Genomic DNA, 51,210 nt, shown 5'->3' on the forward strand with positions numbered 1-51,210 from the left:
ACTCCGTTTGGCATGGTTCTCACTAGTTTGGTGTTGAGAGAGGGACATCTGAATGTTTGTACTGATGCATAGTTTATGTATATGGATAGACTGTGGGTTGATGTGGGCATTGATACCACATACTTTTGTAGTAGATATCAGGCAGATACCGCTGAAAACAGTACTGTAAATTGAAGTGCTACCCACAATATTGCCTTTATTGACAGAAACTCACATTGGAGCAAGCTCAATTTTTTTGTCATGTTCATCTCACATTTTTCAGATTTGTTTTCATAGAACCTTAGTGTCGATAGTTCAGTCGGTGAATGTCAATGAATGTCATGATTTGAAATGCATTTCAGTAACTAGTTGACCCACATTGGAGATTGGGGGAAAAAATCTATGGAGTCTTCCCATTGAAGCATCAACAATGAATACTTTTTCCATGCGTGCAGCTCAGTAGCAAGCCTGGGTCAGATTTGGTCATACATTTCAGACCTGTTGGTGAATTTCGGTGAATGGAGGCCCTACTGTAGGTCAAGAATTTGACCTTAAGTCACATTTGTCAAGAAACAATTGGTCACAATGTTCATTAAGAAGAAGACACATTTGAGAGGAGCCAGAAAGGCCAATGAGAGCCTGTGGGAGGTTGACGAACACACAAAGTCAATGACACTTTGACAAATGATGAGTCTCAGCCTGCACGTTTTTGTGACATGTACACAAGTAGACATTAGGTGGCCAAACAGGAGAGCAATTTGCAAAAGGCAGCAACTCCGACAAGTGAGGAGGAAAATATTGATTGGAGGTGAGAACCGTATGGTGCCACATTTACACTTGTGTCTCTTGAGAGGACAAGGGAGAGAGGCTTCCAAGTCTGGGTTTGCTTCAGCTTGTTGTTCTCACTGTGCTTCGACTCAACTTCTGCTTGTGTACACAATTTACAAAATGGCCTGACTGGTATGGCATTATTATAGATATGCCTTCGCTAACGAAGAGCTACAGTAGCAGAGTTATGGGGCAGATTCCAGTGGACTGACAGGTGTGCAGCATCTAATTTCTGCAGCTTAATGTTATGTTGTAGACAGCCTTGGAGTTACACTTGTTGGTTGAATTCACGTTTTTTGGAGCTGCAAGATATCTAACTTAAGTGTGGAATTGGTACAGTGTGTAACATTGTGAAATACAGTCATTCTCTCAGTTTATTTCTGTTTTGGGGCAGTTATGTATTAAACCTTTATGTTTTCATTATGCCATGTCAAAGTTGGGTTATACCCAGCCTCTTTTTTTCCAACAGGCAAAGGGCCACTCAATAACACACTCACAGTGGCCATTTGGGTATCCAGGTGTCCTCAGGAAACAGAAGGTTATAAAGAGGAACGTATCTAGACAACCTTGCTACACGACTGCTTCTGAATGGGGGTGGCGTGAGGGGTCGGCAGGGGGGTGGGTGCAGAACTCAGTCCGGCTTTAAACTTACTCTTGAAAGTTGTCAAAGTAGAATGCACAAGGTGCAATTTCGAAGTTGGGTAGTGCATCATCAGTTCCTCTTGTCATGTTAGTCATTGCATACCTTAGAGAGTTATAACTTTATAACTTGTCAGAATTGTCCAGATCAACTAGCCCATGTCAGCTGACATTTTGTATTTCGTTTTTTTTTGCCCTTAGATATTGTTGTAATTTTTTTGTCACTCAAATATCACATGAATACACATTAGACATGGCAAAATGTATAGAATTGCAAGAAAAGGGCAAAATGTTCTTTGCACCCCGTGACAAAATGTGTAGTATTGCAGGAAATAAGCATTAAACCTGCAAAATTCTCCCCACCAACAAGAGGGATGTGAACAGTTTGTATCATGAACAGTGCAAGGGGCGGCTCGGGATGTTCCCCAATGCTGGAAGGGGGGCCCCCAAGTGAAAAAGTTTGGGATCCCCTGCTGTAGGCGACACAGTAAAAGTTGGGATTGGCTCTATACTCCAGCATTTTGGATTTGAGCTCAAATGTTTCATATGAGGCAACAGTACAGAATGTCACCTTTTATTTTCATACATATCTGTTTAATGAAAAGCACTTAATGCAGGGGTAGGCATTCCTGGATACTGGAGTGTCGCAGGCACTTCATGTTTTTGACTTAACTGACCTGGAATACCAGGTGTGTTGAATTTAGGCAGTCATTGAACTGATCAATTAGCTCAGTTGGTCACGCGTGGTGCCTAGTTGGAACAAAATCCTGCAGTACCTGCGGTACTCCAGGAACAGGGTTGGCTACCCCTGACTTAATGTATCTAGTCGCCCCCATGTGAAGAAGTCATAGGTATTTGGACAAATTCACTTACGGTGTAATTAAGTATGACTCAGGGCCACTTTTTCCCATCTAACATGGTCATGGATTCTCGTAATCCTTTTGGGAGAGCAGCCAGGCATATGCACAGTCTTTTGTGTGCCCTTAATTTACTGCTAATTGTAATTACAAATCAGTTATATGAGCAAAACACGATAGACCAATGTATTCTTTTTTTAGTGAGTTTGCCCTCAGCCCTGTTTCTGGTTTTCCAGGATGTAAATTATTCGTGTTTTTCTTGCTTTCCATGGGTTATGATTCAGTGTTTGGGAACAATACATGTTTGTGATCCATACGGGTAGTTTCTACTGAATTTATTAAAGTCACAATGGACTGGAACAAAATCTGTATGCAATCATGTATAAACAATGATTCATATGTACAGTGCATTCGGAAAGTATTCAGAGCCCTTTCAACATTTTGTTACATTACAGCCTTATTCTGAAATTGATTAAATCGTTTTGTTCCTCATCAATCTACTCACAATACCCCATGATGACAAAGCAAAGACCGGTTTTTAGAAATGTTTGAATATTTATAGAAAATAAACAACTGAAATATCACATTTACATAAGTATTCAGACCCTTTACTCAGTACTTTGTTGAAGCTCATTTGGCAGCGATTACAGCCTCAAGTCCACTTGGTTATGACGCTACAAGCTTGGCACACCTGTATTTGGGGAGTTTCACGCATTCTTCTCTGCAGATCCTTTCAAGCTCTGTCAGGTTGGATAGGGAACGTTGCTGCACAGCTATTTTCAGGTCTCTCCAGAGATGTTCAATCGGGTTCAAGTCTGGGCTCTGGCTGGGCCACTCAAGGAAATTCAGAGACTTGTCCCGAAGCCACTCCTGCGTTGTCTTGGCTGTGTGCTTAGGGTCGTTGTCCTGTTGGAAGGTGGACCTTTGCCCCAGTCTGAGGTCCTGAGCGCTCTGGAGCAGGTTTTCCTCAAGGATCTGTCTGTACTTTGCTCTGTTCATCTTTCCCTCGATCCTGACTAGTGTCCCAGTCCTTGCCACTGAAAAAACATCTCCACAGCATGATCACCGTAGGGATGGTGCCAGGTTTCCTCCAGACGTAACGCTTGACATTCAGTCCAAAGAGTTCAATCTTAGTTTCAACAGACCAGAGAATCTTGTTTCTCATGGTCTGAGAGTCTTTAGGTGCCAAACTCCAAGCGGGCTGTCATATGCTTTTTACTGAGCAGTGGCTTCCGTCTGGCCACTCTACCATAATTGCCTGATTGGTGGAGTGCTGCAGAGATGGTTGACCTTCTGGAAGGTTCTCCCATCTCCACAGAGGAACTCTAGAGCTCTGTCAGAATGACGATTGGGTTCTTGTTCACCTCCCTAACCAAGGCCCTTCTCCCCCGATTGCTCAGTTTGGGCGGACGGCCAGCTCTAGGAAGAGTCTTGGAGGTTCCAAATTTCTTTCATTTAAGAATGATGGAGGCCACTGTGTTCTTGGGGACCTTCAATGCTGCAAACATTTTTTGGTACCCTTCCCCAGATCTGTGCTTCAACACAATCCTGTCTCGGCGCTCTACGGACAATTCCTTCGACCTCATGGCTTTGTTTTTGCTCTGACATGCACTGTCAATTTTGGGACCTTATAGGTGTGTGTTTTTTCAAATCATGTCCAATCGAAATTACCACAGGTGGACTCCATTCAGTTGTAGAAACATCTCAAGGATTATCAATGGAAACAAGATGCATCTGAGCTCAATTTCGAGTATATATAGCAAAGTGTCTGAAAATGACGTATTTCTGTTTCTTGTGTTAGCTAATCCAAGTTTATCATTTTAAAAGGCTAATTGATCATTAGAAAACCCTTTTGCAATTATGCTTGCACAGCTGAAAACTGTTGTTCTAATTAAAGAAGCAATAAAACTGGCCTTCTTTAGACTAGTTGAGTTTCTGGAGCATCAGCATTTGTAGGTTCGATTACAGGCTCAAAATGGCCAGAAACAAAGTAATTTCTTCTGAAACTCGTCAGTCTATTCTTGTTCTGAGAAATGAAGGCTATTCCATGCGAGAAATTGCCAAGAAACTGAAGATCTCGTACAATGCTGTTTACTACTCGCTTCACAGAACAGCGCAAACTGGTTCTAACCAGAATAGAAAGAGGAATGGGAGGCCCCGGTGCACAACTGAGCAAGAGGACAAGTACATCAAAGTGTCTCGTTTGAGAAAGAGATGCCTCACAAGTCCTCAACTGGCAGCTTCATTAAATAGTACCCACAAACACCAGTCTCAATGTCAACAGTGAAGAGACGACTCTGGGATGCTGGCCTTCTAGGCAGAGTTGCAAAGAAAAAGCCATATCTCAGACTGGAAAAAAGTAAGAAGGGCAAAAGAACACAGACACTGGACAGAGGAACTCTAACACAACGTGCCATTGGAACACAGGAGGGATGGTTGCTGATAATGGGCCTCTGTATGCCTATGTAGATATTCCATTAAAAATCAGCTATTAGTCATTTACAACATTACAATGTCTACACTGTATTTCTGATCAATTTGATGTTATTTTAATGGACTTTTTTTTAATTTTTTTTAACTTTTCTTTCAAAAACAAGGACATTTCTAAGTGACCCCAAACTTTTGAATGGTAGTGTATACAGCTGTATGTCATAAAGTAGGTCAGCAGTAGCATCTGTGAGAGCCTGCTGTTCCAGGAGAATCTCCCTAAGTGGAGGAGGACGTCCCCAGTTAGTCTCCAGATCCAGCTTTAAATGTCCAACGCAGCCATTTTTATCTTAATATCAAATCGTTTCTGGGTGACAATTAAATACCTTACTGTGATTCTTTCAATTAAAATGGTCGAAAAGAAAGAAAAATAGCTTATCAAAGGGAAATTTTGCTAGGACTGTCTGAGTGTGGAGGGGAAACTGAAATTAGCTGTTATTGGCAGAGAGGCTTCAAACTCTCTTTCTTATTGGTCTAATTTACCGCATAGTGATGTCACCATTGAAGGCTAAAACTCCATCCCACTAAAACAGGCTGAGATTTCAGGTCGTCTTTTCAAACAGCTTTAACACTAAAAGGGAATTCTCGTACTTTTCACAATTTCCCAGTATTATTCCAATCTCATAGCGTGGAAATATATATAAAACATTAGAAAATCACATTTTTGACTGCACTGGACCTTTAACACCCACACAACCCCCATCATCTCATATCCCTACTCACACAAACACCCCTGGGATTTCCTGTCCAGGTGTCCTATCTCTCAGAAAATTGTATGCATGACTAAGTTAATTTGTTAAGAACTGTATGTGAGCATATTTACACCCCCCCCCCCCCCCCCCCTTTCAGTTGAATGGGATCTCTCTATTGTAGGCTACTATTTTGGCAAGGTTTTACTCCAGCTCTTTGATTGAGTTCTCGCTCAGCACTGCATCCACTTTTTGATAGCGTTCCACTGATTTCCTTCTCTTTGTATCATACTCAGTGTTGTCTCAATCTAGGTCAGCAAATATACAGTCAGTCTATCAGTGACGCACTTTTGCAGATCTCACCCAGGGGTATCAACATACCAGGGGTATCAATATACCAGGGGTATCAACATACCAGGGGTATCAATATACCAGGGATATCAACATACCAGGGGTTTCAACATACCAGGGGTATCAATATACCAGGGGTATCAACATACCAGGGGTATCAATATACCAGGGGTATCAACATACCAGGGGTATCAATATACCAGGGATATCAACATACCAGGGGTATCAATATACCAGGGATATCAACATACCAGGGGTATCAATATACCAGGGGTATCAACATACCAGGGGTATCAATATACCAGGGGTATCAACATACCAGGGGTATCAACATACCAGGGGTATCAATATACCAGGGGTATCAACATACCAGGGATATCAACATACCAGGGGTATCAATTACCAGGGGTATCAACATACCAACATATCAATATTCTGTGATGAGCTCCAGGACCGCATTCAAAAAGTATCTCAGAGTAGGTGCTGATCTAGGATCAGGTGTCCCTTGTTGTATATGATCTCATGTGATCTACACTGCTACTCTGAAATGTTGTGAATGCAGGCCCTGAACAATAACATTCGGTTATTTCTATATGGGGATGCTAATTGTATAATGATCTACTCTGCAATAGACATGAATCGTGTGTAGAGTTAATTTCCTTCTGTGGGAATAAAAGGGTCTGTTTTGGATTTCCTTAGCCTACTTTCTAATAAGTGTGATTATTGTGCATCATTTTGCCTCCTCACTTCGAAACAACAGGATGCAGTGTGAGGTTTGAAGTGGGCTATCGAAACCACGTCAGAGACAAAACCTTTCCTACATGTTGAAATATTTTTCCATCTAAATAACTCTAAAGTGTGTAAGAAAGATCACAGTTTGCTAATGATTCAAATGACCTACACACACGCACCTACACACACGCACACACACACACACACTCCAGACCTTAAGCAAAGATTGTTTTATTAATTTAAGCAATACCACAGACTGAATTCTCTAAAAAGCATAGCTGTACCTAGACAGTGGTTCTCTCAGATCTGCTGTAACAAAAGGGTGCGTTCCATCAGACATAGAAAATAGTGTTTGATTTATTGTAAATACATTATATCAAACTAAGACACTTATGAAGTGCAATATTTGTATTGTTATACAGAGTTAAAAACCACTATTTGTTGTTGGTCTAAAGTATGATCTACATTCAACTATGAAAATAGCACGAAAACTTCTCTCACATAAACGTTCTCTTAAAACATAGAATACAGGGTACTACCATACTTCTAAGTCAAACCACCGCAGAAACAACAGTGTCACTTACAGTACAGTAAATCAAACTATTTTTAACTCCATAAACACACCTTCTACAATTATTTGTGATGTCTGTTTTGGTGCAACAGCTACTGTATGATATAACATGAATTATACATGTTCTTGCTCAAGATAATAGCAATAGTGTTGCTGGAGAGAAACCATACATTTTTTATTAGTACTGTACTGAATACTAGCACAATATATACAGTACTGTACTGACCCAAATGCTACCCTGGCCCTCAGCCGATGATGTATTGTCGGCCTGCTGTATGGAGATAAATGTATGTCCAGATTCTGTAAATTAATTAAACAACATCATCTATCTCCATACCAGTTTAGTTTGAAACCTTACCATACCTTGTCCTCAGACAATTGATTTAATTATCAAATAGTCTATTAATACTCTCTGGAAAACTCTATATGTTACAAAAGAAAACGTTATTAGATACATTATTTTACAAAAGTAGTATTTTCATCTTTAAATTATTATGTTATGGTGTGTTGTAAGGTATACTATGCATGTTCTTGTTGTATATCACCCTTGGTAGAAAACATCATTCAAATGTTTATGATATAAATGTCTATTAATCTAAACCAAATCAATGTGATCAATGACCTAATATTTAAGACCCTGTTGATGCCTAAACTAAACCATATTGAGGTTCTATATATGTCAAATGGCTTGCAATGACTATGCAACTGACTAACTAATAGAAAGCAACAATAGAATCATTTCATAGTGCAGTCCACCCTAGCTTTTCATTGTTTTTAATGAACAGCATAGCATAGGTTGAAATGACGTATGTGGGATAACCTATGTAGAAAAAACTTCAAAGCTTCTAGTCCCCTTATTGCACCTCTGTATAGGTGATGGCCCCTTCCTGAAGAAGGCACTGTGGATGCTTCATTATCTCTTATCTGGCTAGCATCCTGGTGTTAGTGTCTCACAGCTGTCTATTGGCTGGCTACACTAACCCACCAACCAATCAAGTGTCAACGTGCACAAAGCTGCCACTGAGTGACATCTTATGTCTTGTGACATCTCCTCTCCCCATTTGAGTCTTTCCATATTTGTCCAAACGAATTCTATCAAATCCAACTGAAACTGCTAAAGGTAGAGATAAGAGACCCAGTAGACGATGTTGAACAGGAGGAACGACGTAGGGAAGAAGACTCTCGAGTAAGCGTCCAGCTCCTTAATGTCGACATGGATGCGTCCTTTCCTCCACCCTCCACCCTTGCACTCCTCGTAACAGCAGAAGAAGCTCTGGCAGTCCTTCCCGTCCAGACACTCGTAAACGTCCTCATAGTCCTGCCAGTATGAGTAGTTGTTGTTCAATGGAACCACAGTCGTGGGGGACCTGGGCCCCATGTCTAGCATCGAGTAGGTCTGTGGGAGGGGACAGAGGAAGGCCATCTCCTTAGATGCGTAAGCGATAAAGGGAGAGAAAGAGAGGGAGTGTGAGAGAGGGTGAGAGAGTGAGGGTGGGGGGGGCAATAAATGTGATGAGGGGACAGAGGAAGGAAGGCCTCATAATTAGATACTGAAAGGGAGAGAGTGAGGCAACAGGGAGGGGGCGGGGGGACAACAAAAGCCAGACAGAAGACAAGAAATACATGTGGGCAAACAAGGGAGAAAGACAGATGGAAAGATGAAAAGAGACAGAGAGAAAGAGATGAAGAGAGAAAGAGATCTGATACGTTGTGAGTGGAGCTGTGCTGTCATGCATTAAAGCTCCGCAGCGGGCCGTGTCCTCCCACACCCAGCAGGACACTGTCATAACCCAGGCAGGCAAAGAGATAGAACCCCTCGGCTTAGTGCTCTACCGAAGCTGGGACTCACTCACTGGCTCGACAGCATTACACGACATGACATGATGACATGACACGCTATGACACGGCATTTACCAAGTACACTGTGTGACCGGTCGGCAATGCAAGTGAATGGGTATATGAAGGATGGTGGATGGACCAGACCTCAACCCTCACCGGGTGGCAACCTCCCAATTTGCTACCATGCAGGTCAGAGCCACTGACTGTAATACTATCACAGCCCATGCACAGTGTGACTGATGCAAGAGGATGGAGAAATGAAGGATGGACTAGACCTCCACCCACTGAGACCATAATCGCTACCATGGCTAGAACTATTGACTGTGACAACACAAACAACCTCGGTCCATGTCAATAACAGCATTACACTGCATTGAGAAAAGTTACACCATTTCGTCATACGGAGGAAAGGTACACCATTACATCGTACGGAGGAAAGGTACACCATTACATCGTACGGAGGAAAGGTACACCATTACATCGTACGGAGGAAAGGTACACCATTACATCGTACGGTGGAAAGGTACACCATTACATCGTACGGAGGAAAGGTACACCATTACATCGTACGGAGGAAAGGTACACCATTACATCGTACGGTGGAAAGGTACACCATTTCGTCGTACGGAGGAAAGGTACACCATTACATCGTACGGTGGAAAGGTACACCATTTCGTCGTACGGAGGAAAGGTACACCATTACATCGTACGGTGGAAAGGTACACCATTACATCGTACGGAGGAAAGGTACACCATTACATCGTACGGAGGAAAGGTACACCATTACATCGTACGGAGGAAAGGTACACCATTACATCGTACGGAGGAAAGGTACACCATTACATCGTACGGTGGAAAGGTACACCATTTCGTCGTACGGAGGAAAGGTACACCATTACATCGTACGGAGGAAAGTTACACCATTACATCGTACGGAGGAAAGGTACACCATTACATCGTACGGAGGAAAGGTACACCATTACATCGTACGGAGGAAAGGTACACCATTACATCGTACGGAGGAAAGGTACACCATTACATCGTACGGAGGAAAGGTACACCATTACATCGTACGGAGGAAAGGTACACCATTACGTCGTACGGAGGAAAGGTACACCATTACGTCGTACGGTGGAAAGGTACACCATTTCGTCGTACGGAGGAAAGGTACACCATTACATCGTACGGTGGAAAGGTACACCATTTCGTCGTACGGAGGAAAGGTACACCATTACATCGTACGGAGGAAAGGTACACCATTACATTGTATGGTGGAATGGTACACCATTACATCGTACAGAGGAAAGGTACACCATTACATCGTACAGAGGAAAGGTACACCATTACATCGTATGGTGGAAAGGTACACCATTACATCGTACGGAGGAAAGCTCACCAGTCTCTGCGTCTTGTTTGTCTTTTTGTAGCGGGGCTTCTGTGCCCTGTAGGCGTAGTAGTTTTGGATGGCGTACTCCATCATGGCCGCAAAGACGAACAAGAAGCACACAGTGACAAAGAGATCCATGGCCGTCACATAGGAGACTCTGGGTAGGGACGTCCTGGCCACTGTACTAAGGGTGGTCATTGTCAACACAGTGGTGATACCTGAAAGGACAAAGTCAGCATCATTACACAGATTTTTCACCTAGTCGGCTCAGGGAATCGAACCAGCAACCTTTCGGTTACTGGCCCAACACTCTTAACCTCCAGGCTACCTGCCACCCGGTACTAACTGTTTGATATCTGTCTTGGCAAAACGACGGCAATAGTTTTCTCTGGCAATAGTCTGAATATATTTTGCAAATATGTTTTTAAGATATTTTATCAATTAACGAGGGTAGTTTGTGTCTCTAAGTAGTTTTAACTTTAGAAATAAATGGACGTTTACATTAATACATTCTCAGCGCTTAAATATACTGAACAAACATATGAACGCAACATGCAACAATTTCAAAGATTTTACTGAGTTACAGTTCATATAAGGAAATCAGTCAATTTAAATAAATTCATTAGGCCCTAATCTATGGATTTCACATGACTCGGCAGGGGTGCAGCCATAGGTGGGAGAGCATAGGCCCACACACTTGGCAGCCAGGCCCACCCACTGGGGAGCCAGGCACAGCCAATTAGAATGAGTTTTTCCCCACAGAAGGGTTTTATTACAGACAGAAATACTCCTCAGCACCACCCCTCAGAGGATCCCGTGGGTGAAGAAGTCGGATGTGGAGGTTCTAGACTGGCGTGGTTACACATGGTCTGCGGTTGTGAGGCCGGTTGGATGTACTGCCAAATTCTCTAAAACAACGTTTGAGGCAGATTATACTTACTTACTTACTTACTTACTTACTTTATTGTCCCCATGGGGAAATTTTGTTGCAGTGTCATGTACACATTCAGATTATGGTAGAGAAATTAACATTAAATTATCTGGCAACAGCTCTGGTGGACATGCCTGCAGTCAGCATGCTAATTGCACTCTCCCTCAAAACTTGAGACATAAGTAGGCATTTAAAAGTGACCTTTTGTTCTCCCCAGCACAAGGTGCACCTGTGTAATGATAATGCTGTTTAATCAGCTTCTTGATATGCCACACCTGTCAGGTGGATGGATTATCCTGGCAAAGGAGAAATGCTCACTAACAGGGATGTAAACCCATTTGTGCACCAAATTTGAAAGAAATCAGCTTTTTGTGCCTATGGAACATTTCTGGGATCTTTTATTTCAGCTCATGAAACATGGGACCAACACTTTACATTTTGCATTTGTATTTTTTCTCAGTGTGGATATTGAAAAGTGAGCTGAATGTACCAGCTGAGATTTAGCATGTATAGAGCCTTTGATATAAAATGCTGGGTGTGACCCGCACACACACGCACACACACACACACCCTATATACAGTACACACACACACCCACTATATACAGTACACACACGCACGCACGCACGCACACACACACACACACACACATTCTCTCTCTCGCTCTTTTATGCACATCACCAGGAACCTCTCATTTGATGACTGAATGTTGTGCTGTTTTCAAGCAGTTACCATGGAGACAAGAAGGCCCATCTATTTTGAGCTGATATTTCATACTCAATCCCCCCCTTCCTTCCTTCCTTCCTTCAGACTCTACTGGCCACGGTGATTACCTTCACCTATTTCCCTTACCTGCTATACATACTTTGGCACTTAGTCATCAGAGGTCCTTCATAACTTTCAAACAGGCAAGGTGTAAGAGCACCTTTAACTGGTTCCTCCAAATAAAATGGCAAAAATGTAATGAATGAGAAAAAGGTTGTAAAAACACAAAATAGAACAGAAAATAAAATAGATACAAATAATGCATGTAGAAAGATGTCAGTACCCCTGCACTACATTAGGGACACAAAGACCCATAGATGTCATATGAACAGATACAACACATAGAAAATAATACAGATACAAAGAACATTGTACAAAGATATCAGTCTACAGTGCTGCCGTGACTCAGAGAGAGAGAAAGAGAGAGAAAGAGAAAGAGAGAAAAGAAAGTGACAAAAAAAGTGGGAGGGGTCACACTATATGAGTCACTGAACTGAGCATCCCTGTCCCTTACTCCCTGTCAGGTATAGCCTGATAGTCATTACCATCTGTGGTGGCCCTTGTGAACCTGACTCTTTGGGAATGTCACCCACTACACCCCGTCACTGCCAAACACACTACACTCCCAGGGGGCACCTGCATGTCAGCACCTGCCTCCTCCTTAGCCCCCTACCACCACCACCAGCCACTCTGACATATCTCCTGCTCTTTGCAGTCAAAGCCCATTTTCCTTATCACTCCTCTTTCTTTTCAACCCGCTATCGATCAGCGGGAAGGCCCGGAAAAATCAACGCTGCGCTTTCATGCCCCAGAATAGATACTAAATAATTGATTTTATCAACGAGAATGGGATATTTCTCTTTACTCCTACAGTCAGCATCCTTGCCTGTTAGCTAGGGGAAAGACAAACATGTTTCCGGGCTTATCTTTGTACTGTGCCGTAACAGGTGTCAAGACCGTCGAGCGAGACTATTCGATGTGATTGTGGTGGTTCAAGGATGGTTTGGTGATGAAACGGACTCGTTAATACACGTTCAGCTTTGACTTGTTTAACCACCGTTGCAAATGTGCTTGTGTTGTCACTTAGTTAAAGGCCAGGTATAATGCTAATATTGTAATTTGGACTAAATGTGATATATTTGATCTTGAAGACAAAAAAATGACCTGATCAAGGTCCGCTACAAGAGCTGCCTGGAGGAATTGAATCGTACTTACCGCAAAGTTCAACTCAAACTCCCAATCACCTTCAACAACATAATCCAGACGAATGTACATGCACTAATGGAAAGCATGCATCGGGGAAAAATCATGAATGAATTACAAACGTAAACAAAAAGGTAATTGTTAAGCCTTGATAAATTACAAGCACATCGCATAAACAAAATAAGACGGTTCAAGAATCTTGAAAGCAGAACATAACATTGCATAAACACATGCAGATTGTTCTCTAGTCTAAACAATAAAATATAGATTTTTCATGCAATCTTCCATTGTGGTACCAAGAGTTGGTAACCACCTTTTCAACAAACCAGCTTGACTCAGATGTATTTTTTTCCTTTCAGAATAACACATGCAGTGGTAGTCATTGCTGAACACATACAGTACACTACATGAACACTGGTGGAACAGGTTTGATTGAACCCTTGGGTTTTCATCATCTACTTATTATAATATCAGTGTGTATCCTGCCAAATGGTATTCTTCAGATCAGGTACCTAGCGCTGTTCTGGCAGGGGCGGCATCGCTATTGATCCAGAAGGAGACCCAGGATAGCACCACGGTGAGGATACAGGGGATGTAGGTCTGGATGGTGAAATAACCCATTCTCCTGCTCAGGTCAAAGTACACTGTCATGACCACATAATCACCTGGGAGAGGGGGGGCGAGAGGGAGAGGGATAAAGAGGGGGGATGTATATGGAGTGAGGGGCGAGGAGGGGGAGGGAGCGAGGTAAGGAGGAAGAGAGGGAGGGAGGGGGAGAGTAAAGGGGGGAGAGGGAGAAAGAGAAGAGATTGAGGGACAATCAGAGCGTCAGGTGGAACAAGAACAAGCCAGCATGGGGAGAGAGGGATGGAGGGAGGGAAAGTAAGAGAGAGAGATAATCATGAGAGCTAGCATCAGGGGGAACCACAGAACAAGGCACCATACACAATGCTTCAGGGAGTCTACTTTGGTGGGTTTTGAAGAGGGATGCTGTAACAATAGAAAAAAAGGAGGCAGATATAACAGCGGTAGAACCAGAAGTCCCCGATGGCACGGTGGCATGGGAACTGTCCACTCGCCACTGTCCTCATTACCACGCTACAGCACAATACCTATTCATTTCATGCTGGATGAAAAACAAGAAGAAGAAATTTAACGCTTTGTTTTCAGAGTTTGTTGAGATGTAAATTAATGACATGCTATTTTTAGCTGCAGGAGCAAGCAAGCTAATCATCATGCAGCATGATGCAAGCTGGGAGTCAAGAAAAAGTGAAAACAAGATGAGAAACGTCTAATTTCCTTGAACAGAACTGAAGGAAGATCTGTGGAAGAACTCTAGCTTTCATGAGTTCTCCACTCAGAACTTGGTCTTGTATCACAGTGCACCATACGTAGAACACATAATTTATTGGATCACCTGAGTTTAAGACTTTATTTTCAATATGGAGATGAAATCATCGTTCTCCAAAACGAATAAAGTACACCATGAACAATGTCACCTATGAAATTTGAGAATAGGGTCAATATGGGCTAATTACAGCTTGAGGATTCATACATGAGATCAATTTATCAGCCTCTTGAAACCCTGCTACATTAATCGTCAATGATGTCATGAATGCATTACAAATGTATTACAAAGTAATTCCAGCAAGCACCACTCATGAGTATAATTAGATACCTGTTTGTAAAACACAACCTTAGTCGCAAGGAATGATTGTTGTAAATAAATAGATGTAGAATTCAGTATTAAAACCAAACCACATCATAGGCCTTTGAAAATAATTTAAGTGAATAATTAAATATTTTGAATCTTTAATCCAGATGGTTTGTGTAAAAATATGTTTGCCTTTATACCGGAGGAGACCTTCTGATGAGCTTCAAGCAATCTACAGAGAAACAATATGTTTAATGTCACAATGAATTATGAAGACAGGTAAATGCACTTTCATTGTGCCCTTTTTTATTACACAGTGAATGATAAAGACAACGTCTACTCCCTGAGCACTACTCTTAAGTCTACTACCAAAGTACTGCTCCTAAGTCTACTACCACAGTACTACTCCCAAGTCTACTACCACAGTACTACTCCTAAGTCTACTACCACAGTACTACTCCTAAGTCTACTACCACAGTACTACTCTTACGTCTACTACCAAAGTACTACTCCTAGATCCACTACCAAATTACTACTTCTAAGTCTACTACCAGAGTACTACTCCTAAGTGCAATTTCAACCTGTTTTCTGCCCTGCCAAATGCTGTCTTTGTCATTTCCAAGGTACAATAATACTACACATCTTGACTATCTTCCAAGAGAAGGCATTGTCTCTGCTCTCTGGCAATATCTTGCAAAACTGGCAAAGCAATTGTCTTTGCAATGCAATAGCTTACAAAGACTGGAAAATCAATTGACTTAAGCCAGAGTGGTGGCACCAGACCTCAAGACACCAGCTGGTAATGCCTGCTGTCTCCCCCTGCTAATAGACAGGAGAATATGACAGATAATTTACAGTAAATGCAGACCATTTGAATAAGAAACAGCTAAAAATAACACTTTCTCCTTTTTCCTTGGAATTTTTACGAGTCAGTATCTAATAATTCAGAGAGAAATTGGATGGAGAACACAGGAGCCAACGAAGGGCTGTGATGAGGATTGATTTGATTGGTTGTGAAAAACAGAAGGTCAGCTGTTTGGGTATTAAATGTACGATTACTCATTTACTGTACCTGCTGTCGTTTTTAGGACGTCTGTGGTATTCCGCAGGCCCATGAAGTCAAACTGGTAGAGGCGCCAGTACTTCTGGTCTGAGGTTTCGATGGAGTTCCTTTTCCATCTGTAAATCATTTCATCCTTGGGGTAACCATCTGTAAGTCAAGTAAATACACAGTGACCCTGTGACCCTATGGTAGCATTTCATTCTAATAAAATAAGATTTATGCTTCAATCTGACCAATACATGTTTTATTGTTTGATGGGTCTTATTCCTATATATGTATTATAGCCTCCCGGGTGGCGTAGTGGTCTAGGGCACTGCATCGCAGTGCTAGCTGCGCCACCAGAGTCTCTGGGTTCGCGCCCAGGCTGGGCTGGGTTCGCGCCCAGGCTCTGTCGCAGCCGGCCGCAACCGGGAGGTCCGTGGGGCGACGCACAATTGGCATAGTGTCGTCCGGGTTAGGGAGGGTTTGGCCGGTAGGGATATCCTTGTCTCAGTATGTAAAATGTAATAAAATGTATGCACTCTACTGTAAGTCGCTCTGGATAAGAGCGTCTGCAAAATGACTCAAATGTAAATGTAAATAAAACCTACTAATTGCATCCTGTTAAATATACCTAAATAGAGTAGATCACCACTAAAACATGGCCATAGTAAAGTGCTGTAAGAGCAGATGAAAAGGGGCACAACAGAGTGTAATAGGATACTGTGAGAGAGCATTGTGTGGATGCCAGAGTTGACCTTCGCTTTTCACAGAGGTGCGTGTGTGCCTGTGAAATCTCATTTGAAAGCCATGCAATGGAAATGAATCACTTCATTGTGCTCTGATGATTTCAAGCAGGTGAACTGTATCCCATTAACATGTTATTATGAGGTGTGTCTCTCTCACACACACACACACACACACACACACACAAAGCGACAATGTTATTCACACTAGCAAAAGCTACAACAAAGGAAAGCTGGTGAGATGATGTGGAGTGTGCTGAGTGCATGTCAATATCTTAGAAACTATTATGCCGTGAAAGTACAATACAATAACGAGGAGGCAGAAAGGTAAGTTTAGGCTAGGGCTCAGCTGCAAGTTGGGTATCAGGGTTTGGCTCTGGAGTTGGCACTTCCTCCTAAAGGTGTGGTGTCCAGGGCATCCAGGCCAATGAGAGAGGGTGCAGCAAAGGGGGCTGCAGCTTAGTGGCCCTGCAGCTGATCCACATGGCGGTGGTACCCTTAACCATCAGGCGTCCGAGTCCTGTAAGAGACAGGTCCAGTGGCTTCTTCCACAACATAGGGCCTCCAGAGTAGTTTCTCATGTACACAGACTCGTCAGGTAGAAAATGCCTTAAATGATCACGTCCCCTGTCTGCATCACCCTCCTGCCTTAGACGCATGTCACTTGCCATGTCCGGGTGCAGCCGATCTAAAGCAGTTGTCAATCGCTTGTTCATTAACAGCTCGGCTGGACTCTTCCCAGTAGAGGCCGTCATAACATGTTGAGACAGCAGGAACCTTGACAGTCAGGTCTGCCAGTCACCCACCGAGATCATAGACAGAGCCTCCCTGGTTGTCTGATCCATGTGTTTAGCTTGACCATTGGAGAACGGATGTTATGGGGCTGTGGTGACATGTCTGATTCAGTTCCGCCCAGCGAACTCCTTAAACTCCGCAGAAGTGAAGCCAGCTCCATTATCTGACACCAGGACGTCACACAACCCATGAATGGCAAACAGCAAATGGAGGGTGCCTATTACAGCACCAGAGGGCATCAAGATGACCATGGCTACTTCCATGCACTTTGAATGGGAATCTACCATAATGAGAAAAGTATTTCCTTTGAATAGCCCAGAAAAGTCTATATGAAGACAACAATTTCTTTGTTGTCCACTCCCATGGGTGCAAGGCAGCCTTGGGTGAGCATGGTGTGACTCCTGACAGGTGACACAGCTGCGCACCACAGCCTAAATTTCCATGTACATCCCAGGCCACCACACATAGCTCTGTGCCAGTGCCTTCATCCTCACTATTCCAGGATGCATATCATGCAGCATGGAAAGGACCCCCTCCCTCGCCAGGCCAGGTACCACAACCCGACTGCCCCACAACACACAATTCTTGTGAACCGACAGCTCGTTCCGACGATACCATTAAAGCCCAAACTCTCTGCCAGGAACTTCAGAGGCCCATCCATGCAGCACCCAGCGAAGCACTCGGGACAGGACAGGATCCTTGAAGGTCAGTGTGGCTATCCTAGAAGCATAGAGAAGGGCATCAGGCACCATCTCCAACAGCATCACTTCCCAGTGAGGTGGTGCCTCGACAAAGGGGTAGTGAGTGGCAGGCAACTCAGGGAATCTGCATTAGCCAACTGCTTCCCTGGATGATAGCTGAGCTCATAACTATGGGGTCCCAGTATCAGGCTCCATCTGACCATGCAAGTGAAAATATTTTTGGGGCATGGGCTTCATATGATGAAGCACGCCCAGCAAGGGCTTGTGGTTGGTGTACACCACAAAATGGCGACCTCACAAATGGAACTTGGAACTTCTTGACAGCAAAAATGTTCGCCAGGGCCTATTTATCCGGCTGTGCAGAGTACTGTTCAGTGACAGTTAGGGTCCTAGATGCGTAGCACACAGGTGCCTCCCGACCATCAGATTCCACATGCCTAAACAAGGCACCGAGCCCATATGGAGACGCATCACAGACCAGTAACAGGGGTTTTCTATCATCATAGTGGGCTAGCAGCCCATCTGCTTGCAGCAGCTGCTTAGCCTCTTTATAGACTTCTTCATGAGTGTCGTTCCCACTCCAGGGAAAGGCCGGGTCCAGTAGGCGATGCCAGGGCTGTAGCTTTATCAAGCAGGGGGAAAAATGTTGAGAAGCCTCAGAAACGACTGGAGCTCAGACTTGTTCTGGGAAGAAGGCCTTTATGGCCTTTACCATATCCTGGGTTGGTCGCACGCCATCCTTGTCAATGTGGAACCTCTGGAACTCAACACTGGGTGCAGCAAAAATTGACTTCTCCCTCTCAGGCTGTGGCCTCCCATGGATACTATAGACAACATACTTCTCAGGGTCTGGGTGACAGTTTACCAAGTGTGTCTGTTGTGTGGTCCTAGTGGGCATGACTGAGCTGCCTGAGGCCTGGGACTGGGACTTTTGTCAAACAAAGTCGAGCTATATGTCCTCTCCATTTACAGTAGTGACGGGTTGCAGCACTAAACCTACAGCTGTTGGAATGATGGGCACCTCCACATCTGAAACAGGCTCTGAAGTCCTCTCTGGACTCTAGACTCTGACTGCCCCCCCTCCGTGAGCACCGGCCTACTACGTTCAGCGAGACGAATGTCAGGCACAGTTGGAGGACCAGGGGCCTCATTTATAAAACTGTGAGGAGGATTCACGTCAAAAGGTGGCGTACGGACAAAACACAGAGAGTGCTTACGCACAAAAATATTCTGATTTATAACAGTGTGCACGCACTTCCCACGCCAGTTTCCCTTTATAAATCACAATCAACTCAAAATTTGGTCTTGTCCTACCCTTTTACCGCTCATAGTTGCCTATAGATAGTCAGTGAAACGCCCCTAATTAATATTCAACGGAAGTTCTTGTAGGGGAGGTTGAAGCAAGAAAGAATATATTGTTTGGTGGACACAGTGTGAGCATTACAAATACCAAACAGGCGTCAGAGTGTCAGCATGTGGCGGACGCTGTGAATGCCGCTGGCTCAGAAGTTCAGACTCTCTCAGAAATAAGACGTTATCCAACATTAAAGTGGAGGCCAAAAGGCGCATAGCCTTACACAGACAAAGTGTTTGTGCCACCGGAGCTCAAGCCCCTTGATGAGCGATTGCCAGTATTATAGGGGAATCCCTCCAGAGTGGAGTAGTGACGGAGGTGGACACGGACATGCAAGACGCACCGGATGTTCCAGGTATGTAATTAGTATTACCTCGTTTGAAAAGTGTAAACCAAACAGATTCAAGTTGTGTTTAAACATTTATTTACAAACAATTGACATCTATTTTCAGTCGCTGCGTGTTCCAGCGGGGTCGGTGGTGCTGCAGCTGAGCAGGAGCTGAGTGCGCCCACCCCCGGCGTCTCCACCGCACCTCGTGCGTCACAACCCTCCAGCGGCCGTGTCCTCACAGATGCAGTCCTGCAAACGCAAAGAGACACCATCGACGCTATTAACGAGGTTGCCAAGGAGTTGAAGTGGGACAGGCACGGCTTGGTTTCTGCGGGTGCTTCTCTGTAATGCTGGGCCCACTACAGCACAGAGATCCAAGAGAACAGCTCTTGGCAATCGGAACCGGCTCATAAGCCACTCATCATCATTGGCCAGTAAATCTTGCTGGTCTCTGAAAATTTGCTCTCTCCGAATTCTTCCATTCGCCAAATCTTCCAACAGTGCCAAAGCAGCCATTGTGCGTCATTACGCATTGTAATTGCATGCCTTTTTATACCCACCCATTTGATTGTCAAAGATACCCAATTGCATAAAACCTTCAGGTGTGGTAATTACCCTGACAATGACTGGGCCAAAATCACATTGACAGTTCTGCGCAACGAACATGTGATAACAATATATGAAACTGTGCACTCGTATCTGCCCGACAAAGGCATCGGAAACGGCATCAGTTTAAACTGTTCACCTTATTATTTATGAAAATAAATTTCACAACATGCAAATATTGTTTAATAATTACAGATCCAATTAAATATGATTCCCGATTAAACTGTACAACATATTTAAGGGGTTCTTTTGCAAAAACAGATATCTCCGTTTGTATTTATTATCCTAAATCATGTTTTTTGTGTGTTTTTTTTGTGTGCACTCCAGGGAACTCTTCATATATAATACGTGAGATGTAATATTTCGATTTATTTTACCCACTGGCATCAATTTCAAAGCGTTTCTCGAGTTTCATCCTTCTGCAATCGGAGTCGCAGTTTGTCATTTCTCCAGGTTATGTGCATACGTATGGGTCAAAGTGTCTGGAGGACCGCACATTCTCCCGTCAAGTTTGTTTTTTATAAATCCCAAAGTTTGCTTAGAAAGTGGCGTACACCTTTTGTGCCTACGCAACGTTTATAAACGTTTATAAATGAGGCCCCTGGTCTTTCAGGGTGAAGCAGGCAGGCATTATTTGCAGCAGTCTCAGCTGCCAAGGCTTTTACCTCAGCCACTAAATATCAGATTGGGCTCAGCCAATAGACTCATCTAACAATTCTGTCAAGCAGCATCGGCTCCAGCTGATCTCCAAAATGATGGTGCACCGAAAGCCTGCGCAGACCAGCAACAAAACTGGAGATATTCTGATTTGCATTTTGTTTACAATTATGAAAATAAAATCTCTGCACAATTCCTGACGGATCTGGGCTGAAAGGCCGCTTCAAACATGCCACTATGTGATCATAACTCTTTGCATTGGGCAGGGCTGGAGCGAGTAGAGAACCTAATGTACACTAAACAAAAATATAAACGCAACATGCAACAGTTTCAAAGATTCTACTGAGTTACAGTTCATATAAGGAAATTTAACTGAAATAAATAAATTAGGCCCTAATCTATGGATTTCACATGACTGGGAATACAGATACAGATACCTTAAAAAAAAGGTAAGGGCGTGGGTCAGAAAATAGTCAGTATCTGGTGTGACTACTACTTGCCTCATGCAGTGCAACACATCGCCTTCGCATAGAGCTGATCAGGCTGTTGATTGTGGCCTGTGGAATGGTGTCCCACACCTCTTCAACGGCTGTGCGAAGGTGCTGGATATTGGCAGGAACTGGAACACGCTGTCGTACAGTTCAATCCAGAGCATCCCAAACATGCTCAATGAGTGAAATGTCTGGAGAGTATGAAGGCCATGGAAAAACTGGGACATTTTCAGCTTCCAGGAATTGTGTACATATCCTTGCAACATGGCGCCGTGCATCTTCATGCTGAAACATGAGGTGATGGCGGCGGATGAATGGCACGGCAATGGGACTCAGGATCTCTTCACAGTACCTCTGTGCATTCGAATTGCCATCGATAAAATGCAATTCAGTTTGTTGTCCGTAGCTTATGCCTTCCCATACTATAACCCCACTGCCACCATGGGGCACTCTGTTCACAACGTTGACATCAGCAAACTGCTCGCTCACACGACAACGTGGTTACACGTGGTCTGCGGTTGTGAGGCCGGTTGGACGTACTGCCAAAACGACGTTGGACATGGCTTATGGTAGAGAAATTAACATTACATTCTCTGGCAACAGCTCTGGTGGACATTCCTGCAGTCAGCATGCCAATTGCACACTCCCTCAAAACGTGAGACATCTGTGAGTGGCCTTTTGTGATAAGGTGCGTCTCGGTGAGAGGTGTAGGAGTCAGGCGCAGGAGAGCAGGGATTTCTGAGAAGCGTGTTTAATATATAATTATATATACATAGTCCACCAATACAAAATTGGCACAGACGAAAATCCAAAACTACGCTCTCGAAGGAACAGAAACTCGTGCCAACACACGGAGGAACAACCACAGTTCCGACACTACATACAAGTGCCTAAATAGTGAAAACAATACAGAACCTTGTGCCAAACGCACGGAGGAACAAACTCAGTTCCGAAAATAAACTACACGTGCGTAATAACGAAAACAAGAAACATCAAAGATAATCGAGCGCAAAATACACACAAGCTTAATCGCGCACGAAATAAGGCAGGTAACAGGTGCCCTATATACACACAGAAATAAACGCAATTGAAACCAGGTGTGAAAAGAATCACAGACAAAACAACCAGAAAAGGAAAAAGGGATCGGTGGCGGCTAGTAAACCGGCGACGCCGAGCGCCGCCCGAACAGGGAGAGGAGTTACCCTCGGTAGAAGTCGTGACACCTTTTATTGTCTCCAGTACAAGGTGCACCTTTGTAATAATGATGTTTAATCAGATTCTTGATATGCCACACCTGTCAGGTGGATGGATTAGCTTGGCAAAGGGGAAATGCTTACTAACAGGGATATAACGAAATGTGTGAACATTTGTTTGGGAGAAATGAGCTGTTTGTGCATATGGAACATTTCTGAGATCTTTTATTTCAGCTCATGAAACATGAAACCAATGCTGAGTTTATACAGTACATTACCAAAAGTATGTGGACACCTGCTCGTCAAACCTCTCATTCCAAAATCATGGGCATTAATATGGAGTTGGTTCCCCCTTTGCTGCTATAACAGCCTCCACTCTTCTGGAAAGGATTTCCACTAGATGTTGGAACATTGCTGCGGGGAATTGCTTCAATTCAGCCTCAAGAGCATTAGTGAGCTCAAACACTGATGTTGTGCGATTAGGCCTGGATCGCAGTCGGCGTTCGAATTCGTCCCAAAGGTGTTTGATGGGGTTGAGGTCAGGGCTCTGTGCAGGCCAGTCAAGTTCTTCCACAACGATTTCGACAAACCCTCTCTGTATGGACCTCACTTTGTGCACGGGGGCATTGTCATGCTGAAACAGGAAAGGGCCTTCCCCAAACTGTTCTCTTGGCATCTACCAAACCCAGATTCATCTTTCGGAATGCCAGATGGTGAAGCATGATTAATCACTCCAGAGTCCAATGGCGGCGAGCTTTACACCACTCCAGCCAACACTTGGCATTGTGCATGTTGATCTTGGGCTTGTGTGCAGCTGCTCGGACATGGAAACCCATTTCATGAAGCCCCTGACAAACAGTTCTGGTGCTGAGGTTGCTTCCAGAGGCAGTTTGGAACTCAGTAGTGAGTGTTGCAACCGAAGATTTTTATGCACTACGCGCTTCAGCACTCGCCAGTCCCGTTCTGTGAGCTTGTGTGGCCTACTCTTTTGCGACTGAGCCATTGTTGATCCTAGACTATTTCACTTCACAATAACAGCTCTTACAGTTGACCGGGGCAGCTCTAGTAGGGCAGAAATTTGATGAACTGACTTGTTGGAAAGGTGGCATCCTATGACATTGCCATGTTGAAAGTCATTGAGCTCTTCAGTACGGGCCATTGCTTGTCTATGGAGATTGCATGGCTGTGTGCTCGATTTTATACACCTGTCAGCAACGGGTGTGGCTCAAATATATACTTTTGTATATATGATGCATTTTTGTTCAGTGTAGAATACGTCACCGCTCCGCACACACAGAGCAGCACAGTGCAATTATTTTAGTCATTTTCAATGTCATTAGCAACAACAAAAACATTCCAGCCTTTCAACATACTCCTCCCAAGAGCTAGGCTTTTCATCAGCAAACTCCTTAATCTTCCCATAAAAAGCCATGATCACATCAGAAAAGGAAAATCCACTTTTATTTATCCTTAATTCAGCTAGGCAAGTCAGTTAAAAAAAAATCTTATTTACAATGACGGCCTACCCCGGCCAAACTCTAACCCGGACGACGCTGGGCCAATTGTGCACCCCCCTATGAGACTACCAATCACGGCCGATCGTGATACAGCCTGGAATCAAACCAGAGTCTGTAGTGACGCCTCTAGCACTGACATGCAGTGCCTTAGACCGCTGCGCCACTCGGGAGCCCATTTTATGTTTACTCACAAATCCTCTTCAAACATTCTAGTTCGGATCCGCCTCGTGTTCAGTACTATGTCCGTGACATAGTGAAAGTACAATCCAATAACGAGGAGGCGGAAAGGCAAGTTTAGGCTATTTACTCCATGGTGCAGGCAATAAACTTGAGCGCCATGTTGGCAGGTGACTGAACTTTTACACCTCTGGGGCGGGCACGCTATATATGGGAGCGTCTAGGCGCACTCCTTAACGTGCCCACAACAACTATACCCAATACACAACTGAAACCACATACTCTCCCATCTCCATTAAGATGATAGGAGTACAGTCAGTGCACTGTAGGATTGACTCTTCACTGGTAAATGTGAGGTATTGACATATCCTACTCTGTACTGTAGGTTACATAGAAACGCACCATGGTAGACAGCCCAGCCAAACTCCTCTCTCCTCCTCTGCACAGATAATAGCTTGGGTCAAAGCAAAGAGAATGTAAAAGGGCCAGATGTCTATGAATCCTTGTATAGCAGCCTATATCCACTGTGCTCTAGGTTTGGTCATATAGAAACACTTCAATGGACAGAAATGACTGATCTCTTATCTGTAATTCTCTTTTTCTCGTTAGATTGAGGCACGATGCGCTTCCTCCCAAATTACAAAATGACATTGGTTTCCTTACCCTGTAAGCAGTATATGGACAAGGTATGATATCAATCCATGCTTTGGTTTAGTTTCCCTGGCACTGTTTCCAAATGCTAACGTTTTAGCATTTGTGGCACAAATCCCTTTCAAGTCATGGGACCGATATTAGCATTTTTCGCGACTCATGTTCAAATCATCTATAAGTGACTTTGTTGAGCTTCACAATACATTTAAGATACTTTGGGATGATTTGGACGATGTGTAAAATCGGTCCCGTGACTTGAATGGGATTTGTGTCACAAATGCTAAAACATGAACATTTGGAAACAGTGCCAGGAAAGGTAAACCAAAGCATGGATTGCTGTCATTTCTAGGCTGCTTACAGGGTAAGGAAGCAAATATCTAATTTCATAACTATCCGTTTAAAGATCTGAAAGGTGAGAAAGTCCACATTGATTAACTAATAAAAGGTGCAGTGAAATCAGTGGAGGCTACTGAGGGGAGGACTGCTCATAATAATGGCTGGAACAGCATGAATGGAATGGCATCAAATACAGAGAAACCATGTGTTTTGATACCATTCCACTCATTCTGCTCCAGCCATTACCACGAGCCTGTCCTCCCCAATTAAGATGCCACCAAACTCCTGTGAGTGAAATGTGTTGTTTTACAGGGTCAGCCATAGCAGTATAGTGCCCTTAGAACAAATTATGTGCTTTGCTCAAGGACGCATCGGCAGATCGTTCACTTTGTCGGCTCGGGTATTCAAACCAGCAACTTTCGATTGCTGGCCCAACGCTCTAACCGCTAGGCTACCTGCAGCCATTATCGCCATGGGAACACAGCACGCCACATGTCCAATGTTCTTTTCCCTGGGGTAAGTGAAAATATCAAACAGCGAGGATGTGTCTGTTGGCTCTGTCAAGCCAGTGGGTGGGTGGTGTGGAGGACTGGATTGAGTTTTCCCGTTTTCCTTAAGTTAACTCTTCAGACCCCCTGTTTCCAGGACAGAGATTAAGCCTATTCTCTATTGAGCATGCTTTTTAAACCAGGACTACGCTCAATCTGTGTCTGGGCAATCAGACCAAGATGTTTACTTCCAACAACAAAAAAACATTCAAACCGTAATAATATGATAGGACTATTTTCTGAAGGTGACATTTGAGGATGACTTACTGTATGGATGTACATAGAGTACATAGGCTGTGGATGGAGAAGCAATGGTGTTGCATTGGAAGGGTGGGGAAATGGAGGGGGCATACGTACACGGGGGGGCGGGTGATTTATTGTAGACTGAATAGAAGTAAGATCAAGGTCTTTATCTGGGAAACAGCTGGAAATCCATTAGCTCCAGCGTGCATGGCTTTCACATCCTGTTCCCACCAATCCTTAATAATGGTAGAAATTCAGTGTTCTATTTCACTTAACAATCATGCTCTATGTTCACTTGCCATTCTGCCTGAACTGAATTTTGTCCCATTTTATTGCAGGTGATGTGCTGTTGTTGTGTTGTTAATGGACTGCCCAGAAAGCCTGGTTTTCAATGTGGCTTTAACGAACGGTATAGAGGTACAGAGTAGCTTTGCACCAAGCTTTCACATTGGTGACTCACGCATTCTCATGAAAAGCTGCAGACAATCCTTCTCTTTCAGGCTACACACCTATATACCTTTCAGAGAATCTGCCCAACAAGCCTCCTACTCAAAACAGTTTCATGTGCATCGACCTCATACTGTGACAGAATACACACGGTATCGTTTGGATCTAGTGCAATGGACCTGTAGTGACCAACGGCGTTCATTGCAGGTACCTCCATCGTTTATATAAAAGGGAGTTGTAAGACTACAGTACGTGGGGGAGAAGGAAATGCCTGTGATATTATGGTCTGGCTTTTGGTGTCTATTGTGTATCATACTGTGATTGTCTTGTGCATATATAAGACGTTGATTGTTGTGTATATATTAGGAGTATGTGAGACAAGGGAGATATACCTGTCCAGAGATGTTTAGTAGGAAATGGAACTGTACTAATTTGCTCAATTTATGAAACAACAATTTTGTCTGTCATTGTTTGTTGCCGCGACCATTGCTGCCTAACCTTGCTGCACCCCCACACCCCCATTCCCTCTTCAAAAGGATCGCAACAGAAATAATCTTTCAAGCTTTATTCTGTTACCCTAGATTACTTTCTTAAATTGTATGTGACGGCGTCAATTATTCAATCCATATGAAATATATTACTTCTTCTCATGTATTTTTCATACATCTACATGAAACATGATGTTTCCTGATGTATTGTTCATATATTAAGAAATATGATTTCCCCATTTATTTTATTATATGTTTATACAAAATATATGACATATGAATGGGTGACATTATTGCCTGGCCGTACAATACTCACAGCTAGAGAAGACCAGGGGACAGGAGTGCTCATCCATAGGGAAGTTGTGGAGCTGCAGCTGGCACTCTGCATTGATGGTCAACCTACAGCATGAGTCAGAGAGAGGCCGTGAGTGAGCATTGCCATCGTTTCTCACATATAGTTCACCTCTGCTCCGAGAGAGCAGTGCTACAACAATCACCACTGCGCTAAACACATACACCACTGGTGATGTGAACGTGTAATTTATTGATGAAGACAGCATAGGGTGTGAAATAAGGGAAAGCTGGCTCTTGATGTTGTTCTCACATTCTGCACATGCTGAGAAAGCGACAGATAGCCATAATGCTGAATTTCGCTGCTATGTTGTTTCCATTTTTCTGTTGGTGTGAAAAGAATGAGCGATTGCGGGGTTAACAAACTGGCACCTTGTTGCATGGCTGTGAGAGACCTAATGGGCCACCTATTATCCTGACATGACTGCCAGTGCCAGGGGGCTGGAGATTGCGGGTCGGCCGGCCGGCTGGTCGCCTCCGAGTCTGGTGAGCCCTGCAAATTGGTATTTTCCTTGAGTAACAAACTCCGACAGACTAGTTAAGAAAAATGAGCGGATTTAGAAATGCTCTCGTCCCGGAGTTATGTAGGTCATCGGACCGAATTTCACCCTATTCGTCTCCTCTTTTCTTTCTCTTCTTCTCCTCCTCCTCTTCCTCTGTCTCCCTGATAAAATGTCACTCTTGTTTACGTTGGCTTGACTGAAGTTCACAGTGAAGAGGAATTAAATGGGAGCTTAGATTCACTCCATTGTTTTAATCAGACCAGGATGCCACTCAAGAAGATTTCTAGATCTGCTCAATGATAACGCTGATGAATAACGCTAACTGAATGCTTACTGAAAATGCTCATTGATAATGCAAACTGATATCGCTCACTGACAATGCTCAATTATAATGCGCAACAATAGGCATCACCGATAAATCAAATCACATTTTATTGGTCACGTGCACATATTTGGCAGATGTTGTGGGTGTAGCAAAATGCTTACGTTCCTAACTCCAACAGTGCAGTAATACCTAACAATACAAAACAATACACACGTCTAAAAAAAATCGAAAGAAAGGAATCAAGAAATATAGAAATATTAGAATGAGCAATGTCAGAGTCCGGAATATAAATATATATGTATATGATGGTGTGTGTATAGACATTATGGGCATTATATGATGCTAACTAACAATGCTCAGTGATAATGCTCAACAATAATTTCAGTGATAATGCCCATATACTGTATAATGCTAAACAATAATGCTCAAAGATAATACACTAACCGATAAAGCTCACTGAGAATGGCTGATAATGTCGGATCTTGTATGATTCCGCCTTGTGGAGCAAGCCAGGTCAGTCCTGACAATAATTAACCTGCCCACACATTCTTTTCCTTTGTCCTGTGCTTTGCCTGTTGCCAAGGGAATACCTCAGTCAGTTATGCAAACAGCAGGGTGATGTCTCTCTTTTTCTCAGCGGAGGTGAATCCACGGTTGAAAACTTAGCAAAAAAGGACTGAAAGGATGACATTTACGCCCTAAAAAGCATTATCTCCCGAAGACAGTCTACTACAGTGTGCAAAGCAAATGTACCAAGTGTGCTAAACCACTTAGCAGAGCAGTGATGAAAGATACAAAACAATGTTAGTCTTATCGTAGAGTAGACTGATTTGTATTTTTGGTTATTGGTGTAGCATCAGTATGTGGCACAGATGTCAGCGTGTTTGTGCCACCTTCTTACACTGTGTTGAACTCTACCTGAGTTCTGAGGAAGTTAGAATATTCTAGATGTGATCTTCAGTACAAAGATGGGTAGTAATGACACTATTTTCATTTATATTGTCTATTTGTCTTTCCTTGAAAGGGAAAACCCAATGTTTGCTAAGATGTAAATTCTGAACAAAGATGGAACGATAGGTGGCTGCTCAAAACAAACAATGTCTGTGATATCTGATAAAGAAAAGCCATTTATTTTACCTCAGCGTGTATAGTATCTTCCCATCGTTCCAGATACGCAGAAGCTGATTGGGCATCGTAATCCAATGAGAGTCTGCGTTCTTGGAGTTTCTGAAGATGGTGTCAGGGACCCAGATCATTCCCACCATGTTGCTGTTGAGAGTCAGGATCTTCATAGTGCTGTTGTATTGCAGACGGCTGTCGATCCACGTCTGTGCAAAAATGATGTCAATTTCGTATTCCTGTAACAAAACAGAAGAAACTGACCTTTAACCTACATATATTATACATATTTCATATATTATTACATCTTTTATGATACATTTTGGTCCCAACTCTGGGGGGAAAAAATTATCTAAAATCCACAGTCATGCTATATATTTAACTTTAAGATGTTCATTTTTTTTAAATTGAGAGAAGCTGCAGATCGGCTGTGTTGATGGTCTACCCGAACATAGAGACAGCACGAGACAAGACCTTTATTCTCTTAGACAAAACATACCATAAATGATTATATGATAAGACAAGCACAAATTATAAATTGCCTTAACATTTAAAAGTGCTGAAAAATAGAAGCATTTCTCTTTTCCTAATCCCTTATGTTGACGTCCCCCAGAAACCGCATCTTGATTCTGACGGGTGACCTTTTTGGAAACTTTTACAGGCACATGGGACCTGACTTTAATACAGCCCTAATTAGAGTGTGATGGGAGCAGCACGACTGTAGCTGTTACCATGACCTTAAGGAGTAAAAGAACAGTCAATCACACAACACGTCAGTCTAAAGAGTCTATTCCTCAAGCCTCCCAGGCAATAGCCACTGTAATATATAAGGTCCTGTTTGGCTCAGTTGGTAGAGCATAGCACAGGTTTATGGGTTTGATTCCCGCTGGGGCAACCCTAAGAAAAATTTATGCATGCATGACTGCAAGTTGCTTTGGATAGCAGCATCTGTTAAAAGGCATACATTAATGTATGAGAAATACAGTGAAACGGCTCGATCAGACAAACTAGTATCACAGATAAGGTAGATCATTTACCTACTGATGACTACATTTGAATTAATAATGCTGATATAACATTTTAACTATGTTATTTCACCCATGAGTTTCTCACTAGCTACGTTATGAAGATGAATGTGATATGAAATCAGTGATTCATCTCTAAGGAAATCTAAAAACCCCAAACACCAAGTATGCATTTATTCTGCTCTCTCCCCCTCTAACAGCCTCTGTGTAGTCCTGTAATACCCTTTAAATGTAAGATGGAGGTCAATAAACTGTATAAATATGAATAGATATTTCCCTCAGAAGCATCACAATTAGGTTCACTTCAGTAAATTCATTACAACCTTAAGACTGCAATGACATTTTCATAGTCTTGGAAAAATTGTTAACACACGAAAATGACTTGATTCCTAAACCATTGTTAGACCTGGCTTCCTTACATCATGAGGGTGTGTACAGTTGGCTACGATGTCATCAGACAGGAATTCAGGGTGTCTTTTATATGTTTTATTTCTTTAACCTTTATGTACACAGCGAAGTCGCACTGAGATCTAAGTCTCTTTTGCAAGGGTTAGTGCTATCCGGAATCCTTGGGACGTCCCTACCCTAACCTTAACCCCTAGCATTACCCTAACCCTAACCCTAACCTTAACCATTTTAAATTTCAACATCAAAGTGGTGATGTCAGAATTGGAAGTCCCTAGGATCCCAGTACAAAATGCACACATTAGGAACGAGCTAATCAATCCAGGCATGTGCACTATTCACTCATCATGAGTAGCCTAGGTCTCTAATTAAGGTCTTAACACGCCTGTAGGGGACTACGTTTTCCAAATTAAGTCTACCCTGGAGTCTATTCCATCTCTACACTAAATGTAAAGAATTTTGAAAAAGCCTTACTATCTACCTCAGATGAGGGCCATAAGCAGCGGGATATGAATGGGATATGATTACTACTGTTCAAATCATCACTCTGGCGATTAATATTTGGTTATAAAATACACGCTGTGCTCATACAGCTTATCAATGTAGGGATGGAAAAAACCACATCCTCTTTACTCGTTCTGTGTCATTAGCGATTATGGAAATCGTTACGAAAGCTCACACCCACGCTTTTAATGACTGATGCTACAAGACGAGAAAAAGGCAAAGCAACAGTCTTACCACGATGAACGTGAGTTCAAATTAAACATATAAAAAAAGAGGTAACTTGTGAATGTCTTGGCCTCTCCGTCCGTCGTTACAAGGCTAAGAATTACTCCCACGGCGCAACTTCCAGGCAAACACTAAGCGCCCCTCATGAATTTAGAGTCCAACAGCAGGCACTAAAATGAGCATATCAAATGCCACATTATGAAAGGTCAAGTGAGGAAAAAAAGATGCTCCGAGGACTTACAGCATTACAGTACAATGCCACGATCTGTAAATCCACAATATCAACCCATTAGAAGTACTCACAGCCGTGTGTATGATTCATTACACTTGCTTCCACACATATTTATATTCTGCATTGTTTATTTAGCCTGGTCCCAGATCTGTTTGACCTTGCCAACTCCATTGCTGTCATTGTCAAGCCAAACTTTTTTTAATCATTTTTTTTTTTTTTTTTATAGAAAGGCTTACAGTGAGAGAGGGACCAAAAGGTCAGTGTAAAAGGTTGGCCAACAATGGGCAGCTTGCTTGTAGAGAGCTTTGAACTTTTGCATGTTGTGTATGGCTGGCTGTGGCTTCTGCTACGGGTAGCCCCGTTGCCTTGGACACAGAGTGAGCCTCCCAGATATAGCCTAAAAATAGCAATTCCTTTCGCAGAGAATTGTGAAGATGTCCCTTCAAACAAAATGTGTCAATAATTCAACGAGTACATCAAGAAACCAGTGTCATTAAACAGGTGTCATTGTGGCTGAAATCTACAATTCAGAAACTCAGAATGTGTGGATACTTGGAGAATCTGTGAAAACAATTGTTGAAACCAAGACAATGAGAAAATGTTGAAATGTCTCACATTCTTCTTTTCTGATATGTACTATAGGGATGGTATTGGATTAGTCCAAGGGAGCCATTGAGTTCCTGTGTTGGCTAACGATAAAAATAATATGTATATATTTTTTTACACTAATTGTAACTGTAAATCCTAGCTGACATCTGTCAAACTGTATGTGTATGGATATTGGATACCAAAGCTAATGCTCATTGCTCTATGATGACGGAGGTATGATGTCACCAATTATTAGAAAGGAGAGATACGATCTGGGCCTGTAGCCTTCATATAATCCTATAGTCCCATATAATCCATTAACGATCTATTGGAATCTGGAGGAGGGTAGACAAAGTCTAATGTTCCTACTAGCACACCACATAGAATACACACCAAATTATGAATATTAGTTGTTAAAACCATTGGGCCAGTAATTGAAAGGTCGCTGGTTTGAATCCCAAAGCTGATTAGGTGAAAACTCTGTCTATGCCCTTGAGCAAGGCACTTAACCCTTATGCTACTGTAAATCACTCTGGATAAGAGCGTCTGCTAAATTACTAAAATGTCAATATAAGTGGTATCACATGGATATTGAGACAGATGTCAGATGTCATGATGCAATCCTTTAGAGATCTATCAGAAACTGAAGTTTAGACAGACTGCTTAATAGAATGGGTTCTCTGTTGGTCGAGTAAACACTACCCACTGATCCACTGTTGTTCCCCTGAGACCTGGTGTCACATCTTAGATGTACTCCATTTTAAACATGGCGTCGTCAAACATCTCTCTTCCTCTCTGTGGGGTGGCTCCTCACTGGTTAACATTATGTAACCCGTTGTTATCTGGGCTAGACATTTAGGCAGACTCAATCAATCTATTTTCATTCTGAGGAGAGAAAACAACCAGACAGGTTCTGAAGATCTTATTTCTGTCTTTATTGGCACTAATCCTGTGGAACATAAAAATAACCATGCCCTGTGGAAGAATATTGATTCCTCATATTAACACAATCTGTTTTCACTCAGCGAAAATGCACCAAATAACATCATATATCCATCATTTTTCAATGACACCACAGGAAGCACTGTAGCTTTGTGAGATCTCATGGAGAGAGAGTCATTATCTTTAACTGATGGACTGTAGGCCGAGATTACTCTGGCATAGTGTCCTCTTTTGGTCAACTAATTCAACGTGCTATCTTTTCTGCATAGCACCAGTAACTATGACCACTGCGCTCTGAGTTAATGGTACTTAATCGGACATGCTCCCATCACACTCTGTCCTAGATTAATATCTTCTTCAATGACGTTGACTCATCCGAGGACTCGGTCCCGTCGGTGTAAATAAACCCTAACCATTCCCCTATGGCAAAAAAGACTCTCCTTCTCTTTAGATCGCTAACAATGCCGATATAACATCAGGTCTGGGTGACTACATACTAGGCTTATACTGTATATATGGTTTAAACAGAAACAATTACAATAGCCAGGAACATAGATTAGGAACATAGATGCCAGGAACATAGATTATCATGTCTGAGTGAGTAGCCTTCATTGACTATATAAACCCAATACATACAGTTGAAGTCGGAAGTTTATATACACCTTAGCCAAATACATTTAAACTCAGTTTTTCACAATTCCTGACATTTAATCCCAGGAAAAATGCACTGTTTAAGGTCAGTTAGGATCAACACTTTATTTTAAGAATGGGAAATGTCAGAATAATAGTAGAGAGAATTATTTCTTTCAGCTTTTATTTCTTTCACCTCATTCCCAGAGGGTCAGAAGTTTACATACACTCAATTAGTATTTGGTAGCATTGTCTTTAAATTGTTTAACTTGGGTCAAACGTTTCGGGTAGCTGGTGTAACTGAGTCAGGTTTGTAGGCCTCCTTGCTCGCACACGCTTTTTCAGTTCTGCCCAAACATTTTCTATAGGATTGAGGTCAGGAATTTGTGATGGCCACTCCAATACCTTGACTTTGTAGTCCTTAAGCCATTTTGCCACAACTTTGGAAGTATGCTTGGGGTCATTGTCCATTTGGAAGACCCATTTGCAACCAAGCTTTAACTTCCTGACTGATGTCTTGAGATGTTGCTTCAATATATCCTCATAATTTTCTTACCTCGTGATGCCATCTATTTTGTGAAGTGCACCAGTCCCTCCTGCAGCAAAGCACCCCCACAACATGATGCTGCCACCCCCGTGCTTCACGGTTGGGATGCTGTTCTTCGGCTTACAAGCCTCCCCCTTTTTCCTCCAAACATAACGATGGTCATTATGGCCAAACAGTTGTATTTTTGTTTCATCAGACCAGAGAACATTTCTCCAAAAAGTACAATCTTTATCCCCATGTGCAGTTGCAAACCGTAGTCTGGCTTTTTTTATGCCGGTTTTGGAGCAGTGGCTTCTTCCTTGCTGAGCGGCCTTTCAGGTTATGTCGATATAGGACTCGTTTTACTGTGGATATAGATACTTTTGTAACTGTTTCCTCCAGCATCTTCACAAGGTCCTTTGCTGTTGTTCTGGGATTGATTTGCACATTTCGCACAAACGTATGTTCATCTCTAGGAGACAGAACGCGTCTCCTTCCTGAGCGGTAGAACGGCTGCGTGGTCCCATGGTGTTCATACTTCCGTACTATTGTTTGTACAGATGAACGTGATACCTTCAGGCGTTTGGAAATTGCCCCCAAGGATGAGCCAGACTTGTGGAGGTCTACAATTTTTTTTCTGAGGTCTTGGCTGATTTCTTTTGATTTTCCCATGATGTCAAGCAAAGAGGCACTGAGTTTGAAGGTAGGCCTTGAAATACATCCACAGGTGGATCTCCAATTGACTCAAATTATGTCAATTAGCCTATCAGAAGCTTCTAAAGCCATGACATAATTTCTGGAATTTTCCAAGGTGTTTAAAGGCACAGTCAACTTAGTGTATGTAAACTTCTGACGCACTGGAATTTTGATACAGTGAAATAATCTGTCTGTAAACAATTGTTGGAAAAATGACTTGTGTCATGCACAAAGTAGATGTCCTAACCGACTTGCCAAAACTATAGTTTGTTAGCAAGAAATTTGTGGAGTGGTTGAAAAACGAGTTTTAATGACTCCAACCTAAGTGTATGTAAACTTCCGACTTCAACTGTATTATTGTACGGATGGGTATCACACAAAGTTCCAAATTATAACAAGTATATTAGCATTCTCTTAGATCCCTAACTATGTCCATAGAACATCATTCCTGGGTGAGTCCATTGACTACTAACCCTACTGTTTATGAACAAGTAACAATTATAGTAGATGATCAATATGGATGCCCTGTTCCATACAACCCATCAACTTGACCTGCTGCTTTGTCTTCCAGAAACAGAGTTCTGATGATCTGAATGTGTTAAATGGACATTCAAGGCATGGGAGATCACTCCACAGTTCACAGGGTGACGCTCGGGGTGCACTGAAGTGTGACGGGGGTTTGCAGCCAAGCCGAGCTGAAGAAATCTGTTGTTTTTCTTTTCTTCCTGGCTTTTGTAATGTTGCCAGGACAAACAGTTACAGGGGCGTGGCTAAGAGAGGGTGTTGGATGCTCCTATAGGCTATCGTAGTCTAGCCAAAGTTTACATCGCGGTGGAGATCTGTGTGACTCACCAATCACGGTGTACCTGAAATAATCAGGTAAAAATCCAAGGTGGGTGTGAACATCATTCGGTTATGTGATGGTCTGGTGACTCACTAGTAGGCGTAGCCGTTGATTCTAAACAAAAAATGGCTGTATGCTCTGAATGAACTGCACAACAATGAAAAATAACAGCACACTATACGACCCAAGACCAGCATGAAGTTGATTACAAAACATAGGGATATTACATATACGATTGATTAAGTATATAAGCAACAAGGGTTAAGAACCCCGATGTATATCATGAACAACACACTAAGGGTTGTTCTTACTACAGTGGAAGCCAGAGTTCTATTACACCATCATATGTATTCAATATTCATTATGATCTCACTACTAAGTATTACAATGCAAGGCCCGACACTGAGAAAACATTTAAAGTTTAGTGATGTACATTTGAGCCATTTACATTTGAGTCATTTACATACAGAGCATTTACATACCGATACAGTTACTACGGTATAACAAGTTGTCTGAGCACTGTGACCACAGGCTCTATTTCTCATTCCAACACCCACACATCCCACTTCACCACCAGATACAACTGCTTTCCTGTCTGTGCAGCCCAGCTCACTGGGGATATGAAAGATGATGGAACATATGAGAGAGAGAGAGAGAGAGAGAGAGAGAGAGAGAGAGAGAGAGAGAGAGAGAGAGAGAGAGAGAGAGAGAGAGAGAGAGAGAGAGAGAGAGAGAGAGAGAGAGAGAGAGAGAGAGAGAGAGAGAGAGAGAGAGAGAGAGAGAGAGAGAGAGAGAGAGAGAGAGAGAGAGAGAGAGAGAGAGAGAGAGAGAGAGAGAGAGAGAGAGAGAGAGAGATTCACTTACCATGTCTATTGATGATACAGGTCCGATGCTATTGACGTATATGTCAACGTCGATAAGCGTTGGTTTAACTGTAAAAGACAGAAAGAGAAATCACTGTAAAAGCACATTTTAACCAGAACCAAGTGTAGCAACACTGCCAAGCCGAGGGTGCCATGTCAAAAGTGTTTAAAAGGACATGCCTACATATCTGTTGTTCACTCTGGTCAACTTTCAACCATGTCTGAGGGAGGAAAGCACCTGACACATATTGATTTTGGGGGTGAACTATCACTTTAAGTGATGCCTATACATGAAGTGGTTCACTGGTTCACCAGTTTCATTCCAGGCAGTCACCTTTCACTGGAGATGTAGGAAACTGTTTTCCACACGGCTCAAATCTATTGAATAACATGCCATACACGATTCCAACCCTACATTTCACAATTTAAAGCCTGTTCTCTATAACTAATCTTACAAGGCGTTGCTGTAATTAGCAGTTCACGCTTGTGTGGCTAAGTGCACCTCTGTCATTGCACATTAGCCTCTTTCATAGGCGTTTGGCAACTTCGGCAATTAACTGTTGAGGTGGTGCAGTACACTCACATCAGACTATGACAGAAAGATCCGCACAAAGACGTATTTAATTGCAACAGGGTGTAATGGACGAATAGATATTTGACAGTTTTGTAGAATTCAGACGCAAGAAAATAGCAGAGTACATCTTGTCTTTTTAAAAATGTGTATTGTTATTTAATTATTGTTTAGTTCAGTTTATTTAGTAAATACTTTTTTAACACTTTCTTCTTAACTGCATTGTTGGTTAAGGGCTTGTATGTAAACATTTCACTGTAAGGTCTATCTATACCTGTTGTATTCAGCGCATGTGACAAATACGATTTGATTTGATAGGACATTATTAAGTTCCACTTTAGCCACTATCATCAAATAACACAATGTACATTTATGGCAGCAACTTTTTGAAGTCATTGGTAAAGTACTTTAATTCAGGGTTTCCCAAATTCAGGCCTGGGCACCCCTGGGTGCACGTTTAGTTTTTTGCCTTAGCACTACACAAATAACCAATTCATCATCAAGCTTTGAATCAATTGTGTAGTGCTAGGGGAAAAAACGTGTCCCCAGGACCGAGTTTGGGAAACCCTGCTTTAATTGGAGTAAAATGGCGCTATTGGAATATTATTCAAAGTAGTAGTACAGTAGTTTTACTGTCAAATTCAATATAATCATGACATATGGGAAGGTGAATGCACTGCCCACACGAATCCTCTGTAGAGTTTCCACATATGTTTATTCTACGCTGCTTTGACTTGAGTTTGTCCACTTACTGTTACTGTTATCAGAGATTTATTTGCACCAAGGCCGGCCCACACCCCACCACACACACGCAAGCACACGCGTACGCACACACACACACACACACACACACACACACTTCGCCCTCCCTGCCTCCCCTTCCTTATCAAGCAAGCATGATTACAACCATCTGCAGAGTAAAATGCCCCCATGAGGGTTTTAATGGAGGAGCATCTTTTACACACAGTTAACCTGTCAACGTGATGAGAAATACATTTGCCCTCGTCAGCCCCGCCGGTCTCATTCACCATGACCGCTCAATTCTCCTAGTTTAATTCCCTATACATTGTATTAAAATGTTTTCTATTGCCTTTGCATTGCTGTTGTCTCGTCTGATCTTTTCTGAGCTGGCGTGTTTCAGGGTAGGAGTGCTGATTTAGGATCAGTTTTGACTGTTAGATTACATTGAATATGATTACATGGACAGTGGGATCCTGATCCTAGGTCAGCACTCCTATTTTGAGATGGTAAGAAGCTATGTGACAGGCTCTCCAGTGTCTCTGTAGCACATGGGGATGTGTGAAACGTACTCCTCAGCCTGAAGTGTCGCCACTTGCGCTGCTGAATCATTAACTGTTCGGTGGTGCCGACTGGTAAGATGATTTGGGGGGGTGGTCACGTGTGCAAGCAAAGCAGATGTTCTGGGTTCGAGCCTCGGTGCGTAGCGTGACGGACGTCATACCTTGTCCAAGGTCTGCATTTCTAGCCCGGTAAATGAGCACAATACCCTCAGTAAAGCCACTCTCGTCAGCCTCCAGTCGTTCTCTTCCCCTCTATCTCCTGTCAGCCGGAATCGTGACAAGCTAATTTCATCTTTCACAACAACAATCCAAACATCTTCAGACGAGTTCAATGGGCGCCGGGTGATATCTGTCATCCGTCTTAGGAGTCGTGTTAACAGTGTCTGCATCCCAAATGGCACCCTATTCCTTAAATAGGGTTCTGGTTAAAAGTAGTGCACTACAAAGGGAACAGGGTGCCACATGGGATGCAGTCGGGGTTAGATCAAGCCTTACTGCACTCTGTCTAACTGTCTTCTACTTCACTCTGCCAGACAGACAGAGGTCATTAAAAGCGAGGTGGTAGACAGACATGACCTAGTGTGTTCTGGGAGTTTGGGGACAGACTGTATTAAAACAGGAAGTGAGACATCTCAGGTGGCTGTGTCCCTGGCCTCCGCTGCAACCTGAAACTAATATCCTCTACTTGTCCTTATCAAAAGAGAGACTAGCCAGAGAGAGCTGTAGTTGATAACCACAAAGCATGTATTGGTGACAGTATTGCCGTACAATTTTAAAAAGTACATTTGAAAATTTTAATGAGACCCAATCAATCATACATAGTGGAAAATAAATTATGTGTATATACATAATGTAAACACAGTAAGGACAGGTGTAGTTTTTGTAGTTAATTTGCAGAAAAATACATATAGAATCCATATAGGATCTCTAAGACCTGATATGTGGTGTGTTGGTTTTGTCACAATTAACACTCTGGCTGCATTTACCCAGGCAGGCCAATTCTCATTGTTTTTCCACTAATTGGTCATTTGGCTAATCATATCAGATCTTTTTCAGAGCTGATCTGATTGGTCTGTTTTGGCTGCCTGTCAAAATGCAGCCTCTAACTAACATTTTGAGTGAACCTGCAATGTGTTTTCTCCTTTATCTGCAATTGATTGAATTAGGGACCCAAGTCCACATAATTTCCTGTTGCCTCTAACCATTGAATTGATTTTCATCTGCTTCCCCATGTCTTGTTAGGGTCCCTAACAAGACTTATTAGGCCATTTTCTTGAAAAGTAGATATAGATAGACTGGGGACACCATGATCTAATCTCACCAATTACTCACCAAATGGCATGAGGATATGGGGCTGCTTCGGAACAAAACAACAGCAAATTAATCTGTTGCTGGGTTCCAATGTTTGTGAATGCCCCGGCTAAATTGTTGAGCGTCCCTTTAACGACAGCACAGGGAATGGGTTAATAGCCTATCAATCCACCAGGCCCTGCTTTACTGGAGTTGAGACCTGTGAGGCCCACACTAACCGTATTAAGTTCAGCAGAATAGGAGGGGGCATACGGCTAGAGCTCATTATATGAGAGAGACTTGGAACTTTTTTTGTGCACCTCTGGCGATCCTATCTTCATTAGGATGTCTGGTTCTGTTTCAGGTCCTGCCTGAAACATTGTGGCTCCTGCTAACCTGATCACTGTAGAGCCGGAGGAGTTGGCTGAACTTTATCTGATGGGAAACAGGTGACATTAGGTCAAGTGATCTCTGTTCATTTCTGATGGAGGGGAATCCAAGATGGATGCTCCGTTGCTTGATATGACCAGTGAGGAGTTTCCTCGATGTGTCTGTGGTTAATTTATAGCATCAATCTTGTATGGTCCAGAAGTGGGACAAGTTGGTTGATATACAGTACCAGTCAAAAGTTTGGATACAGCTACTATTTTTTTTTACTATTTTCTACATTGTAGAATAATAGTGAGAACATCAAAACTATGAAATAACACATATGGAATCATGGAATCATATGTAGTAACCAAAAATCGAAATAGATGTTATATTCTTCAAAGTAGCCACCCTTTGCCTTGATGACAGCTTTGCACACGCTTGGCATTCTCTCAACCAGCTTCATGAGGTAGTCACCTGGAATGCATTTCAATTAACAGGTGTGCCTTGTTAAAAGTTAATTTGTGGAATTTATTTCCTTCTAAATGCATTTGAGCCAATCAGTTGTGTTGTGACAAGTTAGGGAGGTATACAGAAGATGGCCCTATTTGGTAAAAGACCAAGTCCAAGAACAGCTCAAATAAGCAAAGAGAAACGACAGTCCATCATTACTTTAAGACATGAAGGCAGGTCAATCCGGAAAATGTCAAGCACTTTGAAAGTCAAAAGTTCTTTGAAAGTGGGAAGTTCAACTCCCACCAGGGTCTGTGTCCCAAATGACACCCTATTCCCTATACAGTGCGCACTACTTTTGACCAGGGCCCACTATGTGAGGAATAGGGTGCCATTTTTGACGCACACAGTGTCATCAGGAACATTAGGTCACTAAATGAATTACAGAATGACAAAAAAAATGCTTTCTTGGTGAATGTAGTAGCAGTAAAATCGCAGTAATATGGACAACCATGACTGATAAGTCCTTACAGGGTGCGTTATTGAATGAAAATAAATTAAAGCCTATACACACACACACACACACACACACACACACACACACACACACACACACACACACACACACACACACACACACACACACACACACACACACACACACACACACACACACACACACACACACACACCACCCACCCTGAAGCATATTCAGTTCCATATTACATCCCCTCTTTCATAAAAAAAATCTGAATAAAGATTAGTTGTGTATTAAAATCGTCAGATGGCTTCCATTTGTATTATACTGTATATTTCACAGTCGATTCTGACAGAAAGTCTGGGGATTACACTGAGCTGGTTCCAAAGCCCTTTGCATTTCAACTGTGGAAATAATAATTCGTATTCCCCCCTTAAACACCCTAGTAATCCCTAACAATGGGAAGGTGGAAGACACTCTTAAGAAGTTGAACATCCATAAGGATAACTTCCATTCACACCCTTGCACCTCAGCAGTGCCCGTATCAAACCAATCAAAGTCTTGCATGATTCTCTGGGCACCTGCTTGATTCAGGAAGTGGGGATGGCCATGGTGGAACTAAATGAGGAGTCAGAGATGAGTGCTCCCTTGATCAGATGTGGGCTCCATTTAATTGAGTCTGCCTGTCTGGGAATCTTGGCTCTCCTCTCCGGTGGGTGATCTAATCTAATTAAATTTCGGGGGGCTTAAAATAGAGAAAGGGGTATCAGGCATTCCCTGTCTTCTGAAAGGTTGCGTCAATGTGTCATTATGGAGAAGCTTGAGAGGACTGAGTTTTCCTAGTGTAGCTAAGCCTATAGTATTCTAAAAGTCTACTAATCTACGACCATTATCCATATACTACACCTGAAGGAGATACAACGACTAGACCAATTTTGTGGGCCCCTTGTTCTGAAATCAATTCAATAGAACTGGATTTTGCGAGAGGACTGAGACTATCCAGTGCAGCCAAGCGAAGCCTATGAGATTCTACAAGTTTACCACTCTCTGACCGTTGTCCATCTACTAAAACCCGAGTGGATGAAATGTCCAGACCAATTTTGTGACCCTCCGTTCAAAAATCATTCCGATAGAAGACTGGGCTCTGTGTCTCTGATGATGTCAATTAAAACAGGGGATAACGGCTCTGGAAGAATACATAGCTATCGTCAAGGATATTAACGCCTGATAGCCCTGCAAACAGCACAAGAAAATCAATGGCAATAGCGTCCAATAGCTAACAGTCTATACAATCCAGGTAAAGCTGTACCACTTCTGCGGCCAACCTTGCCGAAATATCTAAAACCGATTCCATCTGATTGTGATCCAGCCAATGCAGCTTCAGCACTGGAATCTCCATTCTGAAGAGATTGTCTAAAGACATTTGCTGAGGGCAAATGTGGAGGATGTGCAGTCACATCTGACCCAGTGGAAATGGGTAGTAGGTGTGCTGTACTGCCAGTCTTGCATTGTGTCTGGGTGAGCAAGGTTCATCTCCCTGAATAAGTGCCATCCAAAGTTCAGTAAGAAAAATGAGTGTCGACCTTGGATTGCCTTCATTGTGAATCTGGATGGTGTGATTTTGAAAATGGTTCAAACACAACGTGGGGTCAAACTTTGCATTGTGCCGAACTACAGCAATGCTACCCCCTCCAGAGTTATTGTCATAGATGAAAATGTATAACTATTGTTTAAAATGCATCTTTTGGGAGGGGATAAGCATTTCCGTTGAACAAATTGGCCGCCAGGAACAGGGATGTTCAGAGAAGAGCAGCTGCATTCATTCTAAATCCATTCGTGTCTGAGGGCAATTTATATTTAACAGTGATGCACCTGCGTTTTTGTCAGAAATCAAAGTCCCTCTTCAATCATTTCCAACAGCAGCCTGACTAATGCCGGGGTTGTTAATTCACACTTCAAAAAGATAGACTGGAGTGAGGATCTCCCCTTATCCACCCACCCACTCTATGCAAACACACACCTTCACATGCCACGCTCAAACACACTCACACACACCTTCACATGCCACGCTCAAACACACTCACACACACCTTCACATGCCACGCTCAAACACACTCACACACACCTTCACATGCCACGCTCAAACACACTCACACACACCTTCACATGCCACGCTCAAACACACTCACACACACCTTCACATGCCATGCTCAAACACACACGCACACTTTCTCTCTCTCTCTCTCTCTCTCTCTCTCTCTCTCTCTCACACTAACACACACACACACACACACACACACACACACACACACACACACACACACACACACACACACACACACACACACACACACACACACACACACACACACACACACACACACACACACACACACACACATATAAAGCCATGTTTTAGTTACTTGTCAGAACTTTTTGGGAAGTAAATATGTATTCCCATTAAAAATCCTAATCCTAACTCTTACCCTAACTCTAAACCTAACCCTAACCTTAACCCCAAACCTAACCTTAACCCCAAACCGTAACCCTAACAGGCCTAACCTTAACCCCAAACCGTAACCCTAACAGGCCTAACCTTAACCCCAAACCGTAACCCTAACCGTAACCCCAAACCCTAAACCTAACCCTTGAACCTAAAATAGCATTATAACTTTTCAGGACATGCTGGTCCGGACAAATAGGAAAACAAGTTCACACACACACACAAACACAGACTGGTGTAGGTACGTGTCTGACGAACGTGACACTTTCCAATGTGCTACAACAGCTGGCAGTGGGTGGCCATGCCACTCAGAAAATTAGCAACATCAAGTGTTACTCACACTCTCACACCCTTCAACCTTGAAATAAACCCGTGACTTACATCTTTCCAGTGGACATGCCCTGACAGTCATCAAACATAGCCCAACACATCCAGCCTAGCCCCATAGAGCTCTAGAGAAGCAGCCGAGGTTCAACTCTGTTCTCTGTGAATGAATCCCTCTGAATCCTCCACTGTGCCCGTGCCTGCACTGGAGGAGTGCCACGTGACGAATGCTACTTCCTGAGTTTGATGCTGATGTACCGTGGTGTGATTCCCAAACTGGGTGGCGCATCATCTCGGCATGCTGAGGAATAATATTCTGACCCACTTTGTCTAGGATCCCCTGACAACCCAAAAAGAAGCTGACATAATAAGGACACAAAAGCAGCCACTTCCCTCATGTGAGATGAACCGAGAGATGCATCAATATCCATAATCTGTAAGGTGATGTTGGAGCTCTGAACTCAGGGAATACAATGTCCCAAGGCGCAAAGCATTGTAGTATACGGCTTGTATAACAGGCATGTAATATATTCATACATGTTTATGAATATACAATGCATATTATGGCATTGTACAGCATTCAAAAGGAGCATATATCTACAGTAAATATGTGGTTTACATAGCCACATGAATAAGAGACAATAATACATAATAAAACTAGAATAAAGAGTACACTTGGCCCTATTTGTAATACATTACATCTGACCTTCAGACATTACTGTAAAACCCCTACATGCAAAAGGGGCGGGATGGGAGAAAATTTTATCCACACCAGCCACATCACTGAGTGCACTCCCAACTCAAAGCAAATTGCCACTTGCCACATCATCATGATGGTGATGGTGGAAAATTACAATTTGCTTTTTGAAAGTTCTATATCTTGAAAACGTGATTGCTGACATGCAAAACATTATGGGACTGTATCAACAGTGGACTAATAAAAAAAAATATATATATATAATTTTAAAGCGGTTTATTCCTTTAAGCTTTATACGTTATAAAAGCCAAGCTAATGACTTAGGATATATTGCAAATTAGAGCCTGTCATGTGTGTTCCCCTGTATCAACACATACACTAAGTATCAATTACTAATTACTAGCATTATACCATGGTGTAACTGGTGCCACTACCTTTTACAGTGGGTGGCACCAGCCCATGATTTGGTCGGACCCAAATCATGAGCAATCATCTAATGAAGTCATTCATAGTGATTTATTAAGAAGTGTTATAAATAGACTACTGAGGTAATCAAGTAATATGTTGTTTCATCCAACACATCATCTAATACATCCAATCAGGGATGATTCAATACATTTTGATGTGCAACCTAATACAGTGATTATCATGCATTTTTTTACCATATGCACAAAAAGCTTATTTCTCAAAAATGTTGTATACAAATTTGTTTACATCCCTGTTAGTGAGCATTTCTCCTTTGCCAAGATAATCCATCCACCTGACAGGTGTGGCATATCAAGAAGCTGATTAAACAGCATGATCACTACACAGGTGCACCTTGTGCTGGGGGATGTTAAAAGGCCACTCTAAAATGTGCAGTTGAGGTAGCATGCAATTGGCATGTTACTGCAGGAATGTCCACCAGAGCTGTTGCCAGAGAATTGAATGTTCATTTCTCTACCATAAACTCTACCATAAACTGTCTCCTATGTCATTTTAGAGAATTTGACAGTAAGTCCAACCAGGCTCACAACCGCAGACCATGTGTATGGCGTGTGGGCGAGCAGTTTGCTGATGTCAACGTTGTGAACAGAGGGCCTCATGGTGGCGGTGGGGTTATGGTATGGGCAGGAATAAGGGACCATAATTGCATTTTATCGATGGCAATTTGAATGCACAAAAATACCGTGACGAGATCCTGAGGCCCATTGTGAGGCCCATTTTTTTCTGACCAACAGATGCATATCTGTCTTCCCAGTCATGTGAAATCCATAGAATAGGGCCTAATTAATTTTATTAAATTGACTGATTTCCTCATATGAACTGTAACTCAGTGAAATCAATTAAATTGTTGCGTTTATATTTTTGTTCAGTATAGTTCTATCATTTAGTTGTCAGACTCAGAGAGCTAAGAGAAACAGTATGTGTCTACTGTATGAAGAGAGCCTTGTGGGAAGAACTTCACTACTGAGCTAATTAACATACATATCCTGAATCTGTCTTTCGCTGCACGAGATGGTTGTGTCAAGTGCAAATGTTAATATTTTATGACCAGCATTGTCACGTTCCTGACCTGTTTTCTGTTGTTTTGTATGTGTTTAGTTGGTCAGGACGTGAGCTGGGTGGGAATTCTATGTTGTGTGTCTAGTTTGTCTGTTTCTATGTCAGCCTAGTGTGGGTTCTCAATCAGAGACAGATGGTAGTCGTTGTCTCTGATTGAGACTCATATATAGGAGGCTTGTTTTGTGTTGGGATTTTGTGGGTGTTTGTTACCTGTCTCTGTGTTTGTGTTCTGCACCAGATAGGTCTGTATCGGTTTTGCACATTTGTTATTTTGTAGGTTGTTTGTAGTGTTTCACTTGTGTTTGTATTAAACATGTTTAACACTAGCCGCGCTGCATTTTGGTCCTCTCCTTCACCCCTGGAAGAAAACCTTTACAAGCATTGAGTTTCTGACAACTGCCTTTCATCTAGATTCCATTTGTAATCAACAAGGGACAGATGGGGAGATGGTTGTGTCACTGAAACTAACCTAAGCCTACTATACAATACAGTGCCCCACTCATCGTTACCACTGATCGTTAATGCGCTACTATTATTCCTGTAATCTGGGTTGGCCATGGACCGGTAAACAAAAATGCTGCCCAAATGTGTATCTGTTTATCTGGAATGATTTCCTCCTCCTGCTTGGTTGATTACGTTGTCAGGTGAAGCTCTGAGCGCGTTGGTGGAAAAAACACGCACAAAACCACCAGTGAGCGAGCACCGCGCCCGAGAAGGCCCTTTCAACACCATGGACAGCGCGCTTCCGACATAGCCCACTGAAGGTGCGCGTATCACCAAAGCAATTTAGACACTCCATTGAAAGTGTTTGTAATAGCCGCAGTAAAAAATACAGAAATGTAACTCACCTCCAATATCAGGGCGTAGTGTCTTGTCGTAGTCCTTAAGTAAGTTATTTAATATGAGCGTGGCCTCTGCCTGGTGGTTTTTGGGAGCCAGCATCTGACTGACAGTAGTGTCCTCATAGTCCCCATCGTAGTCCCTTGGGTCTGGGTCGGAACTAAATATCATATAAAAAAGAAGTTCGTTTAATTAATTACAAAATAATCTCAATATCACAGACATTAGATTATAATTAATGCATTAAAAGTCGATCAGTCTTAGTCTTACAGGCCTACGTTTTTGAATTCAGTGCATAACAAGTGCAGATGAAACCAAACTTTACACAAGAAGTACAAGAAGTACAAGAAGTAATTTATTGAACAGAAAAAATTATAATCCAAAATCAAACACATCTCAACACAAAACCAATTATTACGGACGTTCCCGGTTTTACATACAGTATTTAAACTAGGCTACCTACAGAATTTAACTACTTAGGCTACCTATTTATTGTGATAGAATAGCCTATTAATATGCAAACACGTTCGACAATTAATAATGCAAATGGTAAGTATAAATAGCTATTTGGCCAAACAATGATTCTGAAGTTCAATTAATTCTCTGCAAGCGCGTCGGTGTTGTTGCCAATCAAAGACGCGCGCGACATACACAGCACATAATAGGCTCTAATTGAATTAATTCATTTTACCACAATTCACATTTCGACTATGTAAAAACAACACCTATTATCATAACAGTCACGAGACTTACCGCACCCGTTGGACTGACAGAAGTAAGAAAGACACCAGCAACTTGGTTGTCATTGTTCATGAAAATGACTTATGATGAAGACGGTGGAGACTTCTGCGTTGTTAGAGCGGTGAGTAGAGGGAGCCAGGGAGGAGAAGGAGCGGTATATATAAACTGGAACTATTCACCCAGTGTATAGTTTCCTATAGGAAATCCATCAAATCTCCTGATGATCGACCATGGATTAGGTTGAATTCATCCGCGTTCGAAGGTCGCCGAGATTGTTTGAGCCGCTCCGGTCCTTCTTTGCAACGTCAATGATCAATGTCTTAAACAGCAGCACCCCACCCCCTTCCGTTCCATTCAATTACAGTAACCAGTTTATGCACCGACATGATGACGTTATCGTTCACACGATACAGTAGGGCGTCTACCTACAGAACGAGACTCGTAAAAAGCCTTAAAAAAACATTAAAGTATGCAAGCAACATTTTAACTTTGACTAGCCTATTCACTTTCAAGTGTTTTTCATTACAAATTGTAGCTCCTTAGATCACATATCATTATCAATATTGCTATAACACGCTTTAACTTTAAGATAAATAATCACTTGATACATTTCAAGCAGAAAGCCATGGAAAATGGCACCATATCCTCTCAAAGTTGCTCCCTTTCTGAGAAAAGGCTGGTTCCCTACAATGTTTTCCCAACCAAAGTCGTGCTCTCCCTGTTTATAGGATACACGAACAATTTACAGTTAACTATCGCAGGCTAAACCCTGACACATAATGCTATTGGCCACATTCGTGTTGGTAGTGTTCGTTTTAGTAGCCTACTTTCGATTAAACCTGTAAAAATAATCAACAAAACGTGAGGAAGTTTGCACTGAGAAGCCAGACCACCTCCCTGCGGCTGGCGGCGGTACTGCAATTTAGGGCTACTATGTGTCTGTCCAACCTGGTCTCAGAGCATTTCGCATTATTCTGTACGTAAATCTCAATTACTATTTTTGGTATGATATTTTACGTTTTGTATGGTATGTATTAATTTGTGAATGTCCACATTTGTGAATGTCCATGTTACAAATTACAATTCTTATTTTATGTTACGAATTTACAAATGTACAATATTTACGGATTTGTAAAACGTACGATATGTTACGAATTCTTGCAAGGTAGCAAGTCGGCTAACGTTAGTTAGGGTTAAGCTTAGGGGTTAGGTTAAAGGGTTAAGATTAGGGTTAGGGCAGAGCAAGGGGAACCACTACTTCAAGGTCTCAAAGCGAGTGACGTCACCGATTTGAAACGCTATTAGCGCGCACCACCGCTAACTAGCTAGCCATTTCACATCGGTTACATTCTCCCCCCTTTCGACCTCCTCCTTTTCCGCAGCAACCAGTTATCCGGGTCAACAGCATCAATGTAACAGTATAACTTTACGTCCGTCCCCTCGCCCCGACCCGGGGACCCTCTGCACACATCAACAACTGACACCCACGAAGCATTGTTACCCATCGCTCCACAAAGGCCGCGTCCCTTGCAGAGCAAGGGGAACCACTACTTCAAGGTCTCAAAGCGAGTGACGTCACCGATTGAAACGCTATTAGCGCGCACCACAGCTAACTAGCTAGCCATTTCACATCGGTTACACATATTATAATCCCACACCAATTAGAAACGGGGCAGCAGGTAGCCTAGTGGTTAGAGCGTTGGACTAGTAACCGAAAGGTTGCAAGATCGAATCCCCGAGCTGACAAGACAAAAATCTGTCTGTTCTGCCCCTGAACAAGGCAGTTAACCCACTGTCATTGAAAATAAGAATTTATTCTTAACTGTCTAGCCTAGTTAAATAAAGGTTAAAAAAACATGTGCCCATCTCTACCGTCATGTCCAGCTAATTCATTTTGAAAGATGTTCATGACATATAAATACATCTGAATCAGGATGTATTCATCCAAATCCTCCAACCAGTAGACCAGTACCCCTGCTTTCTCACAGGTTTGATTCAAATAGATGGATTATGTGGCTTTATAGCATATCTACATGCAACATGCATACACAGAGGATATAGGCTACTGTGACTGAAAACCATCCATTCTATTTGATCATTTCTCCCCTGAAAACAGAATATAATAATAGGGTAAAAAGTGATTTCAGTGTACTAATTTAATCAAATAATGTACATACATTTATTGACACTTTTGGGTGGTAGTGTATGCACTATGCTAAGCTACAACCTCATAGCGATGAGCTATCATGTGTCTTTGTCTCAGTGTAGCATTGCAATTTTACATTTCTCCCTGCCTGCTGACACGCACCCCAGCTGTCCACTGCATAGGAGCACCACCATTTGTCATCAGTTAGGGCTTAAATTGGAGGGAAACACACAGGGCTCCTGAATGGAAAAGCAACTTAAGCGGAACTAAATCCTTGACAAACAGATGTATGGCAGATGTGGCTGCCACAGTGACTGATGGGATGGAATCAGTCCTCTCTCTCCCTACACAACAGGACCTCATGGGCCAGTATTTCTATAATCCATCGAGTCATCAGCGCAGTCCCCTCCTCTCCTATCCTTTGCTAGTTGCTATTAGTGACACGGGATAGCTCATACATGACACCTCCATGGGGTCATGTTCCATTTGTCCCCTTTAAGATGTACTTTACGTCTGATTGGTGGATTTCTTTTCAGAGAGATGCTTCATTGTCAAGTGCTTAATTTTTTTTTTGCTGCAACCTCAAAGTATGTACATATTGACACCAGTACAAGGAGAAAGGTACACATAACTAATTCATATACTGTATCTGACATTAAATTAAATAGGTTTGATTTGCAATGGAATGACAGCATTTAATGATGTGGCAATTTACTTTGTGAAAGTCCTTTATCTTGAAAACATGATTGCTGACATGCAAAACAATTTTGGGACTGTATCAAATGTGGACTAATGAAATAATGACATACACGTTTTTTTGTGGATTATTCCTTTAACACAAGATGTCACATAGAGACATACAAATAAAGAGGTATTTTAGTCACTGTCTCTATATACATGAAGAATGTCTTTGTTGCCTAGGAGATTTGAATATAAAAT

The 51,210-nt window shown here is 42.5% G+C and overlaps 1 protein-coding gene across 1 annotated transcript; it reads right to left on the bottom strand.

Annotated features, from left to right (window-relative positions):
* Nucleotides 1-8,247: 8,247 nt before the first annotated feature.
* On the bottom strand, nt 8,248-47,555 carry LOC120050744 (gamma-aminobutyric acid receptor subunit gamma-3-like). The gene is made up of 8 exons (XM_038997305.1): nt 47,393-47,555; nt 37,015-37,082; nt 29,552-29,772; nt 27,552-27,634; nt 15,985-16,122; nt 13,771-13,923; nt 10,369-10,577; nt 8,248-8,559 (listed from the first exon to the last, which is right to left on the bottom strand). Exons 1-8 carry the CDS (start codon nt 47,553-47,555, stop codon nt 8,248-8,250), a joined length of 1,347 nt encoding a protein of 448 aa, XP_038853233.1.
* Nucleotides 47,556-51,210: the final 3,655 nt, after the last annotated feature.

Source organism: Salvelinus namaycush, chromosome 7 (genome assembly GCF_016432855.1).
Source record: "Salvelinus namaycush isolate Seneca chromosome 7, SaNama_1.0, whole genome shotgun sequence".
NCBI lineage: Eukaryota > Metazoa > Chordata > Actinopteri > Salmoniformes > Salmonidae > Salvelinus > Salvelinus namaycush.

Excerpts from the sequence above, each read along its gene's own strand:
- LOC120050744 (XM_038997305.1), bottom strand. The coding sequence starts at position 47,555 with ATGATATTTAGTTCCGACCCAGACCCAAGGGACTACGATGGGGACTAT. Across the intron at positions 29,773-37,014 it reads CTGTATCATCAATAGACATG|GAATACGAAATTGACATCAT; the intron begins GTAAGTGAATCT and ends GTTTTGTTACAG. Across the intron at positions 13,924-15,984 it reads CGTCCTAAAAACGACAGCAG|GTGATTATGTGGTCATGACA; the intron begins GTACAGTAAATG and ends CCCCTCTCCCAG.